Below are 72,089 nucleotides of genomic sequence, written 5' to 3'. Positions count from 1 at the left end.
ACCTACACACGTGTGCGATCAGAACATGTGTCAGAATGACCTACACACGTGTGCGATCAGAACATGTGTCAGAATGAACTACACACGTGTGCGATCAGAACATGTCAGAATGAACTACACACGTATGCGATCAGAACATGTCAGAATGAACTACAAGCGTGTGCGATCAGAACATGTGTCAGAATGACCTACACACGTGTGCGATCAGAAAATGTCAGGATGACCTACACACGTGTGCGATCAGAACATGTCAGAATGAACTACACGCGTGTGCGATCAGAACATGTCAGAATGAAATAAACACGTGTGCGATCAGAACATGTCAGAATGAACTACACACGTGTGCGATCAGAACATGTCAGAATCAACTACACGCGTGTGCGAACAGAACATGTCAGAATGAACTACACGCGTGTGCGATCAGAACATGTCAGAATGAACTACACGCGTGTGCGATCAGAACATGTCAGAATGAACTACACGCGTGTGCGATCAGAACATGTCAGAATGAACTACACACGTGTGCGATCAGAACATGTGTCAGAATGAACTACACGCGTGTGCGATCAGAACATGTCAGAATGAACTACACACGTGTGCGATCAGAACATGTGTCAGAATGACCTACACACGTGTGCGATCAGAACATGTCAGAATGAACTACACACGTGTGCGATCAGAACATGTGTCAGAATGACCTACACACGTGTGCGATCAGAAAATGTCAGGATGAACTACACGCGTGTGCGTTCAGAACATGTGTCAGAATGACCTACACACGTGTGCGATCAGAACATGTCAGAATGAACTACACACGTGTGCGATCAGAACATGTCGGAATGAACTAAACACGTGTGCGAACAAAACATGTCAGAATGAACTACACACGTGTGCGATCAGAACATGTCAGAATGAACTACACACGTGTGCGATCAGAACATGTTAGAATGAACTACACACGTGTGCGATCAGAACATGTCAGAATGAACTACACGCGTGTGCGATCAGAACATGTCAGAATGAAATAAACACGTGTGCGATCAGAACATGTCAGAATGAACTACACACGTGTGCGATCAGAACATGTCAGAATGAACTACACACGTGTGCGATCAGAACATGTCAGAATCAACTACACGCGTGTGCGAACAGAACATGTCAGAATGAACTACACGCGTGTGCGATCAGAACATGTCAGAATGAACTACACACATGTGCGATCAGAACATGTGTCAGAATGAACTACACGCGTGTGCGATCAGAACATGTCAGAATGAACTACACACGTGTGCGATCAGAACATGTCAGAATCAACTACACACGTGTGCGATCAGAACATGTGTCAGAATGAACTACACACATGTGCGATCAGAACATGTCAGAATGAACTACACGCGTGTGCGATCAGAACATGTCAGAATGAACTACACACGTGTGCGATCAGAACATGTCAGAATGAACTACACGCGTGTGCGATCAGAATATGTCAGAATGAACTACAGACGTGTGCGATCAGAACATGTCAGAATGAACTACACGCGTGTGCGATCAGAACATGTGTCAGAATGAACTACACGCGTGTGCGATCAGAACATGTCAGAGTGAACTACACACGTGTGCGATCAGAACATGTGTCAGAATGAACTACACACGTGTGCGATCAGAACATGTGTCAGAATGAACTACACACGTGTGCGATCAGAACATGTCAGAATGAACTACACACGTGTGCGAACAAAACATGTCAGAATGAACTACACACGTGTGCGATCAGAACATGTCAGAATGAACTACACACGTGTGCGATCAGAACATGTCAGAATGAACTACACACGTGTGCGATCAGAACATGTCAGAATGAACTACACACGTGTGCGATCAGAACATGTCAGAATGAACTACAGACGTGTGCGATCAGAACATGTCAGAATGAACTACACGCGTGTGCGATCAGAACATGTCAGAATGAACTACACACGTGTGCGAACAAAACATGTCAGATTGAACTACACGCGTGTGCGATCAGAACATGTCAGAATGAACTACACACGTGTGCGATCAGAACATGTCAGAATGAACTACACGCGTGTGCGATCAGAACATGTCAGAATGAACTACACACGTGTGCGATCAGAACATGTCAGAATGAACTACACACGTGTGCGATCAGAACATGTCAGAATGAACAACACGCGTGTGCGATCAGAACATGTCAGAATGAACTACACGCGTGTGCGATCAGAACATGTCAGAATGAACTACACGCGTGTGCGATCAGAACATGTGTCAGAATGAACCACACACGTGTGCGATCAGAACATGTCAGAATGAACTACACGCGTGTGCGATCAGAACATGTCAGAATGAACTACACACGTGTGCGATCAGAACATGTGTCAGAATGACCTACACACGTGTGCGATCAGAAAATGTCAGGATGAACTACAAGCGTGTGCGATCAGAACATGTGTCAGAATGACCTACACACGTGTGCGATCAGAACATGTCAGAATGAACTACACGCGTGTGCGATCAGAACATGTCAGAATGAAATAAACACGTGTGCGATCAGAACATGTCAGAATGAACTACACACGTGTGCGATCAGAACATGTCAGAATGAACTACACACGTGTGCGATCAGAACATGTCAGAATCAACTACACGCGTGTGCGAACAGAACATGTCAGAATGAACTACACGCGTGTGCGATCAGAACATGTGTCAGAATGAACTACACGCGTGGGCGATCAGAACATGTCAGAATGAACTATACACGTGTGCGATCAGAACATGTGTCAGAATGAACTACACACGTGTGCGATCAGAACATGTCAGAATGAACTACACGCGTGTGCGATCAGAACATGTCAGAATGAACTACACACGTGTGCGATCAGAACATGTCAGAATGAACTACACGCGTGTGCGATCAGAACATGTGTCAGAATGAACTACACGCGTGTGCGATCAGAACATGTGTCAGAATGAACTACACACGTGTGCGATCAGAACATGTCAGAATGAACTACACACGTGTGCGATCAGAACATGTCAGAATGAACTACACACGTGTGCGATCAGAACATGTCAGAATGAACTACACACGTGTGCGATCAGAACATGTCAGAATGAAATACACGCGTGTGCAATCAGAACATGTCAGAATGAACTACACGCGTGTGCGATCAGAACATGTGTCAGAATGAACTACACACGTGTGCGATCAGAACATGTCAGAATGAACTACACGCGTGTGCGATCAGAACATGTCAGAATGAAGTACACACGTGTGCGATCAGAACATGTCAGAATTAACTACATGCGTGTGCGATCAGAACATGTCAGAATGAACTACACACGTGTGCGATCAGAACATGTCAGAATTAACTACATGCGTGTGCGATCAGAACATGTCAGAATGAACTACACACGTGTGCGATCAGAACATGTGTCAGAATGACCTACACACGTGTGCGAACAAAACATGTCAGAATGAACTACATACGTGTGCGATCAGAACATGTCAGAATGAACTATACACGTGTGCGATCAGAACATGTGTCAGAATGAACTACACGCGTGTGCGATCAGAACATGTCAGAATGAACTACACGCGTGTGCGATCAGAATATGTCAGAATGAACTACAGACGTGTGCGATCAGAACATGTCAGAATGAACTACACGCGTGTGCGATCAGAACATGTGTCAGAATGAACTACACGCGTGTGCGATCAGAACATGTGTCAGAATGAACTACACACGTGTGCGATCAGAACATGTCAGAATGAACTACACACGTGTGCGATCAGAACATGTCAGAATGAAATACACGCGTGTGCAATCAGAACATGTCAGAATGAACTACACGCGTGTGCGATCAGAACATGTCAGAATGAACTACACGCGTGTGCGATCAGAACATGTCAGAATGAAGTACACACGTGTGCGATCAGAACATGTCAGAATTAACTACATGCGTGTGCGATCAGAACATGTCAGAATGAACTACACACGTGTGCGATCAGAACATGTGTCAGAATGACCTACACACGTGTGCGATCAGAACATGTGTCAGAATGACCTACACACGTGTGCGAACAAAACATGTCAGAATGATCTACATACGTGTGCGATCAGAACATGTCAGAATGAAATAAACACGTGTGCGATCAGAACATGTCAGAATGAACTACACGCGTGTGCGATCAGAACATGTCAGAATGAACTACACGCGTGTGCGATCAGAACATGTCAGAATGAACTACACGCGTGTGCGATCAGAACATGTCAGAATGAACTACACGCGTGTGCGATCAGAAAATGTCAGGATGAACTACACGCGTGTGCGATCAGAACATGTGTCAGAATGACCTACACACGTGTGCGAACAAAACATGTCAGAATGAACTACACGCGTGTGCGATCAGAACATGTCAGAATGAAATAAACACGTGTGCGATCAGAACATGTCAGAATGAACTACACGCGTGTGCGATCAGAACATGTCAGAATGAACTACACGCGTGTGCGATCAGAAAATGTCAGGATGAACTACACGCGTGTGCGATCAGAACATGTGTCAGAATGACCTACACACGTGTGCGAACAAAACATGTCAGAATGAACTACATACGTGTGCGATCAGAACATGTCAGAATGAAATAAACATGTATGCGATCAGAACATGTCAGAATGAACTACACGCGTGTGCGATCAGAACATGTCAGAATGAACTACACGCGTGTGCGATCAGAACATGTGTCAGAATGAACTACACACGTGTGCGATCAGAACATGTCAGAATGAACTACACACGTGTGCGATCAGAACATGTGTCAGAATGAACTACACACGTGTGCGATCAGAACATGTCAGAATGAACTACACGCGTGTGCGATCAGAACATGTCAGAATGAAGTACACACGTGTGCGATCAGAACATGTCAGAATTAACTACATGCGTGTGCGATCAGAACATGTCAGAATGAACTACACACGTGTGCGATCAGAACATGTCAGAATGAACTACACGCGTGTGCAATCAGAACATGTCAGGATGAACTACACGCGTGTGCGATCAGAACATGTGTCAGAATGACCTACACACGTGTGCGATCAGAAAATGTCAGGATGAACTACACGCGTGTGCGATCAGAACATGTGTCAGAATGAACTACATACGTGTGCGATCAGAACATGTCAGAATGAACTACACGCGTGTGCAATCAGAACATGTCAGAATGAAATAAACACGTGTGCGATCAGAACATGTCAGAATGAACTACACGCGTGTGCGATCAGAACATGTCAGAATGAACTACACGCGTGTGCGATCAGAACATGTGTCAGAATGAACTACACACGTGTGCGATCAGAACATGTGTCAGAATGAACTACACGCGTGTGCGATCAGAACATGTCAGAATGAACTAGACGCGTGTGCGATCAGAACATGTCAGAATGAACTACACACGTGTGCGATCAGAACATGTGTCAGAATGAACTACACACGTGTGCGATCAGAACATGTCAGAATGAACTAGACGCGTGTGCGATCAGAACATGTCAGAATGAACTACACACGTGTGCGATCAGAACATGTCAGAATGAACTACACACGTGTGCGATCAGAACATGTCAGAATGAACTACACACGTGTGCGATCAGAACATGACAGAATGAACTACACGCGTTTGCGATCAGAACATGTCAGAATGAACTACACGCGTGTGCGATCAGAACATGTCAAAATGAACTACACGCGTGTGCGATCAGAACATGTGTCAGAATGAACTACACACGTGTGCGATCAGAACATGTGTCAGAATGAACTACACGCGTGTGGTTCCGAACATGTCAGAATGAACTACACGCGTGTGCGATCAGAACATGTGTCAGAATGAACTACACACGTGTGCGATCAGAACATGTGTCAGAATGAACTACATACGTGTGCGATCAGAACATGTCAGAATGAACTACACACGTGTGCGATCAGAACATGTCAGAATGAACTACACACGTGTGTGATCAGAACATGTCAGAATGAACTACACGCGTGTGCGATCAGAACATGTCAGAATGAACTACACGCGTGTGCGATCAGAACATGTCAGAATGAACTACACACGTGTGCGATCAGAACATGTCAGAATGAACTACACACGTGTGTGATCAGAACATGTCAGAATGAACTACACGCGTGTGCGATCAGAACATGTCAGAATGAACTACACGCGTGTGCGATCAGAACATGTCAGAATGAACTACACGCGTGTGCGATCAGAACATGTGTCAGAATGAACTACACACGTGTGCGATCAGAACATGTGTCAGAATGAACTACACACGTGTGCAATCAGAACATGTCAGAATGAACTACACGCGTGTGCGATCAGAACATGTCAGAATGAACTACACGCGTGTGCGATCAGAACATGTGTCAGAATGAACTACACACGTGTGCGATCAGAACATGTGTCAGAATGAACTACACACGTGTGCGATCAGAACATGTCAGAATGAACTAGACGCGTGTGCGATCAGAACATGTCAGAATGAACTACACACGTGTGCGATCAGAACATGTCAGAATGAACTACACACGTGTGCGATCAGAACATGTCAGAATGAACTACACGCGTGTGCGATCAGAACATGTAAGAATGAACTAGACGCGTGTGCGATCAGAACATGTCAGAATGAACTACACGCGTGTGCGATCAGAACATGTGTCAGAATGAACTACACACGTGTGCGATCAGAACATGTGTCAGAATGAACTACACACGTGTGCGATCAGAACATGTGTCAGAATGAACTACACACGTGTGCGATCAGAACATGTGTCAGAATGAACTACACACGTGTGCGATCAGAACATGTCAGAATGAAATACACGCGTGTGCAATCAGAACATGTCAGAATGAACTACACGCGTGTGCGATCAGAACATGTCAGAATGAACTACACGCGTGTGCGATCAGAACATGTGTCAGAATGAACTACACACGTGTGCGATCAGAACATGTCAGAATGAAATACACGCGTGTGCAATCAGAACATGTCAGAATGAACTACACGCGTGTGCGATCAGAACATGTCAGAATGAACTACACGCGTGTGCGATCAGAACATGTCAGAATGAAGTACACACGTGTGCGATCAGAACATGTCAGAATTAACTACATGCATGTGCGATCAGAACATGTCAGAATGAACTACACACGTGTGCGATCAGAACATGTGTCAGAATGACCTACACACGTGTGCGATCAGAACATGTGTCAGAATGACCTACACACGTGTGCGAACAAAACATGTCAGAATGAACTACATACGTGTGCGATCAGAACATGTCAGAATGAACTACACGCGTGTGCGATCAGAACATGTCAGAATGAAATAAACACGTGTGCGATCAGAACATGTCAGAATGAACTACACGCGTGTGCGATCAGAACATGTCAGAATGAACTACACGCGTGTGCGATCAGAACATGTCAGAATGAACTACACGCGTGTGCGATCAGAAAATGTCAGGATGAACTACACGCGTGTGCGATCAGAACATGTCAGAATGAACTACACGCGTGTGCGATCAGAAAATGTCAGAATGAACTACACGCGTGTGCGATCAGAAAATGTCAGGATGAACTACACACGTGTGCGATCAGAACATGTGTCAGAATGACCTACACACGTGTGCGATCAGAACATGTGTCAGAATGACCTACACACGTGTGCGAACAAAACATGTCAGAATGAACTACATACGTGTGCGATCAGAACATGTCAGAATGAACTACACGCGTGTGCGATCAGAACATGTCAGAATGAAATAAACACGTGTGCGATCAGAACATGTCAGAATGAACTACACGCGTGTGCGATCAGAACATGTCAGAATGAACTACACGCGTGTGCGATCAGAACATGTCAGAATGAACTACATACGTGTGCGATCAGAACATGTCAGAATGAACTACACGCGTGTGCGATCAGAACATGTCAGAATGAAATAAACACGTGTGCGATCAGAACATGTCAGAATGAACTACACGCGTGTGCGATCAGAACATGTCAGAATGAACTACACGCGTGTGCGATCAGAACATGTGTCAGAATGAACTACACACGTGTGCGATCAGAACATGTCAGAATGAACTACACACGTGTGCGATCAGAACATGTGTCAGAATGAACTACACACGTGTGCGATCAGAACATGTCAGAATGAACTACACGCGTGTGCGATCAGAACATGTGTCAGAATGAAGTACACACGTGTGCGATCAGAACATGTCAGAATGAACTACACGCGTGTGCGATCAGAACATGTGTCAGAATGAAGTACACACGTGTGCGATCAGAACATGTGTCAGAATGAACTACACACGTGTGCGATCAGAACATGTCAGAATGAACTACACGCGTGTGCGATCAGAACATGTGTCAGAATGAAGTACATACGTGTGCGATCAGAACATGTCAGAATGAACTACACACATGTGCGATCAGAACATGTCAGAATGAACTACACGCGTGTGCAATCAGAACATGTCAGGATGAACTACACGCGTGTGCGATCAGAACATGTGTCAGAATGAACTACATACGATTGCGATCAGAACATGTCAGAATGAACTACACGCGTGTGCGATCAGAACATGTCAGAATGAAATAAACACGTGTGCGATCAGAACATGTCAGAATGAACTACACGCGTGTGCGATCAGAACATGTCAGAATGAACTACACGCGTGTGCGATCAGAACATGTGTCAGAATGAACTACACACGTGTGCGATCAGAACATGTGTCAGAATGAACTACACACGTGTGCGATCAGAACATGTGTCAGAATGAACTACACACGTGTGCGATCAGAACATGTCAGAATGAACTAGACGCGTGTGCGATCAGAACATGTCAGAATGAATTACACACGTGTGCGATCAGAACATGTCAGAATGAACTAGACGCGTGTGCGATCAGAACATGTCAGAATGAACTACACACGTGTGCGATCAGAACATGTCAGAATGAACTACACACGTGTGCGATCAGAACATGTCAGAATGAACTACACGCGTGTGCGATCAGAACATGTCAGAATGAACTACACGCGTGTGCGATCAGAACATGTCAGAATGAACTACACGCGTGTGCGATCAGAACATGTGTCAGAATGAACTACACACGTGTGCGATCAGAACATGTCAGAATGAACTACACGCGTGTGCGATCAGAACATGTCAGAATGAACTAGACGCGTGTGCGATCAGAACATGTCAGAATGAACTACACGCGTGTGCGATCAGAACATGTCAGAATGAACTACACGCGTGTGCGATCAGAACATGTGTCAGAATGAACTACACACGTGTGCGATCAGAACATGTGTCAGAATGAACTACACGCGTGTGCGATCAGAACATGTCAGAATGAACTAGACGCGTGTGCGATCAGAACATGTCAGAATGAACTACACACGTGTGCGATCAGAACATGTCAGAATGAACTACACGCGTGTGCGATCAGAACATGTCAGAATGAACTACACACGTGTGCGATCAGAACATGTCAGAATGAACTACACGCGTGTGCGATCAGAACATGTCAGAATGAACTACACGCGTGTGCGATCAGAACATGTGTCAGAATGAACTACACACGTGTGCGATCAGAACATGTGTCAGAATGAACTACACACGTGTGCGATCAGAACATGTGTCAGAATGAACTACACACGTGTGCGATCAGAACATGTGTCAGAATGAACTACACACGTGTGCGATCAGAACATGTGTCAGAATGAACTACACACGTGTGCGATCAGAACATGTGTCAGAATGAACTACACACGTGTGCGATCAGAACATGTGTCAGAATGAACTACACACGTGTGCGATCAGAACATGTCAGAATGAACTACACGCGTGTGCGATCAGAACATGTGTCAGAATGAACTACACACGTGTGCGATCAGAACATGTGTCAGAATGAACTAGACGCGTGTGCGATCAGAACATGTCAGAATGAACTACACGCGTGTGCGATCAGAACATGTCAGAATGAACTACACACGTGTGCGATCAGAACATGTCAGAATGAACTACACGCGTGTGCGATCAGAACATGTCAGAATGAACTACACACGTGTGCGATCAGAACATGTCAGAATGAACTACACGCGTGTGCGATCAGAACATGTCAGAATGAACTACACGCGTGTGCGATCAGAACATGTGTCAGAATGAACTACACACGTGTGCGATCAGAACATGTGTCAGAATGAACTACACACGTGTGCGATCAGAACATGTGTCAGAATGAACTACACACGTGTGCGATCAGAACATGTGTCAGAATGAACTACACACGTGTGCGATCAGAACATGTGTCAGAATGAACTACACACGTGTGCGATCAGAACATGTGTCAGAATGAACTACACACGTGTGCGATCAGAACATGTCAGAATGAACTACACACGTGTGCGATCAGAACATGTCAGAATGAACTACACACGTGTGCGATCAGAACATGTCAGAATGAACTACACACGTGTGCGATCAGAACATGTCAGAATCAACTACACACGTGTGCGATCAGAACATGTGTCAGAATGAACTACACACATGTGCGATCAGAACATGTCAGAATGAACTACACGCGTGTGCGATCAGAACATGTCAGAATGAACTACACACGTGTGCGATCAGAACATGTCAGAATGAACTACACGCGTGTGCGATCAGAATATGTCAGAATGAACTACAGACGTGTGCGATCAGAACATGTCAGAATGAACTACACGCGTGTGCGATCAGAACATGTGTCAGAATGAACTACACGCGTGTGCGATCAGAACATGTCAGAGTGAACTACACACGTGTGCGATCAGAACATGTGTCAGAATGAACTACACACGTGTGCGATCAGAACATGTGTCAGAATGAACTACACACGTGTGCGATCAGAACATGTCAGAATGAACTACACACGTGTGCGAACAAAACATGTCAGAATGAACTACACACGTGTGCGATCAGAACATGTCAGAATGAACTACACACGTGTGCGATCAGAACATGTCAGAATGAACTACACACGTGTGCGATCAGAACATGTCAGAATGAACTACACACGTGTGCGATCAGAACATGTCAGAATGAACTACAGACGTGTGCGATCAGAACATGTCAGAATGAACTACACGCGTGTGCGATCAGAACATGTCAGAATGAACTACACACGTGTGCGAACAAAACATGTCAGATTGAACTACACGCGTGTGCGATCAGAACATGTCAGAATGAACTACACACGTGTGCGATCAGAACATGTCAGAATGAACTACACGCGTGTGCGATCAGAACATGTCAGAATGAACTACACACGTGTGCGATCAGAACATGTCAGAATGAACTACACACGTGTGCGATCAGAACATGTCAGAATGAACAACACGCGTGTGCGATCAGAACATGTCAGAATGAACTACACGCGTGTGCGATCAGAACATGTCAGAATGAACTACACGCGTGTGCGATCAGAACATGTGTCAGAATGAACCACACACGTGTGCGATCAGAACATGTCAGAATGAACTACACGCGTGTGCGATCAGAACATGTCAGAATGAACTACACACGTGTGCGATCAGAACATGTGTCAGAATGACCTACACACGTGTGCGATCAGAAAATGTCAGGATGAACTACAAGCGTGTGCGATCAGAACATGTGTCAGAATGACCTACACACGTGTGCGATCAGAACATGTCAGAATGAACTACACGCGTGTGCGATCAGAACATGTCAGAATGAAATAAACACGTGTGCGATCAGAACATGTCAGAATGAACTACACACGTGTGCGATCAGAACATGTCAGAATGAACTACACACGTGTGCGATCAGAACATGTCAGAATCAACTACACGCGTGTGCGAACAGAACATGTCAGAATGAACTACACGCGTGTGCGATCAGAACATGTGTCAGAATGAACTACACGCGTGGGCGATCAGAACATGTCAGAATGAACTATACACGTGTGCGATCAGAACATGTGTCAGAATGAACTACACACGTGTGCGATCAGAACATGTCAGAATGAACTACACGCGTGTGCGATCAGAACATGTCAGAATGAACTACACACGTGTGCGATCAGAACATGTCAGAATGAACTACACGCGTGTGCGATCAGAACATGTGTCAGAATGAACTACACGCGTGTGCGATCAGAACATGTGTCAGAATGAACTACACACGTGTGCGATCAGAACATGTCAGAATGAACTACACACGTGTGCGATCAGAACATGTCAGAATGAACTACACACGTGTGCGATCAGAACATGTCAGAATGAACTACACACGTGTGCGATCAGAACATGTCAGAATGAAATACACGCGTGTGCAATCAGAACATGTCAGAATGAACTACACGCGTGTGCGATCAGAACATGTGTCAGAATGAACTACACACGTGTGCGATCAGAACATGTCAGAATGAACTACACGCGTGTGCGATCAGAACATGTCAGAATGAAGTACACACGTGTGCGATCAGAACATGTCAGAATTAACTACATGCGTGTGCGATCAGAACATGTCAGAATGAACTACACACGTGTGCGATCAGAACATGTGTCAGAATGACCTACACACGTGTGCGAACAAAACATGTCAGAATGAACTACATACGTGTGCGATCAGAACATGTCAGAATGAACTATACACGTGTGCGATCAGAACATGTGTCAGAATGAACTACACGCGTGTGCGATCAGAACATGTCAGAATGAACTACACGCGTGTGCGATCAGAATATGTCAGAATGAACTACAGACGTGTGCGATCAGAACATGTCAGAATGAACTACACGCGTGTGCGATCAGAACATGTGTCAGAATGAACTACACGCGTGTGCGATCAGAACATGTGTCAGAATGAACTACACACGTGTGCGATCAGAACATGTCAGAATGAACTACACACGTGTGCGATCAGAACATGTCAGAATGAAATACACGCGTGTGCAATCAGAACATGTCAGAATGAACTACACGCGTGTGCGATCAGAACATGTCAGAATGAACTACACGCGTGTGCGATCAGAACATGTCAGAATGAAGTACACACGTGTGCGATCAGAACATGTCAGAATTAACTACATGCGTGTGCGATCAGAACATGTCAGAATGAACTACACACGTGTGCGATCAGAACATGTGTCAGAATGACCTACACACGTGTGCGATCAGAACATGTGTCAGAATGACCTACACACGTGTGCGAACAAAACATGTCAGAATGATCTACATACGTGTGCGATCAGAACATGTCAGAATGAAATAAACACGTGTGCGATCAGAACATGTCAGAATGAACTACACGCGTGTGCGATCAGAACATGTCAGAATGAACTACACGCGTGTGCGATCAGAACATGTCAGAATGAACTACACGCGTGTGCGATCAGAACATGTCAGAATGAACTACACGCGTGTGCGATCAGAAAATGTCAGGATGAACTACACGCGTGTGCGATCAGAACATGTGTCAGAATGACCTACACACGTGTGCGAACAAAACATGTCAGAATGAACTACACGCGTGTGCGATCAGAACATGTCAGAATGAAATAAACACGTGTGCGATCAGAACATGTCAGAATGAACTACACGCGTGTGCGATCAGAACATGTCAGAATGAACTACACGCGTGTGCGATCAGAAAATGTCAGGATGAACTACACGCGTGTGCGATCAGAACATGTGTCAGAATGAACTACAGACGTGTGCGATCAGAACATGTCAGAATGAAATAAACATGTGTGCGATCAGAACATGTCAGAATGAACTACACGCGTGTGCGATCAGAACATGTCAGAATGAACTACACGCGTGTGCGATCAGAACATGTGTCAGAATGAACTACACACGTGTGCGATCAGAACATGTCAGAATGAACTACACACGTGTGCGATCAGAACATGTGTCAGAATGAACTACACACGTGTGCGATCAGAACATGTCAGAATGAACTACACGCGTGTGCGATCAGAACATGTCAGAATGAAGTACACACGTGTGCGATCAGAACATGTCAGAATTAACTACATGCGTGTGCGATCAGAACATGTCAGAATGAACTACACACGTGTGCGATCAGAACATGTCAGAATGAACTACACGCGTGTGCAATCAGAACATGTCAGGATGAACTACACGCGTGTGCGATCAGAACATGTGTCAGAATGACCTACACACGTGTGCGATCAGAAAATGTCAGGATGAACTACACGCGTGTGCGATCAGAACATGTGTCAGAATGAACTACATACGTGTGCGATCAGAACATGTCAGAATGAACTACACGCGTGTGCGATCAGAACATGTCAGAATGAAATAAACACGTGTGCGATCAGAACATGTCAGAATGAACTACACGCGTGTGCGATCAGAACATGTCAGAATGAACTACACGCGTGTGCGATCAGAACATGTGTCAGAATGAACTACACACGTGTGCGATCAGAACATGTGTCAGAATGAACTACACGCGTGTGCGATCAGAACATGTCAGAATGAACTAGACGCGTGTGCGATCAGAACATGTCAGAATGAACTACACACGTGTGCGATCAGAACATGTGTCAGAATGAACTACACACGTGTGCGATCAGAACATGTCAGAATGAACTAGACGCGTGTGCGATCAGAACATGTCAGAATGAACTACACACGTGTGCGATCAGAACATGTCAGAATGAACTACACACGTGTGCGATCAGAACATGTCAGAATGAACTACACACGTGTGCGATCAGAACATGACAGAATGAACTACACGCGTTTGCGATCAGAACATGTCAGAATGAACTACACGCGTGTGCGATCAGAACATGTCAAAATGAACTACACGCGTGTGCGATCAGAACATGTGTCAGAATGAACTACACACGTGTGCGATCAGAACATGTGTCAGAATGAACTACACGCGTGTGGTTCCGAACATGTCAGAATGAACTACACGCGTGTGCGATCAGAACATGTGTCAGAATGAACTACACACGTGTGCGATCAGAACATGTGTCAGAATGAACTACATACGTGTGCGATCAGAACATGTCAGAATGAACTACACACGTGTGCGATCAGAACATGTCAGAATGAACTACACACGTGTGTGATCAGAACATGTCAGAATGAACTACACGCGTGTGCGATCAGAACATGTCAGAATGAACTACACGCGTGTGCGATCAGAACATGTCAGAATGAACTACACACGTGTGCGATCAGAACATGTCAGAATGAACTACACACGTGTGTGATCAGAACATGTCAGAATGAACTACACGCGTGTGCGATCAGAACATGTCAGAATGAACTACACGCGTGTGCGATCAGAACATGTCAGAATGAACTACACGCGTGTGCGATCAGAACATGTGTCAGAATGAACTACACACGTGTGCGATCAGAACATGTGTCAGAATGAACTACACACGTGTGCAATCAGAACATGTCAGAATGAACTACACGCGTGTGCGATCAGAACATGTCAGAATGAACTAGACGCGTGTGCGATCAGAACATGTCAGAATGAACTACACACGTGTGCGATCAGAACATGTCAGAATGAACTACACACGTGTGCGATCAGAACATGTCAGAATGAACTACACGCGTGTGCGATCAGAACATGTAAGAATGAACTAGACGCGTGTGCGATCAGAACATGTCAGAATGAACTACACGCGTGTGCGATCAGAACATGTGTCAGAATGAACTACACACGTGTGCGATCAGAACATGTGTCAGAATGAACTACACACGTGTGCGATCAGAACATGTGTCAGAATGAACTACACACGTGTGCGATCAGAACATGTGTCAGAATGAACTACACACGTGTGCGATCAGAACATGTCAGAATGAAATACACGCGTGTGCAATCAGAACATGTCAGAATGAACTACACGCGTGTGCGATCAGAACATGTCAGAATGAACTACACGCGTGTGCGATCAGAACATGTGTCAGAATGAACTACACACGTGTGCGATCAGAACATGTCAGAATGAAATACACGCGTGTGCAATCAGAACATGTCAGAATGAACTACACGCGTGTGCGATCAGAACATGTCAGAATGAACTACACGCGTGTGCGATCAGAACATGTCAGAATGAAGTACACACGTGTGCGATCAGAACATGTCAGAATTAACTACATGCATGTGCGATCAGAACATGTCAGAATGAACTACACACGTGTGCGATCAGAACATGTGTCAGAATGACCTACACACGTGTGCGATCAGAACATGTGTCAGAATGACCTACACACGTGTGCGAACAAAACATGTCAGAATGAACTACATACGTGTGCGATCAGAACATGTCAGAATGAACTACACGCGTGTGCGATCAGAACATGTCAGAATGAAATAAACACGTGTGCGATCAGAACATGTCAGAATGAACTACACGCGTGTGCGATCAGAACATGTCAGAATGAACTACACGCGTGTGCGATCAGAACATGTCAGAATGAACTACACGCGTGTGCGATCAGAAAATGTCAGGATGAACTACACGCGTGTGCGATCAGAACATGTCAGAATGAACTACACGCGTGTGCGATCAGAAAATGTCAGAATGAACTACACGCGTGTGCGATCAGAAAATGTCAGGATGAACTACACACGTGTGCGATCAGAACATGTGTCAGAATGACCTACACACGTGTGCGATCAGAACATGTGTCAGAATGACCTACACACGTGTGCGAACAAAACATGTCAGAATGAACTACATACGTGTGCGATCAGAACATGTCAGAATGAACTACACGCGTGTGCGATCAGAACATGTCAGAATGAAATAAACACGTGTGCGATCAGAACATGTCAGAATGAACTACACGCGTGTGCGATCAGAACATGTCAGAATGAACTACACGCGTGTGCGATCAGAACATGTCAGAATGAACTACATACGTGTGCGATCAGAACATGTCAGAATGAACTACACGCGTGTGCGATCAGAACATGTCAGAATGAAATAAACACGTGTGCGATCAGAACATGTCAGAATGAACTACACGCGTGTGCGATCAGAACATGTCAGAATGAACTACACGCGTGTGCGATCAGAACATGTGTCAGAATGAACTACACACGTGTGCGATCAGAACATGTCAGAATGAACTACACACGTGTGCGATCAGAACATGTGTCAGAATGAACTACACACGTGTGCGATCAGAACATGTCAGAATGAACTACACGCGTGTGCGATCAGAACATGTGTCAGAATGAAGTACACACGTGTGCGATCAGAACATGTCAGAATGAACTACACGCGTGTGCGATCAGAACATGTGTCAGAATGAAGTACACACGTGTGCGATCAGAACATGTGTCAGAATGAACTACACACGTGTGCGATCAGAACATGTCAGAATGAACTACACGCGTGTGCGATCAGAACATGTGTCAGAATGAAGTACATACGTGTGCGATCAGAACATGTCAGAATGAACTACACACATGTGCGATCAGAACATGTCAGAATGAACTACACGCGTGTGCAATCAGAACATGTCAGGATGAACTACACGCGTGTGCGATCAGAACATGTGTCAGAATGAACTACATACGATTGCGATCAGAACATGTCAGAATGAACTACACGCGTGTGCGATCAGAACATGTCAGAATGAAATAAACACGTGTGCGATCAGAACATGTCAGAATGAACTACACGCGTGTGCGATCAGAACATGTCAGAATGAACTACACGCGTGTGCGATCAGAACATGTGTCAGAATGAACTACACACGTGTGCGATCAGAACATGTGTCAGAATGAACTACACACGTGTGCGATCAGAACATGTGTCAGAATGAACTACACACGTGTGCGATCAGAACATGTCAGAATGAACTAGACGCGTGTGCGATCAGAACATGTCAGAATGAATTACACACGTGTGCGATCAGAACATGTCAGAATGAACTAGACGCGTGTGCGATCAGAACATGTCAGAATGAACTACACACGTGTGCGATCAGAACATGTCAGAATGAACTACACACGTGTGCGATCAGAACATGTCAGAATGAACTACACGCGTGTGCGATCAGAACATGTCAGAATGAACTACACGCGTGTGCGATCAGAACATGTCAGAATGAACTACACGCGTGTGCGATCAGAACATGTGTCAGAATGAACTACACACGTGTGCGATCAGAACATGTCAGAATGAACTACACGCGTGTGCGATCAGAACATGTCAGAATGAACTAGACGCGTGTGCGATCAGAACATGTCAGAATGAACTACACGCGTGTGCGATCAGAACATGTCAGAATGAACTACACGCGTGTGCGATCAGAACATGTGTCAGAATGAACTACACACGTGTGCGATCAGAACATGTGTCAGAATGAACTACACGCGTGTGCGATCAGAACATGTCAGAATGAACTAGACGCGTGTGCGATCAGAACATGTCAGAATGAACTACACACGTGTGCGATCAGAACATGTCAGAATGAACTACACGCGTGTGCGATCAGAACATGTCAGAATGAACTACACACGTGTGCGATCAGAACATGTCAGAATGAACTACACGCGTGTGCGATCAGAACATGTCAGAATGAACTACACGCGTGTGCGATCAGAACATGTGTCAGAATGAACTACACACGTGTGCGATCAGAACATGTGTCAGAATGAACTACACACGTGTGCGATCAGAACATGTGTCAGAATGAACTACACACGTGTGCGATCAGAACATGTGTCAGAATGAACTACACACGTGTGCGATCAGAACATGTGTCAGAATGAACTACACACGTGTGCGATCAGAACATGTGTCAGAATGAACTACACACGTGTGCGATCAGAACATGTGTCAGAATGAACTACACACGTGTGCGATCAGAACATGTGTCAGAATGAACTACACACGTGTGCGATCAGAACATGTGTCAGAATGAACTACACACGTGTGCGATCAGAACATGTCAGAATGAACTACACACGTGTGCGATCAGAACATGTCAGAATGAACTACACACGTGTGCGATCAGAACATGTCAGAATGAACTACACGCGTGTGCGATCAGAACATGTCAGAATGAACTACACGCGTGTGCGATCAGAACATGTGTCAGAATGAACTACACACGTGTGCGATCAGAACATGTGTCAGAATGAACTACACGCGTGTGCGATCAGAACATGTCAGAATGAACTAGACGCGTGTGCGATCAGAACATGTCAGAATGAACTACACGCGTGTGCGATCAGAACATGTCAGAATGAACTACACGCGTGTGCGATCAGAACATGTCAGAATGAACTACACGCGTGTGCGATCAGAACATGTCAGAATGAACTACACACGTGTGCGATCAGAACATGTCAGAATGAACTACACGCGTGTGCGATCAGAACATGTCAGAATGAACTACACGCGTGTGCGATCAGAACATGTGTCAGAATGAACTACACACGTGTGCGATCAGAACATGTGTCAGAATGAACTACACACGTGTGCGATCAGAACATGTGTCAGAATGAACTACACACGTGTGCGATCAGAACATGTGTCAGAATGAACTACACACGTGTGCGATCAGAACATGTGTCAGAATGAACTACACACGTGTGCGATCAGAACATGTCAGAATGAACTACACACGTGTGCGATCAGAACATGTCAGAATGAACTACACGCGTTGCATTGATTAAACTTTCATGAGTCAAATTGTGTTTTTTCAAAATTATAAATGAGACGTTTTTGGCTCTTGTGGCTCGACGTGAAACTCACCTGCCATGACCGCGTCCGAGAAGGTCCAGGCTCAGGTCCAGGTTCAGGTCCAGGTCCAGGTCCAGGTCCAGGTTCAGGTTCAGGTCCAGGTCCAGGTCCAGGCTCAGGTCCAGTCCGGTCTGGTTTGAGTCCTGGACTTGCGGGAGACTTTTAAACGATCCAAAACGGCTCAAGTTTCATTTCATTTGAATAAAAACCTGAACCTGACGAAGATCATGGAAATGAAACTCCATCTGCATCCAAATGTGGACCATTAACCAAACCAGGACCAGGACCAGGACCAGGACCAGGACCAGGACCAGGACCAGGACCAGGACCAAGACCAGGACCAGGACCAGGACCAAGACCAGGACCAGGACCAGGACCAGGACCAGGACCAAGACCAGGACCAGGACCAGACTCTTCATTGAAGAAATGAGACAAAAACATTCAACAAAATATTTTATTCCATATTGAACTTAAAAACTACAAACATTTGTTTTTTTTGTCTCACTTTTCCTCGTCTAAACCTTTGACTCTCATAGTTTCAGCGCTGAAGAGGCACAGCTTTAAGAGTCAACACGGAGTCAACACCGAGTCAACACGGAGTCAACGCTGAGTCAACACAGAGTCAACACAGAGTCAACGCGGAGTCAACACAGTCAACACGGAGTCAACACAGAGTCAACGCGGAGTCAACACAGTCAACACGGAGTCAACACAGAGTCAACGCGGAGTCAACACAGTCAACACGGAGTCAACACAGAGTCAACGCGGAGTCAACACAGTCAACACGGAGTCAACAGAGTCAACAGAGTCAACACAGAGTCAACGCAGAGTCAACGCGGAATCAACGCGGAGTCAACAGAGTCAACACTCAGTCAACGCGGAGTCAACGTGGGGTCAACACGGAGTCAACACAGAGTCAACACAGAGTCAACGCGGAGTCAACACAGTCAACACGGAGTCAACACAGAGTCAACGCGGAGTCAACACAGAGTCAACACGGAGTCAACGCCGAGTCAACGCCGAGTCAACACGGAGTCAACACAGAGTCAACGCGGAGTCAACACGGAGTCAACACGGAGTCAACGCGGAGTCAACACAGAGTCAACACGGAGTCAACACAGAGTCAACGCGGAGTCAACACAGAGTCAACACGGAGTCAACGCCGAGTCAACACGGAGTCAACACAGAGTCAACGCGGAGTCAACACGGAGTCAACACAGAGTCAACGCGGAGTCAACACAGTCAACACGGAGTCAACACAGAGTCAACGCGGAGTCAACACGGAGTCAACGCGGAGTCAACACAGTCAACACGGAGTCAACACAGAGTCAACGCGGAGTCAACACAGAGTCAACGCGGAGTAACACAGTCAACACGGAGTCAACAGAGTCAACAGAGTCAACACAGAGTCAACGCAGAGTCAACGCGGAATCAACGCGGAGTCAACAGAGTCAACACTCAGTCAACGCGGAGTCAACGTGGGGTCAACACGGAGTCAACACAGAGTCAACGCGGAGTCAACACAGTCAACACGGAGTCAACACAGAGTCAACGCGGAGTCAACACAGAGTCAACACGGAGTCAACGCCGAGTCAACACAGAGTCAACGCGGAGTCAACACGGAGTCAACACGGAGTCAACGCGGAGTCAACACAGTCAACACGGAGTCAACACAGAGTCAACGCGGAGTCAACACAGTCAACACGGAGTCAACAGAGTCAACAGAGTCAACACAGAGTCAACGCAGAGTCAACGCGGAATCAACGCGGAGTCAACAGAGTCAACACTCAGTCAACGCGGCGTCAACGTGGGGTCAACACGGAGTCAACACAGAGTCAACGCGGAGTCAACACAGTCAACACGGAGTCAACACAGAGTCAACGCGGAGTCAACACAGTCAACACGGAGTCAACAGAGTCAACAGAGTCAACGCAGAGTCAACGCAGAGTCAACGCAGAGTCAACGCGGAATCAACGCGGAGTCAACAGAGTCAACACTCAGTCAACGCGGAGTCAACGTGGGGTCAACACGGAGTCAACACAGAGTCAACACAGAGTCAACACGGAGTCAACGCCGAGTCAACACGGAGTCAACGCGGAGTCAACGCTGAGTCAACACAGAGTCAACACGGAGTCAACGCCGAGTAAACACGGAGTCAACGCTGAGTCAACACAGAGTCAACGCCGAGTCAACACGGAGTCAACACAGAGTCAACGCGGAGTCAACACGGAGTCAACACAGAGTCAACGCGGAGTCAACACAGTCAACACGGAGTCAACACAGAGTCAACGCGGAGTCAACACAGTCAACACGGAGTCAACAGAGTCAACAGAGTCAACACAGAGTCAACGCAGAGTCAACGCGGAATCAACGCGGAGTCAACAGAGTCAACACTCAGTCAACGCGGAGTCAACGTGGGGTCAACACGGAGTCAACACAGAGTCAACGCGGAGTCAACACAGTCAACACGGAGTCAACACAGAGTCAACGCGGAGTCAACACAGAGTCAACACGGAGTCAACGCCGAGTCAACGCCGAGTCAACACGGAGTCAACACAGAGTCAACGCGGAGTCAACACGGAGTCAACACGGAGTCAACGCGGAGTCAACACGGAGTCAACACAGAGTCAACGCGGAGTCAACACAGAGTCAACGCGGAGTCAACACAGAGTCAACACGGAGTCAACGCCGAGTCAACACGGAGTCAACACAGAGTCAACGCGGAGTCAACACGGAGTCAACACAGAGTCAACGCGGAGTCAACACAGTCAACACGGAGTCAAAACAGAGTCAACGCGGAGTCAACACGGAGTCAACGCGGAGTCAACACAGTCAACACGGAGTCAACACAGAGTCAACGCGGAGTCAACACAGAGTCAACGCGGAGTAACACAGTCAACACGGAGTCAACAGAGTCAACAGAGTCAACACAGAGTCAACGCAGAGTCAACGCGGAATCAACGCGGAGTCAACAGAGTCAACACTCAGTCAACGCGGAGTCAACGTGGGGTCAACACGGAGTCAACACAGAGTCAACGCGGAGTCAACACAGTCAACACGGAGTCAACACAGAGTCAACGCGGAGTCAACACAGAGTCAACACGGAGTCAACGCCGAGTCAACACGGAGTCAACACAGAGTCAACGCGGAGTCAACACGGAGTCAACACGGAGTCAACGCGGAGTCAACACAGTCAACACGGAGTCAACACAGAGTCAACGCGGAGTCAACACAGTCAACACGGAGTCAACAGAGTCAACAGAGTCAACACAGAGTCAACGCAGAGTCAACGCGGAATCAACGCGGAGTCAACAGAGTCAACACTCAGTCAACGCGGCGTCAACGTGGGGTCAACACGGAGTCAACACAGAGTCAACGCGGAGTCAACACAGTCAACACGGAGTCAACACAGAGTCAACGCGGAGTCAACACAGTCAACACGGAGTCAACAGAGTCAACGCAGAGTCAACGCAGAGTCAACGCGGAATCAACGCGGAGTCAACAGAGTCAACACTGAGTCAACGCGGAGTCAACGTGGGGTCAACACAGTCAACACGGAGTCAACAGAGTCAACAGAGTCAACACAGAGTCAACGCAGAGTCAACGCGGAATCAACGCGGAGTCAACAGTCAACACTGAGTAAACGCGGAGTCAACACGGAGTCAACAGAGTCAACACGCAGTCAACACAGAGTCAACGCGGAGTCAACACAGAGTCAACGCGGAGTCAACACAGTCAACACGGAGTCAACACGGAGTCAACACAGTCAACACGGAGTCAACACGGAGTCAACGCGGAGTCAACACAGTCAACACGGAGTCAACACGGAGTCAACACAGAGTCAACACAGTCAACACGGAGTCAACAGAGTCAACACAGAGTCAACGCAGAGTCAACGCGGAATCAACGCAGAGTCAACGCGGAGTCAACGTGGGGTCAACACGGAGTCAATGCGAAGTCAACAGAGTCAACACAGTCAACACGGAGTCAACGCGGAGTCAACACGGAGTCAACAGAGTCAACACGGAGTCAACACAGAGTCAACGCAGAGTCAACACAGAGTCAACGCGGAGTCAACACAGTCAACACGGAGTCAACACAGAGTCAACGCGGAGTCAACACAGTCAACACGGAGTCAACAGAGTCAACAGAGTCAACACAGAGTCAACGCAGAGTCAACGCGGAATCAACGCGGAGTCAACAGAGTCAACACTCAGTCAACGCGGAGTCAACGTGGGGTCAACACGGAGTCAACACTGAGTCAACGCGGAGTCAACGTGGGGTCAACACGGAGTCAATGCGAAGTCAACAGAGTCAACACAGAGTCAACACGGAGTCAACAGTCAACACTGAGTCAACGCGGAGTCAACACGGAGTCAACAGAGTCAACACGGAGTCAACGCGGAGTCAACACGGAGTCAACACGGAGTCAACACAGAGTCAACACAGAGTCAACACAGAGTCAACACGGAGTCAACAGAGTCAACAGAGTCAACACGGAGTCAACGCAGAGTCAACAAAGAGTCAACGCGGAGTCAACAGAGAGTCAACGTGGGGTCAACACAGAATCAACGCAGAGTCAACGCGGAATCAACGCGGAGTCAACAGAGTCAACACGGAGTCAACACGGAGTCAACAGTCAACACTGAGTCAACGCGGAGTCAACACGGAGTCAACAGAGTCAACACGCAGTCAACACAGAGTCAACGCGGAGTCAACACAGAGTCAACGCGGAGTCAACACAGTCAACACGGAGTCAACACAGAGTCAACGCGGAGTCAACACGGAGTCAACAGAGTCAACACAGAGTCAACGCAGAGTCAACGCGGAATCAACGCGGAGTCAACGTGGGGTCAACACGGAGTCAATGCGAAGTCAACAGAGATAACACAGAGTCAACACGGAGTCAACAGTCAACACTGAGTAAACGCGGAGTCAACACGGAGTCAACAGAGTCAACACGCAGTCAACACAGAGTCAACGCGGAGTCAACACAGAGTCAACGCGGAGTCAACACAGTCAACACGGAGTCAACACGGAGTCAACACAGAGTCAACACAGTCAACACGGAGTCAACAGAGTCAACACAGAGTCAACGCAGAGTCAACGCGGAATCAACGCAGAGTCAACGCGGAGTCAACGTGGGGTCAACACGGAGTCAATGCGAAGTCAACAGAGTCAACACAGAGTCAACACGGAGTCAACGCGGAGTCAACACGGAGTCAACAGAGTCAACACGGAGTCAACACAGAGTCAACGCAGAGTCAACACAGAGTCAACGCGGAGTCAACACAGTCAACACGGAGTCAACACAGAGTCAACGCGGAGTCAACACAGTCAACACGGAGTCAACAGAGTCAACAGAGTCAACACAGAGTCAACGCAGAGTCAACGCGGAATCAACGCGGAGTCAACAGAGTCAACACTCAGTCAACGCGGAGTCAACGTGGGGTCAACACGGAGTCAACACTGAGTCAACGCGGAGTCAACGTGGGGTCAACGTGGGGTCAACACGGAGTCAATGCGAAGTCAACAGAGTCAACACAGAGTCAACACGGAGTCAACAGTCAACACTGAGTCAACGCGGAGTCAACACGGAGTCAACAGAGTCAACACGGAGTCAACGCGGAGTCAACACGGAGTCAACACGGAGTCAACACAGAGTCAACACAGAGTCAACACAGAGTCAACACGGAGTCAACAGAGTCAACAGAGTCAACACGGAGTCAACGCAGAGTCAACAAAGAGTCAACGCGGAGTCAACAGAGAGTCAACGTGGGGTCAACACAGAATCAACGCAGAGTCAACGCGGAATCAACGCGGAGTCAACAGAGTCAACACGGAGTCAACAGAGTCAACAAAGAGTCAACGCGGAGTCAACACAGTCAACACGGAGTCAACACAGAGTCAACACTGAGTCAACGCGGAGTCAACGTGGGGTCAACACGGAGTCAACGCGGAGTCAACAGAGTCAAAACTGAGTCAACACGGAGTCAACGCTGAGTCAACACAGAGTCAACACAGTCAACGCGGAGTCAACGCGGAGTCAACACAGAGTCAACACAGAGTCAACACGGAGTCAACAGAGTCAACAGAGTCAACACGGAGTCAACGCTGAGTCAACACAGAGTCAACACAGTCAACGCGGAGTCAACGCGGAGTCAACACGGAGTCAACACAGAGTCAACACAGAGTCAACACGGAGTCAACAGAGTCAACAGAGTCAACACAGAATCAACGCAGAGTCAACGCGGAATCAACGCGGAGTCAACAGAGTCAACACGGAGCCAACGCAGAGTCAACAGAGTCAAAACTGAGTCAACACGGAGTCAACACAGAGTCAACACAGAGTCAACACGGAGTCAACAGAGTCAACAGAGTCAACACGGAGTCAACGCAGAGTCAACAAAGAGTCAACGCGGAGTCAACAGAGAGTCAACGTGGGGTCAACACAGAATCAAGGCAGAGTCAACGCGGAATCAACGCGGAGTCAACACGGAGTCAACACAGAGTCAACACAGAGTCAACGCGGAGTCAACACAGTCAACACGGAGTCAACACAGAGTCAACGTAGAGTCAACGCGGAATCAACGCGGAGTCAACAGAGTCAACACTGAGTCAACGCGGAGTCAACGTGGGGTCAACACGGAGTCAACGCGGAGTCAACAGAGTCAAAACTGAGTCAACACGGAGTCAACGCTGAGTCAACAAAGAGTCAACGTGGAGTCAACACGGAGTCAACACGGAGTCAACGCAGAGTCAACACGGAGTCAACACAGTCAACACAGAGTCAACACAGTCAACACGGAGTCAACACAGTCAACACAGAGTCAACACAGAGTCAACACAGAGTCAACACAGTCAACACGGAGTCAACACAGTCAACACAGAGTCAACGCGGAATCAACGCGGCGTCAACAGAGTCAACACGGAGTCAACAGAGTCAACACTGAGTCAACGCGGAGTCAACGTGGAGTCAACACGGAGTCAACACTGAGTCAACACGGAGTCAACGCAGAGTCAACACGGAGTCAACGCAGAGTCAACAGAGTCAACACGGAGTCAACAGAGTCAACACTGAGTCAACGCGGAGTCAACGTGGAGTCAACACGGAGTCAACACTGAGTCAACACGGAGTCAACGCAGAGTCAACACGGAGTCAACACGGAGTCAACGCAGAGTCAACACGGAGTCAACACAGTCAACACAGAGTCAACACAGTCAACACGGAGTCAACACAGTCAACACAGAGTCAACACAGAGTCAACACAGAGTCAACACAGTCAACACGGAGTCAACACAGTCAACACAGAGTCAACGCGGAATCAACGCGGCGTCAACAGAGTCAACACGGAGTCAACAGAGTCAACACTGAGTCAACGCGGAGTCAACGTGGAGTCAACACGGAGTCAACACTGAGTCAACACGGAGTCAACGCAGAGTCAACACGGAGTCAACACAGAGTCAACACGGAGTCAACGCAGAGTCAACACGGAGTCAACGCAGAGTCAACACGGAGTCAACGCAGAGTCAACACGGAGTCAACGCAGAGTCAACACAGTCAACACAGAGTCAACACAGTCAACACAGAGTCAACACAGTCAACACAGAGTCAACACAGAGTCAACACAGTCAACACGGAGTCAACACAGTCAACACAGAGTCAACACAGTCAACACGGAGTCAACACAGTCAACACGGAGTCAACACAGTCAACACAGAGTCAACAGAGTCAACACAGAGTCAACAGAGTCAACACGGGGTCGTAGAGTGAATAACACGTTCTTTATTAAATTATTTGATCAGTTTTTTAATTATTTCAAAGTGTTAAGTGTGTTTTTGTGCATTTATTCGTGTTATTATTGAGTGAAGTTTTCCTCAAGGGCCCTCAGGAGCCTCAGGAGCCTCAAGGGCCTCAAGGGCCCTCAAGAGCCCTCAGGAGCCTCAGAAGCCTCAAGGGCCCTCAGGAGCCCTCAGGAGCCTCAGGAGCCTCAAGGGCCCTCAGGAGCCCTCAGGAGCCTCAGGAATCTCAAGGGCCCTCAGGAGCCTCAGGGGCCTCAAGGGCCCTCAGGAGCCCTCAGGAGCCTCAAGGGCCCTCAGGAGCCCTCAGGAGCCTCAGGAGCCTTCAGGAGCCCTCAGGGGCCCTCAGGAGCCTCAAGAGCCCTCAGGAGCCTCAAGAGCCGTCAGGAGCCTCAGGGGCCCTCAGGAGCCTCAAGAGCCCTCAGGAGCCCTAAGGAGCCTTCAGGAGCCCTCAGAGACCCTTAGGAGCCTCAAGAGCCCTCAGGAGCCTCAAGAGCCTCAGGGGCCCTTAGGAGCCTCAGTGAAACACAGTTTGCCTCCAGCGCCGGTCAGGAGTGAAGGGCCAGAGACAATCTAAGATGGCGGCTCTGAAGGGCCGAGGCTGGACGCTGAGTCCGAGCAGCTGGAGGCGGGAACAGTCCAGACGAGCGTTCTGAGGCCGAGAGGCGGAGCCAGGGGCGGGGTCAGTGGCCTGCGCAGAAGAAACAGGAAGTTACAGGAAGTTACACAGGAAGTTACACAGGAAGTTACACAGGAAGTCACACAGGAAGTCACACAGGAAGTTACACAGGAAGTTACACCGGGTCAATACGAGAGAGAAAAGAGAGTCGTTACCGCGACGATGTGGTCAGACGGAAGCTTGAAGGCCTCGGCCACGGCTCTGGTCATTTCATATTTAGTCATCTGTTCTGTCCCCGAGAAGTGGAGGACGCCACGAAGAGACGGGTCCTGAAGAGAGACACATCTGAGACACATCCTGGTCCAGTCCTGGGTCCCGGTCCAGTCCCGGTCCAGTCCGGGTCCAGTCCCGGTCCAGTCCGAGTCCAGTCCCGGTCCAGTCCGAGTCCGGTCCCGGTCCAGTCCTGGTCCAGTCCGGGTCCAGTCCCGGTCCAGTCCGAGTCCAGTCCGGGTCCAGTCCCGGTCCAGTCCGGGTCCAGTCCGGGTCCAGTCCAGGTCCAGTCCGGGTCCAGTCCGGGTCCAGTCCCGGTCCAGTCCGGGTCCAGTCCGGGTCCAGTCCGGGTCCAGTCCCGGTCCAGTCCTGGTCCGGTCCAGGTCCAGTCCTGGTCCGGGTCCAGTCCCGGTCCAGTCCCGGTCCAGTCCCGGTCCAGTCCGGGTCCAGTACCTGTCGACGCCTGGAGCAGATCTGGCTGCAGACTCGGGCCACGTCTCGGACTTCAGTGGGAAAACGCTGCTGGACGTGGTCCACGGAGCAGGTCTGGGTCGAGTCCAAGATCGAAGTCCAGAGAGCGGTCACTGCACTCTCGGACACTCGCTCCACCTCACCAAAGAGGACGGGCACACGAAGGATCACCGAGTCTGAGGGGAACGGGTTAGACCCGGTTTAGACCCGGTTTAGTCCTGGTTTAGACCCGGTTTAGTCCTGGTTTAGACCCGGTTTAGTCCCGGTTTAGACCCGGTTTAGACCCGGTTTAGACCCGGTTTAGACCCGGTATAGACCCGGTATAGACCCGGTTTAGACCCGGTTTAGACCCGGTATAGACCCGGTATAGACCCGGTTTAGACCCGGTTTAGACCCGGTTTAGACCCGGTTTAGACCTGGTTTAGACCTGGTTTAGACCTGGTTTAGTCCTGGTTTAGACCTGGTTTAGACCTGGTTTAGTCCTGGTTTAGACCTGGTTTAGACCTGGTTTAGTTCTGGTTTAGACCTGGTTTAGACCTGGTTTAGACCTGGTTTAGACATGGTTTAGACATGGTTTAGTCCTGGTTTAGACCTGGTTTAGACCTGGTTTAGACCTGGTTTAGTTCTGGTTTAGACCTGGTTTAGACCTGGTTTAGTCCTGGTTTAGTCCTGGTTTAGACCTGGTTTAGACCTGGTTTAGACCTGGTTTAGACCTGGTTTAGTTCTGGTTTAGACCTGGTTTAGTCCTGGTTTAGTCCTGGTTTAGACATGGTTTAGACCTGGTTTAGTCCTGGTTTAGTCCTGGTTTAGACCTGGTTTAGTCCTGGTTTAGTCCTGGTTTAGTCCTGGTTTAGACCTGGTTTAGACCTGGTTTAGTCCTGGTTTAGACCTGGTTTAGACCTGGTTTAGACCTGGTTTAGTTCTGGTTTAGACCTGGTTTAGACATGGTTTAGACATGGTTTAGTCCTGGTTTAGACCTGGTTTAGACCTGGTTTAGACCTGGTTTAGACCTGGTTTAGACCTGGTTTAGACCTGGTTTAGACATGGTTTAGACATGGTTTAGACCTGGTTTAGACATGGTTTAGTCCTGGTTTAGGCCTGGTTTAGTCCTGGTTTAGTCCTGGTTTAGTCCTGGTTTAGTCCTGGTTTAGACCTGGTTTAGACCTGGTTTAGTCCTGGTTTAGACCTGGTTTAGACCTGGTTTAGACCTGGTTTAGACATGGTTTAGACATGGTTTAGACCTGGTTTAGACATGGTTTAGTCCTGGTTTAGTCCTGGTTTAGACCTGGTTTAGACCTGGTTTAGTCCTGGTTTAGACCTGGTTTAGACCTGGTTTAGACCTGGTTTAGTTCTGGTTTAGACCTGGTTTAGACCTGGTTTAGACCTGGTTTAGACATGGTTTAGTTCTGGTTTAGACCTGGTTTAGACCTGCTTTAGTCCTGGTTTAGTCCTGGTTTAGACCTGGTTTAGACCTGGTTTAGACCTGGTTTAGTCCTGGTTTAGGCCTGGTTTAGACATGGTTTAGTTCTGGTTTAGTCCTGGTTTAGACCTGGTTTAGTCCTGGTTTAGACCTGGTTTAGACCTGGTTTAGACCTGGTTTAGACATGGTTTAGACATGGTTTAGTCCTGGTTTAGACCTGGTTTAGACCTGGTTTAGACCTGGTTTAGTTCTGGTTTAGACATGGTTTAGACCTGGTTTAGTCCTGGTTTAGTCCTGGTTTAGTCCTGGTTTAGACCTGGTTTAGACCTGGTTTAGACCTGGTTTAGACCTGGTTTAGTTCTGGTTTAGACCTGGTTTAGACCTGGTTTAGACCTGGTTTAGTTCTGGTTTAGACATGGTTTAGACATGGTTTAGACCTGGTTTAGTCCTGGTTTAGTCCTGGTTTAGACCTGGTTTAGACCTGGTTTAGACCCGGTTTAGACCCGGTTTAGTCCCGGTTTAGACCCGGTTTAGACCCGGTTTAGACCCGGTATAGACCCGGTATAGACCCGGTATAGACCCGGTTTAGACCTGGTTTAGTTCTGGTTTAGACCTGGTTTAGACCTGGTTTAGACCTGCTTTAGTCCTGGTTTAGACCTGGTTTAGACCTGGTTTAGACCTGGTTTAGTTCTGGTTTAGACCTGGTTTAGACCTGGTTTAGACCTGGTTTAGTCCTGGGTCAGTCCGGGGCAGTACCGGGGCAGTGTCGAGTGGCCTCCCGCTCGCCCTCCATCTTGCTCCGCCCATACAGGTTCAGAGGGTTGGGGGCGTCGTCCTCGCCGTAGGGCGGGTTGCGTCCGTCAAACACATAATCTGTGCTGATGTAAAGCAAGAACGAGCCGCACGAGGCTGAAAACCACAAACCATGCAAAGGTCAGAGGTCACTCAAGAGGTCATAAGGCAGAGGTCAGAGGTCCTACCGGCCTCCTTGGCGAGCACAGCGGTGGCGTGTACGTTGAGGTTGAGGGCGGAGTCAGACGATCGCTCAACGACGTCAGGCCGGCGTTCGGCGGCGCAGTGAACGATGACCTCAGGCTGAAACATGCAACATGAGAGGGTCAAATTCGGTTCCAGCGCCAATGGGAGAGTTAGCATTAGCTTCAGAGGTAGCTCAAGAGTTAGCATTAGCCTCAGAGGTAGCTCAGAGTTAGCATAAGCCACAGAGGAAGCGCAGAGTTAGCATTAGCCTCAGAGGAAGCGCAGAGTTAGCGTAAGCATCAGAGGTAGCGCAGAATTAGCATTAGCCTCAGAGGAAGCGCAGAGTTAGCGTAAGCCTCAGAGGTAGCACAGAGTTAGCGTAAGCCTCAGAGGTAGCACAGAGTTAGCATTAGCCTCAGAGGTAGCGCAAAGTTAGCATTGGCCTCAGAGTTAGCATTGGCCTCAGAGGTAACTCAGAGTTAGCATTGGCCTCAGAGGAAGCGTAGAGTTAGCATTAGCCTCAGAGGAAGCGCAGAGTTAGCATTAGCCTCAGAGGAAGCGCAGCGTTAGCATTAGCCTCAGAGGAAGCGCAGAGTTAACGTTAGCCTCAGAGGAAGCGCAGAGTTAGCGTAAGCCTCAGAGGTAGCGCAGAGTTAGCATTAGCCTCAGAGTTAGCGCAAAATTAGCATTGGCCTCAGAGTTAGCATTGCCCTCAGAGTTAGCTCAGAGTTAGCATTGGCCTCAGAGTTAGCATTGGCCTCAGAGTTAGTGTTGGCCTCAGTTAGCATTGACCTCAGAGTTAGCTCAGAGTTAGCATTGACCTCAGAGTTAGCATTGACCTCAGAGTTAGCTCAGAGTTAGCATTGACCTCAGAGATAGCTTGGAGTTAGCATTGACCTCAGAGTTAGCTCAGAGTTAGCATTGGCCTCAGAGTTAGCTCAGAGTTAGCATTGACCTCAGAGTAAGCTCAGAGTTAGCATTGACCTCAGAGTTAGCTCAGAGTTAGCCATTGCCTCAGAGTTAGCATTGACCTCAGAGTTAGCATTGACCTCAGAGTTAGCTCAGAGTTAGCATTGGCCTCAGAGTTAGCATTGACCTCAGAGTTAGCATTGACTTCAGAGTTAGCTCAGAGTTAGCATTGGCCTCAGAGTTAGCATTGACCTCAGAGTTAGCATTGACTTCAGAGTTAGCTCAGAGTTAGCATTGGCCTCAGAGTTAGCATTGACCTCAGAGTTAGCTCAGAGTTAGCATTGACCTCAGAGATAGCATTGGCCTCAGAGTTAGCATTGGCCTCAGAGTTAGCATTGGCCTCAGAGTTAGCATTGGCCTCAGAGTTAGCATTGGCCTCAGAGTTAGCTCAGAGTTAGCATTGACCTCAGAGTTAGCATTGGCCTCAGAGTTAGCATTGGCCTCAGAGTTAGCTCAGAGTTAGCATTGACCTCAGAGTTAGAATTGGCCTCAGAGTTAGCATTGACCTCAGAGTTAGCATTGACCTCAGAGTTAGCATTGACCTCAGAGTTAGCATTGGCCTCAGAGTTAGCATTGGCCTCAGAGTTAGCATTGGCCTCAGAGTTAGCTCAGAGTTAGCATTGGCCTCAGAGTTAGCATTGACCTCAGAGTTAGCTCAGAGTTAGCATTGGCCTCAGAGTTAGCATTGGCCTCAGAGTTAGCATTGACCTCAGAGTTAGCTCAGAATTAGCATTGACCTCAGAATTAGCATTGGCCTCAGAGTTAGCATTGGCCTCAGAGTTAGCATTGACCTCAGAGTTAGCTCAGAATTAGCATTGGCCTCAGAGTTAGCATTGGCCTCAGAGTTAGCATTGACCTCAGAGTTAGCTCAGAATTAGCATTGACCTCAGAATTAGCATTGGCCTCAGAGTTAGCATTGGCCTCAGAGTTAGCTCAGAGTTAGCATTGACCTCAGAGTTAGCATTGACCTCAGAGTTAGAATTGGCCTCAGAGTTAGCATTGGCCTCAGAGTTAGCATTGACCTCAGAGTTAGCTCAGAGTTAGCATTGACCTCAGAGTTAGCATTGGCCTCAGAGTTAGCATTGGCCTCAGAGTTAGCTCAGAGTTAGCATTGGCCTCAGAGTTAGCATTGACCTCAGAGTTAGCTCAGAATTAGCATTGACCTCAGAGTTAGCATTGGCCTCAGAGTTAGCTCAGAGTTAGCATTGACCTCAGAGTTAGCATTGACCTCAGAGTTAGCATTGGCCTCAGAGTTAGCATTGGCCTCAGAGTTAGCATTGGCCTCAGAGTTAGAATTGACCTCAGAGTTAGCTCAGAGTTAGCATTGGCCTCAGAGTTAGCATTGGCCTCAGAGTTAGAATTGACCTCAGAGTTAGCTCAGAGTTAGCATTGGCCTCAGAGTTAGCATTGACCTCAGAGTTAGCTCAGAGTTAGCATTGGCCTCAGAGTTAGCTCAGAGTTAGCATTGACCTCAGAGTTAGCATTGACCTCAGAGTTAGAATTGGCCTCAGAGTTAGCATTGACCTCAGAGTTAGCTCAGAGTTAGCATTGACCTCAGAGTTAGCTCAGAGTTAGCATTGGCCTCAGAGTTAGCTCAGAGTTAGCATTGGCCTCAGAGTTAGCATTGACCTCAGAATTAGCTCAGAATTAGCATTGACCTCAGAGTTAGCATTGGCCTCAGAGTTAGCTCAGAGTTAGCATTGACCTCAGAGTTAGCATTGACCTCAGAGTTAGAATTGGCCTCAGAGTTAGCATTGACCTCAGAGTTAGCTCAGAGTTAGCATTGACCTCAGAGTTAGCTCAGAGTTAGCATTGACCTCAGAGTTAGCTCAGAGTTAGCATTGGCCTCAGAGTTAGCTCAGAGTTAGCATTGACCTCAGAGTTAGAATTGGCCTCAGAGTTAGCATTGACCTCAGAGTTAGCTCAGAGTTAGCATTGGCCTCAGAGTTAGCTCAGAGTTAGCATTGACCTCAGAGTTAGCTCAGAGTTAGCATTGGCCTCAGAGTTAGCATTGACCTCAGAGTTAGCATTGGCCTCAGAGTTAGCTCAGAGTTAGCATTGACCTCAGAGTTAGCTCAGAGTTAGCATTGGCCTCAGAGTTAGCTCAGAGTTAGCATTGGCCTCAGAGTTAGCTCAGAGTTAGCATTGGCCTCAGAGTTAGAATTGACCTCAGAGTTAGCTCAGAGTTAGCATTGGCCTCAGAGTTAGCATTGACCTCAGAGTTAGCTCAGAGTTAGCATTGGTCTCAGAGTTAGCTCAGAGTTAGCATTGACCTCAGAGTTAGCATTGACCTCAGAGTTAGAATTGGCCTCAGAGTTAGCATTGACCTCAGAGTTAGCTCAGAGTTAGCATTGGCCTCAGAGTTAGCTCAGAGTTAGCATTGGCCTCAGAGTTAGCATTGACCTCAGAGTTAGCTCAGAATTAGCATTGACCTCAGAGTTAGCATTGGCCTCAGAGTTAGCTCAGAGTTAGCATTGACCTCAGAGTTAGCATTGACCTCAGAGTTAGAATTGGCCTCAGAGTTAGCATTGACCTCAGAGTTAGCTCAGAGTTAGCATTGACCTCAGAGTTAGCTCAGAGTTAGCATTGACCTCAGAGTTAGCTCAGAGTTAGCATTGGCCTCAGAGTTAGCTCAGAGTTAGCATTGACCTCAGAGTTAGAATTGGCCTCAGAGTTAGCATTGACCTCAGAGTTAGCTCAGAGTTAGCATTGGCCTCAGAGTTAGCTCAGAGTTAGCATTGACCTCAGAGTTAGCTCAGAGTTAGCATTGGCCTCAGAGTTAGCATTGACCTCAGAGTTAGCTCAGAGTTAGCATTGGCCTCAGAGTTAGCTCAGAGTTAGCATTGACCTCAGAGTTAGCTCAGAGTTAGCATTGGCCTCAGAGTTAGCTCAGAGTTAGCATTGACCTCAGAGTTAGCTCAGAGTTAGCATTGACCTCAGAGTTAGCATTGGCCTCAGAGTTAGCTCAGAGTTAGCATTGACCTCAGAGTTAGCATTGGCCTCAGAGTTAGCTCAGAGTTAGCATTGACCTCAGAGTTAGCATTGACCTCAGAGTTAGCTCAGAGTTAGCATTGACCTCAGAGTTAGCATTGACCTCAGAGTTAGCTCAGAGTTAGCATTGACCTCAGAGTTAGCTCAGAGTTAGCATTGGCCTCAGAGTTAGCTCAGAGTTAGCATTGACCTCAGAGTTAGCTCAGAGAACTCTGAAGGTTGTGCACAATGCAGTACTTGAGGTAGAAGTACCTCGTGTAAAAGTGTGTGTTCTATTTTGTTTTTGCTAATAGTATGACCTAGTCTTGTGCTAGCTATTTTTACTTTATTTTATTTTTATTTTATTATCATTATTAGGCCCGAGCGCCACAAGCTGCGAGAGTCCTATACGTCCTATTCGTCCTATTCGTCCTATACGTCCCGTAAGGCCGTGTGAAGCACGGCTGTGAAAGCGCTCGTCCACTTCCAACACTGACTAACACTCCTTCACTCACGCTCGCCCCGTGCAGACTAATTAATAGTAGGAAAATGGAACATTACTGTTGTAAACGCTGCAAAAGTGGCACTAAAAGAGCACTTTACATATAAAGCACTCATTTGTGCAAAGGAGCTCATGAACACGTTCCATCTCTTTATGTTCAGTTCATATAAACATGTGATGCAAAAATGTAACATTATTACTGTTTAGAGGGCCAAAAACACAAAGTGGGCGTCAGTGACCAGGGAGCCACACCATGAGGGAGGAAAATGTATAGTTTATGATATTTGAAAAATGGGAAACGTTGTTTTCGCATCGGAATATTATTCTTCTTCTCGGGACACGCCCCTCGGGACACGCCCCTCGGGACACGCCCCTCAGGACACGCCCCTCTACATTCTGGCTATCTCTCTTTTCTAGAATGAAATAATTGGCTCTTCAGCCGCAAATGCTCCAAAAATGCATCGAGAGGTTGGAAATGACAAAAATAAAATCTGATGTAGAATCATGACATTTGGCGCAGAGGCAGATGGAGACAAGAGAAGTAACAAATATTATTACGGCAACGTCGTCCGTCCAACCAAATGTCGGCCATATTGGTTCAAAAATGGCTAAGCATGACTCGGGAGTTTTTACAAACGTGGTACTTTCACAAACTCCTCCCCCTCAGGGCGTCGGCCCTAAAAAGCTGAAATTGGGTGAAAATGGTGCTGAGGCGTGGGACGTCCAAAGTTCTTTCATGACTTTGACCCTGTCACGGTCTCTGAGCGGCTCAAACTGGAGCTGCAAGTTCAGAAATGTCCATTTTACATTTCTGCCGTTTGCCTCAAATTAGAACCAGTTGTTAAACTCTTTGCCCTAAAACTACTTGAAGTGAAATACATGAATGTGGCGCCACAGCGCCCCCTGCAGGTTTTATATGGAGGTTTAATGTTTAGTTTTGAGACATTTTACGAAATTTGACACACAATTCAATTATGGCATCTCCATCAAAATCGTCGCTCAGACTCATGTCATAATTGTGATGTCGTTGCCGTAGCGATGACATAAACCTTCCATGTTATTCCAATGGGGAAATCACCAGAACATGTTTACACTTTAGACTTTCACAAACTCCTCCCCCTCAGGGCGTTAGACATATGAACCTGATGAAATGTGGTGAGACTCATCTTCAGGACCGTCAAAGTTAAACACATTTTTATTCTAAGAGTCACGGTGTCTGTGGGACAAAGAATTCAAAATAAAATGTCTTTTTCATGTAAAACAAAGTGAATCACAGATTCAGCAGTCGATGTAATACAAGGACAATTGGGGCGCGTTAGCCACGCCCCCTCCTCGTGCGGCGTGGCGAGGGCCGATCATTGCCGCTTGCGGCTATATTTATTATCTTATTTTCATCTTTATCTTTTTATTTATCTATTTTATGTTATTCCTCCTCCTCAGTCCCTGTTGAGACAGAGGAGTTCTTCTTATATTAAAGGCGGTATGGACGATTTTTCGGCGATTTAAGAACTCAGGTGGAAGTGCTCATGCCACTCCCCCGTGCTCATGCCACTCCCCCGTGCACATGCCACTCCCCCGTGCACATGCCACTCCCCCGTGCACATGCCACTCCCCCGTGCACATGCCACTCCCCCGTGTGGACTGATACAACACACACGTGCGTTTGTTTATTAGCGCGACGGAGCGCATCGCATCGCTTGTCTCCCGTAGATTTCTGTCCACTTCTGCGTCAGCTCCAACTGTCTTTCTCCGTCTTCATTTTGTCCCGTACACTGAGGGAACTATATTATGATAGATCCATGCGCTTAGGCACGCGGAAACGTGGGGACGAGCCTGACGCAGCTGCAGGTGAGCGATAGGTGCGTTTTTTGACTGACACGTGGCAGGACAAATGATTTATCCACGACACGAGGAAATATGGTAAAAAAAATGCTGAAAAAAATTGTCCATTCCACCTTTAAGAGTGTTTCTGAAACTTCCTCCTGTTTCTACTGCAACAACCACATGTCCCTGTGGGGACAACATGTCACATGTCCCTGTGGGGACAACATGTCACATGTCCCTGTGGGGACAACATGTCACATGTCCCTGTGGGGACAACATGTCACATGTCCCTGTGGGGACAACAACCACATGTCCCTGTGGGGACAACATGTCACATGTCCCTGTGGGGACAACATGTCACATGTCCCTGTGGGGACAACAACCACATGTCCCTGTGGGGACAACATGTCACATGTCCCTGTGGGGACAACATGTCACATGTCCCTGTGGGGACAACATGTCACATGTCCCTGTGGGGACAACATGTCACATGTCCCTGTGGGGACAACAACCACATGTCCCTGTGGGGACAACATGTCACATGTCCCTGTGGGGACAACATGTCACATGTCCCTATGTGGACATTAAAGGATTATCTTATCTTTTCTTATAAGGTGATTAGTACTTGCAGTACTTGCAGTAGAAGTACCTTGTGTGTGTGTATAAGGTGATTAGTACTTGCAGTACTTGCAGTACTTGCAGTACTTGCAGTAGAAGTACCTTGTGTGTGTGTATAAGGTGATTAGTACTTGCAGTACTTGCAGTACTTGCAGTACTTGCAGTAGAAGTACCTTGTGTGTGTGTATAAGGTGATTAGTACTTGCAGTACTTGCAGTACTTGCAGTACTTGCAGTAGAAGTACCTTGTGTGTGTGTATAAGGTGATGCACTTGCTCTTCACTCGTCAGGTCGCAGCGGTGCATTCTGGGAGAGGCTCGGCTGAAGCCCGTTGCTATGACGCTCCAGCCATCATCACGGAGCTGTCGACACAGGCTCCGCCCCAGCAGTCCCGTCGCCCCGGTGACGAGGACCCGCCCCCCAGCACCTGGTCCCGCCCCCTCAGACTCCTGGAAAACCAAATAAGGTCAAGATTTAAATATCAACAGTTTAAATGTTCCACCTGCTGATGTCATCAGGGGGTGATGAGAGAGTAGCTGCATGAGAGAGAGTAGCTGCATGAGAGAGAGTCGCTGCATGAGAGAGAGTAGCTGCATGAGAGAGAGTAGCTGCGTGAGACAGTAGCTGCATGAGAGAGTAGCTGCGTGAGAGAGAGTAGCTGCGTGAGAGAGTAGCTGCATGAGAGTGAGTAGCTGCATGAGAGAGAGTAGCTGCATGAGAGACAGTAGCTGCATGAGAGAGAGTAGCTGCATGAGAGAGAGTAGCTGCATGAGAGAGAGTAGCTGCATGAGAGAGAGTAGCTGCATGAGAGAGAGTAGCTGCGTGAGACAGTAGCTGCATGAGAAAGTAGCTGCGTGAGAGAGAGTAGCTGCGTGAGAGAGTAGCTGCATGAGAGTGAGTAGCTGCATGAGAGAGAGTAGCTGCGTGAGAGAGAGTAGCTGCGTGAGAGAATAGCTGCATGAGAGAGAGAGAAGCCGCGTGAGAGAGTAGCTGCATGAGAGAGAGTAGCTGCATGAGAGAGTAGCTGCATGAGAGAGAGTAGCTGCATGAGAGAGAGTAGCTGCATGAGAGAGAGTAGCTGCATGAGAGAGAGTAGCTGCATGAGAGAGAGTAGCTGCATGAGAGAGAGTAGCTGCGTGAGACAGTAGCTGCATGAGAGAGTAGCTGCGTGAGAGAGAGTAGCTGCATGAGAGAGAGTAGCTGCATGAGAGAGAGTAGCTGCATGAGAGAGAGTAGCTGCGTGAGACAGTAGCTGCATGAGAGAGTAGCTGCGTGAGAGAGAGTAGCTGCGTGAGAGAGTAGCTGCATGAGAGTGAGTAGCTGCATGAGAGAGAGTAGCTGCATGAGAGACAGTAGCTGCATGAGAGAGAGTAGCTGCATGAGAGAGAGTAGCTGCATGAGAGAGAGTAGCTGCATGAGAGAGAGTAGCTGCATGAGAGAGAGTAGCTGCGTGAGACAGTAGCTGCATGAGAAAGTAGCTGCGTGAGAGAGAGTAGCTGCGTGAGAGAGTAGCTGCATGAGAGTGAGTAGCTGCATGAGAGAGAGTAGCTGCGTGAGAGAGAGTAGCTGCGTGAGAGAATAGCTGCATGAGAGAGAGAGAAGCCGCGTGAGAGAGTAGCTGCATGAGAGAGAGTAGCTGCATGAGAGAGTAGCTGCATGAGAGAGAGTAGCTGCATGAGAGAGAGTAGCTGCATGAGAGAGAGTAGCTGCATGAGAGAGAGTAGCTGCATGAGAGAGAGTAGCTGCATGAGAGAGAGTAGCTGCGTGAGACAGTAGCTGCATGAGAGAGTAGCTGCGTGAGAGAGAGTAGCTGCATGAGAGAGAGTAGCTGCATGAGAGAGAGTAGCTGCGTGAGACAGTAGCTGCATGAGAGAGTAGCTGCGTGAGAGAGAGTAGCTGCGTGAGAGAGTAGCTGCATGAGAGTGAGTAGCTGCATGAGAGAGAGTAGCTGCATGAGAGACAGTAGCTGCATGAGAGAGAGTAGCTGCATGAGAGAGAGTAGCTGCATGAGAGAGAGTAGCTGCATGAGAGAGAGTAGCTGCATGAGAGAGAGTAGCTGCGTGAGACAGTAGCTGCATGAGAAAGTAGCTGCGTGAGAGAGAGTAGCTGCGTGAGAGAGTAGCTGCATGAGAGTGAGTAGCTGCATGAGAGAGAGTAGCTGCGTGAGAGAGAGTAGCTGCGTGAGAGAATAGATGCATGAGAGAGAGAGAAGCCGCGTGAGAGAGTAGCTGCATGAGAGAGAGTAGCTGCATGAGAGAGAGTAGCTGCATGAGAGAGAGTAGCTGCATGAGAGAGAGTAGCTGCATGAGAGAGAGTAGCTGCATGAGAGAGAGTAGCTGCATGAGACAGTAGCTGCATGAGAAAGTAGCTGCGTGAGAGAGAGTAGCTGCATGAGAGAGAGTAGCTGCATGAGAGAGAGTAGCTGCGTGAGAGAGAGTAGCTGCGTGAGAGAATAGATGCATGAGAGAGAGAGAAGCCGCGTGAGAGAGTAGCTGCATGAGAGAGAGTAGCTGCATGAGAGAGAGTAGCTGCATGAGAGAGAGTAGCTGCATGAGAGAGAGTAGCTGCATGAGAGAGAGTAGCTGCATGAGAGAGAGTAGCTGCATGAGAGAGAGTAGCTGCGTGAGACAGTAGCTGCATGAGAGAGTAGCTGCGTGAGAGAGAGTAGCTGCGTGAGAGAGTAGCTGCATGAGAGTGAGTAGCTGCATGAGAGAGAGTAGCTGCATGAGAGACAGTAGCTGCATGAGAGAGAGTAGCTGCATGAGAGAGAGTAGCTGCATGAGAGAGAGTAGCTGCATGAGAGAGAGTAGCTGCATGAGAGAGAGTAGCTGCGTGAGACAGTAGCTGCATGAGAAAGTAGCTGCGTGAGAGAGAGTAGCTGCGTGAGAGAGTAGCTGCATGAGAGTGAGTAGCTGCATGAGAGAGAGTAGCTGCGTGAGAGAGAGTAGCTGCGTGAGAGAATAGCTGCATGAGAGAGAGAGAAGCCGCGTGAGAGAGTAGCTGCATGAGAGAGAGTAGCTGCATGAGAGAGTAGCTGCATGAGAGAGAGTAGCTGCATGAGAGAGAGTAGCTGCATGAGAGAGAGTAGCTGCATGAGAGAGAGTAGCTGCATGAGAGAGAGTAGCTGCATGAGAGAGAGTAGCTGCGTGAGACAGTAGCTGCATGAGAGAGTAGCTGCGTGAGAGAGAGTAGCTGCATGAGAGAGAGTAGCTGCATGAGAGAGAGTAGCTGCGTGAGACAGTAGCTGCATGAGAGAGTAGCTGCGTGAGAGAGAGTAGCTGCGTGAGAGAGTAGCTGCATGAGAGTGAGTAGCTGCATGAGAGAGAGTAGCTGCATGAGAGAGAGTAGCTGCATGAGAGAGAGTAGCTGCATGAGAGAGAGTAGCTGCATGAGAGAGAGTAGCTGCATGAGAGAGAGTAGCTGCGTGAGACAGTAGCTGCATGAGAAAGTAGCTGCGTGAGAGAGAGTAGCTGCGTGAGAGAGTAGCTGCATGAGAGTGAGTAGCTGCATGAGAGAGAGTAGCTGCGTGAGAGAGAGTAGCTGCGTGAGAGAATAGATGCATGAGAGAGAGAGAAGCCGCGTGAGAGAGTAGCTGCATGAGAGAGAGTAGCTGCATGAGAGAGAGTAGCTGCATGAGAGAGAGTAGCTGCATGAGAGAGAGTAGCTGCATGAGAGAGAGTAGCTGCATGAGAGAGAGTAGCTGCATGAGACAGTAGCTGCATGAGAAAGTAGCTGCGTGAGAGAGAGTAGCTGCATGAGAGAGAGTAGCTGCATGAGAGAGAGTAGCTGCGTGAGAGAGAGTAGCTGCGTGAGAGAATAGATGCATGAGAGAGAGAGAAGCCGCGTGAGAGAGTAGCTGCATGAGAGAGAGTAGCTGCATGAGAGAGAGTAGCTGCATGAGAGAGAGTAGCTGCATGAGAGAGAGTAGCTGCATGAGAGAGAGTAGCTGCATGAGAGAGAGTAGCTGCATGAGAGAGAGTAGCTGCGTGAGACAGTAGCTGCATGAGAGAGTAGCTGCGTGAGAGAGAGTAGCTGCGTGAGAGAGTAGCTGCATGAGAGTGAGTAGCTGCATGAGAGAGAGTAGCTGCATGAGAGACAGTAGCTGCATGAGAGAGAGTAGCTGCATGAGAGAGAGTAGCTGCATGAGAGAGAGTAGCTGCATGAGAGAGAGTAGCTGCATGAGAGAGAGTAGCTGCGTGAGACAGTAGCTGCATGAGAAAGTAGCTGCGTGAGAGAGAGTAGCTGCGTGAGAGAGTAGCTGCATGAGAGTGAGTAGCTGCATGAGAGAGAGTAGCTGCGTGAGAGAGTAGCTGCGTGAGAGAATAGCTGCATGAGAGAGAGAGAAGCCGCGTGAGAGAGTAGCTGCATGAGAGAGAGTAGCTGCATGAGAGAGTAGCTGCATGAGAGAGAGTAGCTGCATGAGAGAGAGTAGCTGCATGAGAGAGAGTAGCTGCATGAGAGAGAGTAGCTGCATGAGAGAGAGTAGCTGCATGAGAGAGAGTAGCTGCGTGAGACAGTAGCTGCATGAGAGAGTAGCTGCGTGAGAGAGAGTAGCTGCATGAGAGAGAGTAGCTGCATGAGAGAGAGTAGCTGCGTGAGACAGTAGCTGCATGAGAGAGTAGCTGCGTGAGAGAGAGTAGCTGCGTGAGAGAGTAGCTGCATGAGAGTGAGTAGCTGCATGAGAGAGAGTAGCTGCATGAGAGACAGTAGCTGCATGAGAGAGAGTAGCTGCATGAGAGAGAGTAGCTGCATGAGAGAGAGTAGCTGCATGAGAGAGAGTAGCTGCATGAGAGAGAGTAGCTGCGTGAGACAGTAGCTGCATGAGAAAGTAGCTGCGTGAGAGAGAGTAGCTGCGTGAGAGAGTAGCTGCATGAGAGTGAGTAGCTGCATGAGAGAGAGTAGCTGCGTGAGAGAGAGTAGCTGCGTGAGAGAATAGATGCATGAGAGAGAGAGAAGCCGCGTGAGAGAGTAGCTGCATGAGAGAGAGTAGCTGCATGAGAGAGAGTAGCTGCATGAGAGAGAGTAGCTGCATGAGAGAGAGTAGCTGCATGAGAGAGAGTAGCTGCATGAGACAGTAGCTGCATGAGAAAGTAGCTGCGTGAGAGAGAGTAGCTGCATGAGAGAGAGTAGCTGCATGAGAGAGAGTAGCTGCGTGAGAGAGAGTAGCTGCGTGAGAGAATAGATGCATGAGAGAGAGAGAAGCCGCGTGAGAGAGTAGCTGCATGAGAGAGAGTAGCTGCATGAGAGAGAGTAGCTGCATGAGAGAGAGTAGCTGCATGAGAGAGAGTAGCTGCATGAGAGAGAGTAGCTGCATGAGAGAGAGTAGCTGCATGAGAGAGAGTAGCTGCGTGAGACAGTAGCTGCATGAGAGAGTAGCTGCGTGAGAGAGAGTAGCTGCGTGAGAGAGTAGCTGCATGAGAGAGAGTAGCTGCATGAGAGACAGTAGCTGCATGAGAGAGAGTAGCTGCATGAGAGAGAGTAGCTGCATGAGAGAGAGTAGCTGCATGAGAGAGAGTAGCTGCATGAGAGAGAGTAGCTGCATGAGAGAGAGTAGCTGCGTGAGACAGTAGCTGCATGAGAGAGTAGCTGCGTGAGAGTAGCTGCGTGAGAGAGTAGCTGCATGAGAGTGAGTAGCTGCATGAGAGAGAGTAGCTGCATGAGAGACAGTAGCTGCATGAGAGAGAGTAGCTGCGTGAGACAGTAGCTGCATGAGAAAGTAGCTGCGTGAGAGAGAGTAGCTGCGTGAGAGAGTAGCTGCATGAGAGTGAGTAGCTGCATGAGAGAGAGTAGCTGCGTGAGAGAGAGTAGCTGCGTGAGAGAATAGCTGCATGAGAGAGAGAGAAGCCGCGTGAGAGAGTAGCTGCATGAGAGAGAGTAGCTGCATGAGAGAGTAGCTGCGTGAGAGAGTAGCTGCATGAGAGAGAGTAGCCGCTTGAGAGAGTAGCTGCATGAGAGAGAGTAGCTGCGTGAGAGTGAGAGAGAGTAGCCGCGTGGAAGAGTAGCTGCATGAGAGAGAGTAGCCGCGTGAGACAGTAGCTGCATGAGAGAGAGTAGCCGCGTGAGAGAGTAGCTGTATGAGAGAGAGTAGCTGCGTGAGACAGTAGCTGCATGAGAGAGAGTAGCTGCATGAGAGAGTAGCTGCGTGAGAGAGTAGCTGCATGAGAGAGAGTAGCCGCGTGAGAGAGTAGCTGCATGAGAGAGAGTAGCCGCGTGAGAGAGAGAGAGAGTAGCCGCGTGAGAGAGTAGCTGCATGAGAGAGCGTAGCCGCGTGAGAGAGTAGCTGCATGAGAGAGAGTAGGCGCGTGAGAGTAGCTGCATGAGAGAGTAGCCGCGTGAGAGAGTAGCTGCATGAGAGAGAGTAGCCGCGTGAGAGAATAGCTGCATGAGAGAGAGAGAAGCCGCGTGAGAGAGTAGCTGCATGAGAGAGTAGCCGCGTGAGACAGTAGCTGCATGAGAGAGAGTAGCCGCGTGAGAGAGTAGCTGCATGAGAGAGAGTAGCTGCATGAGAGAGAGTAGCTGCATGAGAGAGAGTAGCTGAATGAGAGAGAGTGTAGCTGCATGAGAGAGAGTAGCTGCATGAGAGAGAGTAGCTGCGTGAGACAGTAGCTGCATGAGAGAGTAGCTGCATGAGAGAGAGTAGCTGCGTGAGAGAGTAGCTGCATGAGAGTGAGTAGCTGCATGAGAGAGAGTAGCTGCATGAGAGACAGTAGCTGCATGAGAGAGAGAAGCTGCATGAGAGAGAGTAGCTGCGTGAGACAGTAGCTGCATGAGAAAGTAGCTGCGTGAGAGAGAGTAGCTGCGTGAGAGAGTAGCTGCATGAGAGTGAGTAGCTGCATGAGAGAGAGTAGCTGCGTGAGAGAGAGTAGCTGCGTGAGAGAATAGCTGCATGAGAGAGAGAGAAGCCGCGTGAGAGAGTAGCTGCATGAGAGAGAGTAGCTGCATGAGAGAGTAGCTGCGTGAGAGAGTAGCTGCATGAGAGAGAGTAGCCGCTTGAGAGAGTAGCTGCATGAGAGAGAGTAGCTGCGTGAGAGTGAGAGAGAGTAGCCGCGTGAAAGAGTAGCTGCATGAGAGAGAGTAGCCGCGTGAGACAGTAGCTGCATGAGAGAGAGTAGCCGCGTGAGAGAGTAGCTGTATGAGAGAGAGTAGCTGCGTGAGACAGTAGCTGCATGAGAGAGAGTAGCTGCATGAGAGAGTAGCTGCGTGAGAGTAGCTGCATGAGAGAGAGTAGCCGCGTGAGAGAGTAGCTGCATGAGAGAGAGTAGCCGCGTGAGAGAGAGAGAGAGTAGCCGCGTGAGAGAGTAGCTGCATGAGAGAGCGTAGCCGCGTGAGAGAGTAGCTGCATGAGAGAGAGTAGGCGCGTGAGAGTAGCTGCATGAGAGAGTAGCCGCGTGAGAGAGTAGCTGCATGAGAGAGAGTAGCCGCGTGAGAGAATAGCTGCATGAGAGAGAGAGAAGCCGCGTGAGAGAGTAGCTGCATGAGAGAGTAGCCGCGTGAGACAGTAGCTGCATGAGAGAGAGTAGCCGCGTGAGAGAGTAGCTGCATGAGAGAGAGTAGCCGCGTGAGAGAATAGCTGCATGAGAGAGAGAGAAGCCGCGTGAGAGAGTAGCTGCATGAGAGAGAGTAGCCGCGTGAGACAGTAGCTGCATGAGAGAGAGTAGCCGCGTGAGAGAGTAGCTGTATGAGAGAGAGTAGCTGCTTGAGACAGTAGCTGCATGAGAGAGAGTAGCCGCATGAGAGATTAGCTGCATGAGAGAGTAGCTGCATGAGAGAGTAGCTGCGTGAGAGAGTAGCTGCATGAGAGAGAGTAGCCGCGTGAGAGAGTAGCTGCATGAGAGAGAGTAGCCGCGTGAGAGAGAGAGAGAGTAGCCGCGTGAGAGAGTAGCTGCATGAGAGAGCGTAGCCGCGTGAGAGAGTAGCTGCATGAGAGAGAGTAGGCGCGTGAGAGTTGCTGCATGAGAGAGAGTAGCCGCGTGAGAGAGTAGCTGCATGAGAGAAAGTAGCCGCGTGAGAGTCGCAGCATGAGAGAGAGTAGCTGCATGAGAGAGAGTAGCCGCGTGAGAGAGTAGCTGCATGAGAGAGAGTAGCCGCGTGAGAGAATAGCTGCATGAGAGAGAGAGAAGCCGCGTGAGAGAGTAGCTGCATGAGAGAGTAGCCGCGTGAGAGAGTAGCTGCATGAGAGAGTAGCCGCGTGAGAAAATAGCTGCATGAGAGAGAGTAGCCGCGTGAGAGAGTAGCTGCATGAGAGAGAGTAGCTGCGTGAGACAGTAGCTGCATGAGAGAGAGTAGCCGCGTGAGAGAGTAGCTGCATGAGAGAGAGTAGCTGCATGAGAGAGAGTAGCTGCATGAGAGAGAGTAGCCGCGTGAGAGAGTAGCTGCATGAGAGAGAGTAGCTGCGTGAGACAGTAGCTGCATGAGAGAGAGTAGCCGCGTGAGAGAGTAGCTGCATGAGAGAGAGTAGCTGCATGAGAGAGAGTAGCTGCGTGAGAGAGTAGCTGCATGAGAGAGAGTAGCCGCGTGAGAGTAGCTGCATGAGAGAGAATAGCCGCGTGAGAGTGAGAGAGAGTAGCTGCGTGAGAGAGTAGCTGCATGAGAGAGAGTAGCCGCGTGAGAGAGTAGCTGCATGAGAGAGAGTAGCCGCGTGAGAGTAGCTGCATGAGAGAGAGTAGCCGCGTGAGAGAGTAGCTGCATGAGAGAAAGTAGCCGCGTGAGAGAGTAGCCGCATGAGAGAGAGTAGCTGCATGAGAGAGAGTAGCCGCGTGAGAGAGTAGCTGCATGAGAGAGAGTAGCTGCGTGAGACAGTAGCTGCATGAGCGAGTAGCTGCGTGAGAGAGAGTAGCTGCATGAGAGAGAGTAGCTGCATGAGAGAGAGTAGCTGCATGAGAGAGAGTAGCTGCGTGAGAGAGTAGCTGCGTGAGAGAGTAGCTGCATGAGAGTGAGTAGCTGCATGAGAGAGAGTAGCTGCATGAGAGAGAGTAGCTGCATGAGAGAGAGTAGCTGCATGAGAGAGAGTAGCTGCGTGAGACAGTAGCTGCATGAGAGAGTAGCTGCGTGAGAGAGAGTAGCTGCGTGAGAGAGTAGCTGCATGAGAGTGAGTAGCTGCATGAGAGAGAGTAGCTGCATGAGAGACAGTAGCTGCATGAGAGAGAGTAGCTGCATGAGAGAGAGTAGCTGCGTGAGACAGTAGCTGCATGAGAAAGTAGCTGCGTGAGAGAGAGTAGCTGCGTGAGAGAGTAGCTGCATGAGAGTGAGTAGCTGCATGAGAGAGAGTAGCTGCGTGAGAGAGAGTAGCTGCGTGAGAGAATAGCTGCATGAGAGAGAGAGTAGCTGCATGAGAGAGAGTAGCTGCATGAGAGAGTAGCTGCGTGAGAGAGTAGCTGCATGAGAGAGAGTAGCCGCGTGAGACAGTAGCTGGATGAGAGAGAGTAGCCGCGTGAGAGAGTAGCTGTATGAGAGAGAGTAGCTGCGTGAGACAGTAGCTGCATGAGAGAGAGTAGCTGCATGAGAGAGTAGCTGCGTGAGAGAGTAGCTGCATGAGAGAGAGTAGCCGCGTGAGAGAGTAGCTGCATGAGAGAGAGTAGCCGCGTGAGAGAGAGAGAGAGTAGCCGCGTGAGAGAGTAGCTGCATGAGAGAGCGTAGCCGCGTGAGAGAGTAGCTGCATGAGAGAGAGTAGGCGCGTGAGAGTAGCTGCATGAGAGAGTAGCCGCGTGAGAGAGTAGCTGCATGAGAGAGAGTAGCTGCGTGAGACAGTAGCTGCATGAGAGAGAGTAGCCGCATGAGAGATTAGCTGCATGAGAGAGAGTAGCTGCATGAGAGAGTAGCTGCGTGAGAGAGTAGCTGCATGAGAGAGAGTAGCCGCGTGAGAGAGTAGCTGCATGAGAGAGAGTAGGCGCGTGAGAGTAGCTGCATGAGAGAGAGTAGCCGCGTGAGAGAGTAGCTGCATAAGAGAAAGTAGCTGCATGAGAGAGAGTAGCCGCGTGAGAGAGTAGCTGCATGAGAGAGAGTAGCCGCGTGAGAGAATAGCTGCATGAGAGAGAGAGAAGCCGCGTGAGAGAGTAGCTGCATGAGAGAGTAGCCGCGTGAGACAGTAGCTGCATGAGAGAGAGTAGCCGCGTGAGAGAGTAGCTGCATGAGAGAGAGTAGCTGCATGAGAGAGAGTAGCTGCGTGAGAGAGTAGCTGCATGAGAGAGAGTAGCCGCGTGAGAGTAGCTGCATGAGAGAGAATAGCCGCGTGAGAGTGAGAGAGAGTAGCTGCGTGAGAGAGTAGCTGCATGAGAGAGAGTAGCCGCGTGAGAGAGTAGCTGCATGAGAGAGAGTAGCCGCGTGAGAGTAGCTGCATGAGAGAGAGTAGCCGCGTGAGAGAGTAGCTGCATGAGAGAAAGTAGCCGCGTGAGAGAGTAGCCGCATGAGAGAGAGTAGCTGCATGAGAGAGAGTAGCCGCGTGAGAGAGTAGCTGCATGAGAGAGAGTAGCTGCGTGAGACAGTAGCTGCATGAGCGAGTAGCTGCGTGAGAGAGAGTAGCTGCATGAGAGAGAGTAGCTGCATGAGAGAGAGTAGCTGCATGAGAGAGAGTAGCTGCGTGAGAGAGTAGCTGCGTGAGAGAGTAGCTGCATGAGAGTGAGTAGCTGCATGAGAGAGTAGCTGCATGAGAGAGAGTAGCTGCATGAGAGAGAGTAGCTGCATGAGAGAGAGTAGCTGCATGAGAGAGAGTAGCTGCGTGAGACAGTAGCTGCATGAGAGAGTAGCTGCGTGAGAGAGAGTAGCTGCGTGAGAGAGTAGCTGCATGAGAGTGAGTAGCTGCATTAGAGAGAGTAGCTGCATGAGAGACAGTAGCTGCATGAGAGAGAGTAGCTGCATGAGAGAGAGTAGCTGCGTGAGACAGTAGCTGCATGAGAAAGTAGCTGCGTGAGAGAGAGTAGCTGCGTGAGAGAGTAGCTGCATGAGAGTGAGTAGCTGCATGAGAGAGAGTAGCTGCGTGAGAGAGAGTAGCTGCGTGAGAGAATAGCTGCATGAGAGAGAGAGAAGCCGTGTGAGAGAGTAGCTGCATGAGAGAGAGTAGCTGCATGAGAGAGTAGCTGCGTGAGAGAGTAGCTGCATGAGAGAGAGTAGCCGCGTGAGACAGTAGCTGCATGAGAGAGAGTAGCCGCGTGAGAGAGTAGCTGTATGAGAGTGTAGCTGCGTGAGACAGTAGCTGCATGAGAGAGAGTAGCTGTATTAGAGAGTAGCTGCGTGAGAGAGTAGCTGCATGAGAGAGAGTAGCCGCGTGAGAGAGTAGCTGCATGAGAGAGAGTAGCCGCGTGAGAGAGTAGCTGCATGAGAGAGCGTAGCCGCGTGAGAGAGTAGCTGCATGAGAGAGAGTAGGCGCGTGAGAGTAGCTGCATGAGAGAGTAGCCGCGTGAGAGAGTAGCTGCATGAGAGAGTAGCCGCGTGAGAGAATAGCTGCATGAGAGAGAGAGAAGCCGCGTGAGAGAGTAGCTGCATGAGAGAGTAGCCGCGTGAGACAGTAGCTGCATGAGAGAGAGTAGCCGCGTGAGAGAGTAGCTGCATGAGAGAGAGTAGCCGCGTGAGAGAATAGCTGCATGAGAGAGAGAGAAGCCGCGTGAGAGAGTAGCTGCATGAGAGAGAGTAGCCGCGTGAGACAGTAGCTGCATGAGAGAGAGTAGCCGCGTGAGAGAGTAGCTGTATGAGAGAGAGTAGCTGCGTGAGACAGTAGCTGCATGAGAGAGAGTAGCCGCATGAGAGATTAGCTGCATGAGAGAGAGTAGCTGCATGAGAGAGTAGCTGCGTGAGAGAGTAGCTGCATGAGAGAGAGTAGCCGCGTGAGAGAGTAGCTGCATGAGAGAGAGTAGGCGCGTGAGAGTAGCTGCATGAGAGAGAGTAGCCGCGTGAGAGAGTAGCTGCATGAGAGAAAGTAGCTGCATGAGAGAGAGTAGCCGCGTGAGAGAGTAGCTGCATGAGAGAGAGTAGCCGCGTGAGAGAATAGCTGCATGAGAGAGAGAGAAGCCGCGTGAGAGAGTAGCTGCATGAGAGAGTAGCCGCGTGAGACAGTAGCTGCATGAGAGAGAGTAGCCGCGTGAGAGAGTAGCTGCATGAGAGAGAGTAGCTGCATGAGAGAGAGTAGCTGCGTGAGACAGTAGCTGCATGAGCGAGTAGCTGCGTGAGAGAGAGTAGCTGCATGAGAGAGAGTAGCTGCATGAGAGAGAGTAGCTGCATGAGAGAGAGTAGCTGCGTGAGAGAGTAGCTGCGTGAGAGAGTAGCTGCATGAGAGTGAGTAGCTGCATGAGAGAGTAGCTGCATGAGAGAGAGTAGCTGCATGAGAGAGAGTAGCTGCATGAGAGAGAGTAGCTGCATGAGAGAGAGTAGCTGCGTGAGACAGTAGCTGCATGAGAGAGTAGCTGCGTGAGAGAGAGTAGCTGCGTGAGAGAGTAGCTGCATGAGAGTGAGTAGCTGCATGAGAGAGAGTAGCTGCATGAGAGACAGTAGCTGCATGAGAGAGAGTAGCTGCATGAGAGAGAGTAGCTGCGTGAGACAGTAGCTGCATGAGAAAGTAGCTGCGTGAGAGAGAGTAGCTGCGTGAGAGAGTAGCTGCATGAGAGTGAGTAGCTGCATGAGAGAGAGTAGCTGCGTGAGAGAGAGTAGCTGCGTGAGAGAATAGCTGCATGAGAGAGAGAGAAGCCGTGTGAGAGAGTAGCTGCATGAGAGAGAGTAGCTGCATGAGAGAGTAGCTGCGTGAGAGAGTAGCTGCATGAGAGAGAGTAGCCGCGTGAGACAGTAGCTGCATGAGAGAGAGTAGCCGCGTGAGAGAGTAGCTGTATGAGAGAGAGTAGCTGCGTGAGACAGTAGCTGCATGAGAGAGAGTAGCTGCATGAGAGAGTAGCTGCGTGAGAGAGTAGCTGCATGAGAGAGAGTAGCCGCGTGAGAGAGTAGCTGCATGAGAGAGAGTAGCCGCGTGAGAGAGTAGCTGCATGAGAGAGCGTAGCCGCGTGAGAGAATAGCTGCATGAGAGAGAGAGAAGCCGCGTGAGAGAGTAGCTGCATGAGAGAGTAGCCGCGTGAGACAGTAGCTGCATGAGAGAGAGTAGCCGCGTGAGAGAGTAGCTGCATGAGAGAGAGTAGCCGCGTGAGAGAGAGTAGCCGCGTGAGACAGTAGCTGCATGAGAGAGAGTAGCCGCGTGAGAGAGTAGCTGTATGAGAGAGAGTAGCTGCGTGAGACAGTAGCTGCATGAGAGAGAGTAGCCGCATGAGAGATTAGCTGCATGAGAGAGAGTAGCTGCATGAGAGAGTAGCTGCGTGAGAGAGTAGCTGCATGAGAGAGAGTAGCCGCGTGAGAGAGTAGCTGCATGAGAGAGAGTAGGCGCGTGAGAGTAGCTGCATGAGAGAGAGTAGCCGCGTGAGAGAGTAGCTGCATGAGAGAAAGTAGCTGCATGAGAGAGAGTAGCCGCGTGAGAGAGTAGCTGCATGAGAGAGAGTAGCCGCGTGAGAGAATAGCTGCATGAGAGAGAGAGAAGCCGCGTGAGAGAGTAGCTGCATGAGAGAGTAGCCGCGTGAGAGAGTAGCTGCATGAGAGTAGCCGCGTGAGAGAGAGAGAGAGTAGCCGCGTGAGAGAGTAGCTGCATGAGAGAGCGTAGCCGCGTGAGAGAGTAGCTGCATGAGAGAGAGTAGGCGCGTGAGAGTAGCTGCATGAGAGAGTAGCCGCTTGAGAGAGTAGCTGCATGAGAGAGAGTAGCCGCGTGAGAGAATAGCTGCATGAGAGAGAGAAGCCGCGTGAGAGAGTAGCTGCATGAGAGAGTAGCCGCGTGAGACAGTAGCTGCATGAGAGAGAGTAGCCGCGTGAGAGAGTAGCTGCATGAGAGAGAGTAGCCGCGTGAGAGAATAGCTGCATGAGAGAGAGAGAAGCCGCGTGAGACAGTAGCTGCATGAGAGAGAGTAGCCGCGTGAGAGAGTAGCTGCATGAGAGAGAGTAGCTGCATGAGAGAGAGTAGCTGCGTGAGAGAGTAGCTGCATGAGAGAGAGTAGCCGCGTGAGAGTAGCTGCATGAGAGAGAATAGCCGCGTGAGAGTGAGAGAGAGTAGCTGCGTGAGAGAGTAGCTGCATGAGAGAGAGTAGCCGCGTGAGAGAGTAGCTGCATGAGAGAGAGTAGCCGCGTGAGAGTAGCTGCATGAGAGAGAGTAGCCGCGTGAGAGAGTAGCTGCATGAGAGAAAGTAGCCGCGTGAGAGAGTAGCCGCATGAGAGAGAGTAGCCGCGTGAGAGAGTAGCTGCATGAGAGAGAGTAGCTGCGTGAGACAGTAGCTGCATGAGAGAGTAGCCGCGTGAGAGAGTAGCTGCATGAGAGAGAGTAGCTGCATGAGAGAGAGTAGCTGCGTGAGAGAGAAGCTGCATGAGAGAGAGTAGCCGCGTGAGAGTAGCTGCATGAGAGAGAATAGCCGCGTGAGAGTGAGAGAGAGTAGCTGCGTGAGAGAGTAGCTGCATGAGAGAGAGTAGCCGCGTGAGAGAGTAGCTGCATGAGAGAGAGTAGCCGCGTGAGAGTAGCTGCATGAGAGAGAGTAGCCGCGTGAGAGAGTAGCTGCATGAGAGAAAGTAGCCGCGTGAGAGAGTAGCCGCATGAGAGAGAGTAGCCGCGTGAGAGAGTAGCTGCATGAGAGAGAGTAGCTGCGTGAGACAGTAGCTGCATGAGAGAGAGTAGCCGCGTGAGAGAGTAGCTGCATGAGAGAGAGTAGCTGCATGAGAGAGAGTAGCTGCGTGAGAGAGTAGCTGCATGAGAGAGAGTAGCCGCGTGAGAGTAGCTGCATGAGAGAGAATAGCCGCGTGAGAGTGAGAGAGAGTAGCTGCGTGAGAGAGTAGCTGCATGAGAGAGAGTAGCCGCGTGAGAGAGTAGCTGCAGGAGAGAGAGTAGCCGCGTGAGAGTAGCTGCATGAGAGAGAGTAGCCGCGTGAGAGAGTAGCTGCATGAGAGAAAGTAGCCGCGTGAGAGAGTAGCCGCATGAGAGAGAGTAGCTGCATGAGAGAGAGTAGCCGCGTGAGAGAGTAGCTGCATGAGAGAGAGTAGCCGCGTGAGAGAATAGCTGCATGAGAGAGAGAGAAGCCGCGTGAGAGAGTAGCTGCATGAGAGAGTAGCCGCGTGAGAGAGTAGCTGCATGAGAGAGTAGCCGCGTGAGAAAATAGCTGCATGAGAGAGAAGCCGCGTGAGACAGTAGCTGCATGAGAGAGAGTAGCCGCGTGAGAGAGTAGCTGCATGAGAGAGAGTAGCTGCGTGAGACAGTAGCTGCATGAGAGAGAGTAGCCGCGTGAGAGAGTAGCTGCATGAGAGAGAGTAGCTGCATGAGAGAGAGTAGCTGCGTGAGAGAGTAGCTGCATGAGAGAGAGTAGCCGCGTGAGAGTAGCTGCATGAGAGAGAATAGCCGCGTGAGAGTGAGAGAGAGTAGCTGCGTGAGAGAGTAGCTGCATGAGAGAGAGTAGCCGCGTGAGAGAGTAGCTGCATGAGAGAGTAGCCGCGTGAGAGTAGCTGCATGAGAGAGTAGCCGCGTGAGAGAGTAGCTGCATGAGAGAAAGTAGCCGCGTGAGAGAGTAGCCGCATGAGAGAGAGTAGCTGCATGAGAGAGAGTAGCCGCGTGAGAGAGTAGCTGCATGAGAGAGTACCCGCGTGAGAGAGTAGCTGCATGAGAGAGAATAGCCGCGTGAGAGAGTAGCTGCATGAGAGTAGACGTGTGAGAGAGTAGCTGCATGAGAGAGAGTAGCTGCGTGAGAGAGTAGCCGCGTGAGAGAAAGTAGCCGCGTGAGAGAGTAGCCGCATGAGAGAGAGTAGCTGCATGAGAGAGAGTAGCCGCGTGAGAAAGTAGCTGCATGAGAGAGTAGCCGTGTGAGAGAGTAGCTGCATGAGAGAGAGTAGCTGCGTGAGAGAGTAGCCGCATGAGAGAGAGTAGCTGCATGAGAGAGAGTAGCTGCATGAGAGAGAGTAGCCGCCTGAGAAAATAGCTGCATGAGAGAGAAGCCGCGTGAGACAGTAGCTGCATGAGAGAGAGTAGCCGCGTGAGAGAGTAGCTGCATGAGAGAGAGTAGCTGCGTGAGACAGTAGCTGCATGAGAGAGTAGCCGCGTGAGAGAGTAGCTGCATGAGAGAGAGTAGCTGCATGAGAGAGAGTAGCTGCGTGAGAGAGTAGCTGCATGAGAGAGAGTAGCCGCGTGAGAGTAGCTGCATGAGAGAGAATAGCCGCGTGAGAGTGAGAGAGAGTAGCTGCGTGAGAGAGTAGCTGCATGAGAGAGAGTAGCTGCGTGAGAGAGAAGCTGCATGAGAGAGAGTAGCCGCGTGAGAGTAGCTGCATGAGAGAGAATAGCCGCGTGAGAGTGAGAGAGAGTAGCTGCGTGAGAGAGTAGCTGCATGAGAGAGAGTAGCCGCGTGAGAGAGTAGCTGCATGAGAGAGAGTAGCCGCGTGAGAGTAGCTGCATGAGAGAGAGTAGCCGCGTGAGAGAGTAGCTGCATGAGAGAAAGTAGCCGCGTGAGAGAGTAGCCGCATGAGAGAGAGTAGCCGCGTGAGAGAGTAGCTGCATGAGAGAGAGTAGCTGCGTGAGACAGTAGCTGCATGAGAGAGAGTAGCCGCGTGAGAGAGTAGCTGCATGAGAGAGAGTAGCTGCATGAGAGAGAGTAGCTGCGTGAGAGAGTAGCTGCATGAGAGAGAGTAGCCGCGTGAGAGTAGCTGCATGAGAGAGAATAGCCGCGTGAGAGTGAGAGAGAGTAGCTGCGTGAGAGAGTAGCTGCATGAGAGAGAGTAGCCGCGTGAGAGAGTAGCTGCATGAGAGAGAGTAGCCGCGTGAGAGTAGCTGCATGAGAGAGAGTAGCCGCGTGAGAGAGTAGCTGCATGAGAGAAAGTAGCCGCGTGAGAGAGTAGCCGCATGAGAGAGAGTAGCTGCATGAGAGAGAGTAGCCGCGTGAGAGAGTAGCTGCATGAGAGAGAGTAGCCGCGTGAGAGAATAGCTGCATGAGAGAGAGAGAAGCCGCGTGAGAGAGTAGCTGCATGAGAGAGTAGCCGCGTGAGAGAGTAGCTGCATGAGAGAGTAGCCGCGTGAGAAAATAGCTGCATGAGAGAGAAGCCGCGTGAGACAGTAGCTGCATGAGAGAGAGTAGCCGCGTGAGAGAGTAGCTGCATGAGAGAGAGTAGCTGCGTGAGACAGTAGCTGCATGAGAGAGAGTAGCCGCGTGAGAGAGTAGCTGCATGAGAGAGAGTAGCTGCATGAGAGAGAGTAGCTGCGTGAGAGAGTAGCTGCATGAGAGAGAGTAGCCGCGTGAGAGTAGCTGCATGAGAGAGAATAGCCGCGTGAGAGTGAGAGAGAGTAGCTGCGTGAGAGAGTAGCTGCATGAGAGAGAGTAGCCGCGTGAGAGAGTAGCTGCATGAGAGAGTAGCCGCGTGAGAGTAGCTGCATGAGAGAGTAGCCGCGTGAGAGAGTAGCTGCATGAGAGAAAGTAGCCGCGTGAGAGAGTAGCCGCATGAGAGAGAGTAGCTGCATGAGAGAGAGTAGCCGCGTGAGAGAGTAGCTGCATGAGAGAGTACCCGCGTGAGAGAGTAGCTGCATGAGAGAGAATAGCCGCGTGAGAGAGTAGCTGCATGAGAGTAGACGTGTGAGAGAGTAGCTGCATGAGAGAGAGTAGCTGCGTGAGAGAGTAGCCGCGTGAGAGAAAGTAGCCGCGTGAGAGAGTAGCCGCATGAGAGAGAGTAGCTGCATGAGAGAGAGTAGCCGCGTGAGAAAGTAGCTGCATGAGAGAGTAGCCGTGTGAGAGAGTAGCTGCATGAGAGAGAGTAGCTGCGTGAGAGAGTAGCCGCATGAGAGAGAGTAGCTGCATGAGAGAGAGTAGCTGCATGAGAGAGAGTAGCCGCCTGAGAAAATAGCTGCATGAGAGAGAAGCCGCGTGAGACAGTAGCTGCATGAGAGAGAGTAGCCGCGTGAGAGAGTAGCTGCATGAGAGAGAGTAGCTGCGTGAGACAGTAGCTGCATGAGAGAGTAGCCGCGTGAGAGAGTAGCTGCATGAGAGAGAGTAGCTGCATGAGAGAGAGTAGCTGCGTGAGAGAGTAGCTGCATGAGAGAGAGTAGCCGCGTGAGAGTAGCTGCATGAGAGAGAATAGCCGCGTGAGAGTGAGAGAGAGTAGCTGCGTGAGAGAGTAGCTGCATGAGAGAGAGTAGCCGCGTGAGAGAGTAGCTGCATGAGAGAGAGTAGCCGCGTGAGAGTAGCTGCATGAGAGAGAGTAGCCGCGTGAGAGAGTAGCCGCATGAGAGAGAGTAGCTGCATGAGAGAGAGTAGCCGCGTGAGAGAGTAGCTGCATGAGAGAGTAGCCGCGTGAGAGAGTAGCTGCATGAGAGAGAGTAGCCGCGTGAGAGAGTAGCTGCATGAGAGAGTAGCCGTGTGAGACAGTAGCTGCATGAGAGAGAGTAGCCGCGTGAGAGAGTAGCTGCATGAGAGAGAGTAGCCGCGTGAGAGAGTAGCTGCATGAGAGAGAGTAGCCGTGTGAGAGTAGCTGCATGAGAGAAAGTAGCCGCGTGAGAGAGTAGCCGCATGAGAGAGAGTAGCTGCATGAGAGAGAGTAGCCGCGTGAGAGAGTAGCTGCATGAGAGAGTAGCTGCATGAGAGAGAGTAGCCGCGTGAGAGAGTAGCTGCATGAGAGAGAGTAGCCGCGTGAGAGAGTAGCTGCATGAGAGAGAGTAGCTGTGTGAGAGAGTAGCTGCATGAGAGAGAGTAGCCGCGTGAGAGAGTAGCTGCATGAGAGAGAGTAGCTGTGTGAGAGAGTAGCTGCATGAGAGAGAGTAGCCGCGTGAGAGTGAGAAAGAGTAGCTGCGTGAGAGAGAGTAGCTGCGTGAGGAAGTAGCTGCATGAGAGTAGCTGCATGAGAGAGAGTAGCTGCGTGGGAGAGTAGCTGCATGAGAGTAGCTGCATGAGAGGAGCTGCATGAGAGTAGCTGCATGAGAGGAGCTGCATGAGAGTAGCTGCATGGCACAGGCTCATGACCTGCGGAAGTAAAATTAGTGAGACAACTAAATTGTCTCACTGAGAAGATCGTGGAGATCTCCAAAACCTCGGAGCGTTGAATAAAGCTCAGAACATCACGCCCTCTGAACTCACAGTTCAGGCTCCTGCACTCGGGGGGCACTATAGAGTTCCAGTGTCCCCTGGGGTCTGCACCAGGTCAGGCTCTCTCGTCGTCGGGCTCCCTCGTCATCGCGCTCTCATCGTCGTCGGGCTCCCTCGTCGTCGGGCTCCCTCGTCGTCGGGCTCCCTCGTCGTCGGGCTCCCTCGTCGTCGCGCTCCTTCGTCGTCGGGCTCCCTCGTCGTCGGGCTCCCTCGTCGTCGGGCTCCCTCGTCGTCGCGCTCCCTCGTCGTCGCGCTCTCGCTCTCGTCGTCGGGCTCCCTCGTCGCCGCGCTCCCTCGTCGTCGGGCTCCCTCGTCGTCGCGCTCCCTCGTCGTCGCGCTCCCTCGTCGTCGGGCTCCCTCGTCGTCGGGCTCCCTCGTCGTCGGGCTCCCTCGTCGTCGGGCTCCCTCCTCGTCGCGCTCTCGTCGTTGTCGCGCTCTCGTCGTCGCGCTCCCTCGTCGTCGCGCTCCCTCTTCGGCGCGCTCCCACGTCGTCGCGCTCCCTCGTCGTCGGGCTCCCTCGTCGTCGGGCTCCCTCGTCGTCGGGCTCCCTCGTCGTCGGGCTCCCTCGTCGTCGCGCTCCCTCGTCGTCGGGCTCCCTCGTCGTCGGGCTCCCTCGTCGTCGCGCTCCCTCCTCGTCGCGCTCTCGTCGTTGTCGCGCTCTCGTTGTCGCGCTCTCGTTGTCGCGCTCCCACGTCGTCGCGCTCCCTCGTCGTCGCGCTCCCACGTCGTCGGGCTCCCTCGTCGTCGGGCTCCCACGTCGTCGGGCTCCCTCGTCGTCGGGCTCCCTCGTCGTCGCGCTCCCACGTCGTCGGGCTCCCTCGTCGTCGCGCTCCCTCGTCGTCGGGCTCCCTCGTCGTCGGGCTCCCTCGTCGTCGGGCTCCCTCGTCGTCGCGCTCCCTCGTCGTCGCGCTCCCTCGTCGTCGGGCTCCCTCGTCGTCGCGCTCCCTCGTCGTCGCGCTCCCTCGTCGTCGCGCTCCCTCGTCGTCGGGCTCCCTCGTCGTCGGGCTCCCTCGTCGCCGCGCTCTCGCTCTCGTCGTCGGGCTCCCTCGTCGTCGGGCTCCCTCGTCGTCGGGCTCCCTCGTCGTCGGGCTCCCTCGTCGTCGGGCTCCCTCGTCGTCGGGCTCCCTCGTCGTCTGGCTCCCTCGTCGACGCGCTCTCGCTCTCGTCGTCGCGCTCCCTCGTCGTCGGGCTCCCTCGTCGTCGGGCTCCCTCGTCGTCGCGCTCCCTCGTCGTCGCGCTCCCTCGTCGTCGGGCTCCCACGTCGTCGGGCTCCCTCGTCGGCGCGCTCTCGCTCTCGTCGGCGGGTTCCCTCGTCGTCGGGCTCCCTCGTCGTCGCGCTCCCTCGTCGTCGCGCTCCCTCGTCGTCGGGCTCCCTCGTCGTCGGGCTCCCTCGTCGTCGGGCTCCCTCGTCGTCGCGCTCCCTCGTCGTCGCGCTCCCTCGTCGTCGGGCTCCCTCGTCGTCGGGCTCCCTCGTCGTCGCGCTCCCTCCTCGTCGCGCTCTCGTCGTTGTCGCGCTCTCGTCGTCGCGCTCCCTCGTCGTCGGGCTCCCACGTCGTCGCGCTCCCTCGTCGTCGCGCTCCCTCGTCGTCGGGCTCCCACGTCGTCGGGCTCCCTCGTCGTCGGGCTCCCTCGTCGTCGGGCTCCCACGTCGTCGGGCTCCCTCGTCGGCGCGCTCCCTCGTCGTCGGGCTCCCTCGTCGTCGGGCTCCCTCGTCGTCGGGCTCCCTTGTCGTCGCGCTCTCGTCGTCGTCGCGCTCCCTCGTCGTCGGGCTCCCTCGTCGTCGGGCTCCCTCGTCGTCGCGCTCTCGTCGTCGTCGCGCTCTCGTCGTCGTCGGGCTCCCTCGTCGTCGGGCTCCCTCGTCGTCGGGCTCCCTCGTCGTCGCGCTCTCGTCGTCGTCGCGCTCCCTCGTCGTCGGGCTCCCTCGTCGTCGGGCTCCCTCGTCGTCGGGCTCCCTCGTCGTCGGGCTCCCTCGTCGTCGCGCTCTCGTCGTCGTCGGGCTCCCTCGTCGTCGGGCTCCCTCGTCGTCGGGCTCCCTCGTCGTCGCGCTCTCGTCGTCGTCGCGCTCTCGTCGTCGCGCTCCCTCGTCGTCGCGCTCCCTCGTCGTCGGGCTCCCACGTCGTCGCGCTCCCTCGTCGTCGCGCTCCCTCGTCGTCGCGCTCCCTCGTCGTCGGGCTCCCTCGTCGTCGGGCTCCCTCGTCGTCGCGCTCCCACGTCGTCGGGCTCCCTCGTCGTCGCGCTCCCTCGTCGTCGCGCTCCCTCGTCGTCGGGCTCCCTCGTCGTCGGGCTCCCTCGTCGTCGCGCTCCCTCGTCGTCGCGCTCCCTCGTCGTCGCGCTCCCTCGTCGTCGGGCTCCCTCGTCGTCGCGCTCCCTCGTCGCCGCGCTCTCGCTCTCGTCGTCGGGCTCCCTCGTCGTCGCGCTCCCTCGTCGTCGGGCTCCCTCGTCGTCGGGCTCCCTCGTCGTCGCGCTCCCTCGTCGTCGCGCTCCCTCGTCGTCGGGCTCCCTCGTCGTCGGGCTCCCTCGTCGCCGCGCTCTCGCTCTCGTCGTCGCGCTCCCTCGTCGTCGCGCTCCCTCGTCGTCGGGCTCCCTCGTCGTCGGGCTCCCTCGTCGTCGCGCTCCCTCGTCGTCGCGCTCCCTCGTCGTCGGGCTCCCTCGTCGCCGTGCTCTCGCTCTCGACGTCGGGCTCCCTCGTCGTCGGGCTCCCACGTCGTCGCGCTCCCTCGTCGTCGCGCTCCCTCGTCGTCACATGAGTGGTTATTGTGGTTAGACTGGGCGTGTCCGGGCGTGTCCGGGCGTGTCCGGGCGTGTCCGGGCGTGTCCGGGCGTGTCTGGACGTGCTGTTTTCCTGCAGAACCTGCTGCTGTGAATCGAGCTCAGACTGAACGTGTTTGTGTCAAACTCTAAGTTTGAAGTCAAAATGATAAACAATGTGTCATTTTTCTACAAAGGTCAAACTCGTGCGCGTCCTCCAGGGGGCGTGTCCTCCAGGGGGCGCGTCCTCCAGGGGGCGCTGTGAGTGACGTCAGAGCTGCACATTCAACACACTTAATGTTGAGCCACAATAGTTTGTACTTTTATCTACACAAATATTACACACGTTAATACTAGTGATAATGTTGTAAAATAAAAATGCAATTTTGAGGCAAAAAATAGTTTGTTTTTCCATTACGAAGTGACAGAATGTCTTTCTGACAAGAGAAAACACACTGACCTGCGGCTCCTCGCTGCGGAACCCCGGCATCACCGAACAGAACCGAGCTGGACCGAACAGAACCGAGCTGGACCGAACAGAACCGAGCGGGACGGTGCTCTAATGTAGACCTCCGCGTCAAAACAGCAGAAGCTGCGTCTCTTCCTTCTCACTCATCCTCTGCGCATGCGCCACTCCAGTGTCCTAGCCCCGCCCCTCCGCGCTCTTTATCCACAAACAGACGCGCAGCGTCTGTTTGTGGAGCGCCCTCTGTCGCCGAGGCAGAGAAGTGACAATACTACCTCTAGTACACCGGTTTGGAGTCACCCATGTGCAATACTGTCATACCCATGTGCAATACTGTCATACCCATGTGCAATACTGTCATACCCATGTGCAATACTGTCATACCCATGTGCAATACTGTCATACCCATGTGCAATACTGTCATACCCATGTGCAATACTGTCATATCCATGTGCAATACTGTCATACCCATGTGTTCTGTCACATGTGAAGTGTTCAGATTCAAGACAGATAGAGACTGTGTGTGTCCCTCGTGTCTCTCGTGTCCCTCGTGTCCCTCGTGTCCCTCGTGTCCCTCGTGTCCCTCGTGTCCCTCGTGTCCCTCGTGTCCCTCGTACAAATAATGCCAAAAAGTCACATCGCTCTTAGTTAATGAATTAATTAGTGACTATAACATAGATCTTCAGCTCTAACTGAAACGTGGCTTCAACAAGACGACTACGTCAGACTAAATGAGTCCACCCCACCCACCCATGTTAACCCCACCCACCTATGTTAACCCCACCCACCCATGTAAACCCCACCCACCCATGTTAACCCCACCCACCCATGTTAACCCCACCCACCCATGTAAACCCCACCCACCCATGTTAACCCCACCCACCCATGTTAACCCCACCCACCCATGTTAACCCCACCCACCCATGTTAACCCCACCCACTCATGTTAACCCCACCCACTCATGTTAACCCCACCCACCCACGTTAACCCCACCCACCCATGTTAACCCCACCCAGCCATGTTAACCCCACCCACCCACGTTAACCCCACCCACCCATGGTAACCCCACCCATCCATGTTAACCCCACCCACTCATGTTAACCCCACCCACCCACGTTAACCCCACCCACCCATGTAAACCCCACCCACCCATGTTAACCCCACCCACCCATGTTAACCCCACCCACTCATGTTAACCCCACCCACCCACGTTAACCCCACCCACCCATGTTAACCCCACCCACCCATGTAAACCCCACCCACCCATGTTAACCCCACCCACCCATGTTAACCCCACCCACCCATGTTAACCCCACCCACCCATGTTAACCCCACCCACCCATGTACCCATGTTAACCCCACCCACCCATGTTAACCCCACCCACCCATGTTAACCCCACCCACCCATGTTAACCCCACCCACCCATGTAAACCCCACCCACCCATGTTAACCCCACCCACCCATGTTAACCCCACCCACCCATGTTAACCCCACCCACCCATGTTAACCCCACCCACTCATGTTAACCCCACCCACTCATGTTAACCCCACCCACCCACGTTAACCCCACCCACCCATGTTAACCCCACCCAGCCATGTTAACCCCACCCACCCACGTTAACCCCACCCACCCATGGTAACCCCACCCATCCATGTTAACCCCACCCACTCATGTTAACCCCACCCACCCACGTTAACCCCACCCACCCATGTAAACCCCACCCACCCATGTTAACCCCACCCACCCATGTTAACCCCACCCACTCATGTTAACCCCACCCACCCACGTTAACCCCACCCACCCATGTTAACCCCACCCACCCATGTAAACCCCACCCACCCATGTTAACCCCACCCACCCATGTTAACCCCACCCACCCATGGTAACCCCACCCATCCATGTTAACCCCACCCACTCATGTTAACCCCACCCACCCACGTTAACCCCACCCACCCATGTTAACCCCACCCACCCATGTTAACCCCACCCACCCATGTACCCATGTTAACCCCACCCACCCATGTTAACCCCACCCACTCATGTTAACCGCACCCACTCATGTTAACCCCACCCACTCATGTTAACTCCACCCACCCATGTTAACCCCACCCACCCATGTTAACCCCACCCACTAATGTTAACTCCACCCACCCATGTTAACCCCACCCACCCATGTTAACCCCACCCACTAATGTTAACCCCACCCGCTAATGTTAACCCCACCCACTTATGTTAACCCCACCCACCCATGTTAACCCCACCCACCCATGTTAACCCCACCCACCCATGTTAACCCCACCCACCCATGTACCCATGTTAACTCCACCCACCCATGTTAACCCCACCCACCCATGTTAACCCCACCCACTAATGTTAACCCCACCCACCCATGTTAACCCCACCCACTCATGTTAACCGCACCCACTCATGTTAACCCCACCCACTCATGTTAACCCCACCCACCCATGTTAACCCCACCCATGTTAACTCCACCCACCCATGTTAACCCCACCCACCCATGTTAACCCCACCCACTAATGTTAACCCCACCCACTAATGTTAACCCCACCCACCCATGTTAACCCCACCCACCCATGTTAACTCCACCCACCCATGTTAACCCCACCCACCCATGTTAACCCCACCCACTAATGTTAACCCCACCCGCTAATGTTAACCCCACCCACTTATGTTAACCCCACCCACCCATGTTAACCCCACCCACCCATGTTAACCCCACCCACCCATGTTAACCCCACCCACCCATGTACCCATGTTAACTCCACCCACCCATGTTAACCCCACCCACCCATGTTAACCCCACCCACTAATGTTAACCCCACCCACCCATGTTAACCCCACCCACTCATGTTAACCGCACCCACTCATGTTAACCCCACCCACTCATGTTAACCCCACCCACCCATGTTAACCCCACCCATGTTAACTCCACCCACCCATGTTAACCCCACCCACCCATGTTAACCCCACCCACTAATGTTAACCCCACCCACTAATGTTAACCCCACCCACCCATGTTAACCCCACCCACCCATGTTAACCCCACCCACCCATGTACCCATGTTAACCCCACCCACCCATGTTAACCCCACCCACTCATGTTAACCGCACCCACTCATGTTAACCCCACCCACTCATGTTAACTCCACCCACCCATGTTAACCCCACCCACCCATGTTAACCCCACCCACTAATGTTAACTCCACCCACCCATGTTAACCCCACCCACCCATGTTAACCCCACCCACTAATGTTAACCCCACCCGCTAATGTTAACCCCACCCACTTATGTTAACCCCACCCACCCATGTTAACCCCACCCACCCATGTTAACCCCACCCACCCATGTACCCATGTTAACTCCACCCACCCATGTTAACCCCACCCACCCATGTTAACCCCACCCACTAATGTTAACCCCACCCACCCATGTTAACCCCACCCACTCATGTTAACCGCACCCACTCATGTTAACCCCACCCACTCATGTTAACCCCACCCACCCATGTTAACCCCACCCATGTTAACTCCACCCACCCATGTTAACCCCACCCACCCATGTTAACCCCACCCACTAATGTTAACCCCACCCACTAATGTTAACCCCACCCACCCATGTTAACCCCACCCACCCATGTTAACCCCACCCACTAATGTTAACCCCACCCACCCATGTTAACCCCACCCACCCATGTTAACCTCTCTAATCTAATCTCAAAATTCAAGGAAATAATAGAGCCAATATTCAGTGACATGTCATGTGATCGCGTCATGTGATCACGTCATGTGATCATGTCATGTGATCATGTCATGTGATCACGTCATGTGACCATGTCATGTGATCACGTCATGTGATCACATCATGTGATCATGTCATGTGATCACGTCATATGATCACGTCATGTGATCACGTCATGTGACCATATCATGTGATCACGTCATGTGATCATGTCATGTGATCATGTCATGTGATCACGTCATGTGATCATGTCATGTGATCATGTCATGTGATCACGTCATGTGATCATGTCATGTGATCCTGCTGAGAACAGCTTTAGTCCCAGTTTAAGTGATCAATGTGTCGACTTGACCATGAATTCTCTGAAGTCTGCTCTTGACGTTGTCGCGCCGTTAAAACAGAAGGTCATTAGGTCAAAGCGCCTCCTCCTGGTACAACCAAGAACTGCGTTCACATAAACAAAGAGTTAGAAAGTTAGAGGGATTATTTCGTCGCTCTCACACAGAAGAATCCCTAAAAGCAGGAGAAGTTGCTCCTGTCCTGTCAGCAGCTCTGTGTGAGGCCAGAACCAGAGACTATTCACATCTAATAGAAGTCAACAAAAGTAACACTACATTTCTTTTCAGCGCTGTAACCATGGTAACAAACTGTCACAGCAGTAGAGCCCTCAATCCCAGCTACACTCAGCTCTGATGATTTCCTCCTATTTTTTAACAATAAAATAAAAACAATCAGAGATAAATTAGATGAAATTACCCCCGCTATTCGCCCTGAACTAGCCCAAGCTGTAAATCTAACGTCCCAGATAAATCCAGCTGTAAACTTAGAAAGGTTCACAGCTGTTGATCAAGAGAGAGAACTTCAGCCCTTATGTCCTCTAAAAGCTCCACTTGTGTCCTAGACCCCATTCCAAGCTCCTCAAAGACATTCTCCCCCTAATTATAGACTCTATTCTGAATACCACAAACCACAGCAGGGTTCAGAGCCCACCACAGCAGGGTTCAGAGCCCACCACAGCAGGGTTCAGAGCCCACCACAGCAGGGTTCAGAGCCCACCACAGCAGGGTTCAGAGCCCACCACAGCAGGGTTCAGAGCCCACCACAGCAGGGTTCAGAGCCCACCACAGCAGGGTTCAGAGCCCACCACAGCAGGGTTCAGAGCCCACCACAGCAGGGTTCAGAGCCCACCACAGCAGGGTTCAGAGCCCACCACAGCAGGGTTCAGAGCCCACCACAGCAGGGTTCAGAGCCCACCACAGCAGGGTCCAGAGCCCACCACAGCAGGGTTCAGAGCCCACCACAGCAGGGTTCAGAGCCCACCACAGCAGGGTTCAGAGCCCACCACAGCAGGGTTCAGAGCCCACCACAGCACTGAAACTGCACTAGTTAAAGTCACAAATGATTTGTTATCAGCCGCTGACGATGGACTGGTCTCAGTCCTGGTTCTGTTGGACCTCAGCGCAGCGTTTGACCATCGACCACAACATTCTACTGCAGAGGTTAGAATGTGATGTAGGTGTTGGAGGAACAGCCCTCAGCTGGTTTAAATCCTATCTATCTGATAGGTTCCAATTTGTTAATGTAAACCAGAGCTCCTCACCTGCTCTAAAGTAATTTACGGTGTGCCACAGGGGTCAGTACTCGGTCCAATTCTGTTTCCTCTTCATATGCTGCCGTTAGGTCACATGGTCAGGTCACATGGTCAGATGCAGATGACACTCAGCTGTATTTATCAATGAACCTGATCAGAGCGATCAAGTACAGACTTAGAGCTTGTGTGAAGGAGATAAAAACCTGGAGGACACTTAATGATCTGCTTCTTAACCCTGAACAAACCGAGGTCATTGTGCTGGAGGTCATTGTGCTGGAGGTCATTGTGCAGGAGGTCATTGTGCTGGAGGTCATTGTGCAGGAGGTCATTGTGCCGGAGGTCATTGTGCTGGAGGTCATTGTGCTGGAGGTCATTGTGCTGGAGGTCATTGTGCTGGAGGTCATTGTGCAGGAGGTCATTGTGCTGGAGGTCATTGTGCAGGAGGTCATTGTGCTGGAGGTCATTGTGCTGGAGGTCATTGTGCAGGAGGTCATTGTGCAGGAGGTCATTGTGCTGGAGGTCATTGTGCTGGAGGTCATTGTGCTGGAGGTCATTGTGCTGAAGGTCATTGTGCAGGAGGTCATTGTGCAGGAGGTCATTGTGCTGGAGGTCATTGTGCTGGAGGTCATTGTGCAGGAGGTCATTGTGCTGGAGGTCATTGTGCTGGAGGTCATTGTGCAGGAGGTCATTGTGCTGGAGGTCATTGTGCTGGAGGTCATTGTGCTGGAGGTCATTGTGCAGGAGGTCATTGTGCTGGAGGTCATTGTGCTGGAGGTCATTGTGCTGGAGGTCATTGTGCAGGAGGTCATTGTGCTGGAGGTCATTGTGCAGGAGGTCATTGTGCTGGAGGTCATTGTGCTGGAGGTCATTGTGCAGGAGGTCATTGTGCAGGAGGTCATTGTGCTGGAGGTCATTGTGCAGGAGGTTATTGTGCTGGAGGTCATTGTGCAGGAGGTCATTGTGCTGGAGGTCATTGTGCAGGAGGTCATTGTGCTGGAGGTCATTGTGCTGGAGGTCATTGTGCAGGAGGTCATTGTGCAGGAGGTCATTGTGCTGGAGGTCATTGTGCTGGAGGTCATTGTGCAGGAGGTCATTGTGCTGGAGGTCATTGTGCAGGAGGTCATTGTGCAGGAGGTCATTGTGCTGGAGGTCATTGTGCTGGAGGTCATTGTGCAGGAGGTCATTGTGCTGGAGGTCATTGTGCTGGAGGTCATTGTGCTGGAGGTCATTGTGCTGTAGGTCACTGTGCTGGAGGTCATTGTGCAGGAGGTCATTGTGCTGGAGGTCATTGTGCAGGAGGTCATTGTGCAGGAGGTCATTGTGCTGGAGGTCATTGTGCAGGAGGTCATTGTGCTGGAGGTCATTGTGCAGGAGGTCATTGTGCTGGAGGTCATTGTGCAGGAGGTCATTGTGCTGGAGGTCATTGTGCAGGAGGTCATTGTGCAGGAGGTCATTGTGCTGGAGGTCATTGTGCTGGAGGTCATTGTGCTGGAGGTCATTGTGCTGGAGGTCATTGTGCTGGAGGTCATTGTGCTGAAGGTCATTGTGCAGGAGGTCATTGTGCAGGAGGTCATTGTGCTGGAGGTCATTGTGCTGGAGGTCATTGTGCAGGAGGTCATTGTGCTGGAGGTCATTGTGCTGGAGGTCATTGTGCAGGAGGTCATTGTGCTGGAGGTCATTGTGCTGGAGGTCATTGTGCTGGAGGTCATTGTGCTGTAGGTCACTGTGCTGGAGGTCATTGTGCAGGAGGTCATTGTGCTGGAGGTCATTGTGCAGGAGGTCATTGTGCAGGAGGTCATTGTGCTGGAGGTCATTGTGCAGGAGGTCATTGTGCTGGAGGTCATTGTGCAGGAGGTCATTGTGCTGGAGGTCATTGTGCTGGAGGTCATTGTGCAGGAGGTTATTGTGCTGGAGGTCATTGTGCAGGAGGTCATTGTGCTGGAGGTCATTGTGCTGGAGGTCATTGTGCTGGAGGTCATTGTGCTGGAGGTCATTGTGCAGGAGGTCATTGTGCAGGAGGTCATTGTGCTGGAGGTCATTGTGCTGGAGGTCATTGTGCTGGAGGTCATTGTGCTGAAGGTCATTGTGCAGGAGGTCATTGTGCAGGAGGTCATTGTGCTGGAGGTCATTGTGCTGGAGGTCATTGTGCAGGAGGTCATTGTGCTGGAGGTCATTGTGCTGGAGGTCATTGTGCAGGAGGTCATTGTGCTGGAGGTCATTGTGCTGGAGGTCATTGTGCTGGAGGTCATTGTGCAGGAGGTCATTGTGCTGGAGGTCATTGTGCTGGAGGTCATTGTGCTGGAGGTCATTGTGCTGGAGGTCATTGTGCTGGAGGTCATTGTGCAGGAGGTCATTGTGCTGGAGGTCATTGTGCTGGAGGTCATTGTGCAGGAGGTCATTGTGCAGGAGGTCATTGTGCTGGAGGTCATTGTGCAGGAGGTTATTGTGCTGGAGGTCATTGTGCAGGAGGTCATTGTGCTGGAGGTCATTGTGCAGGAGGTCATTGTGCTGGAGGTCATTGTGCTGGAGGTCATTGTGCAGGAGGTCATTGTGCAGGAGGTCATTGTGCTGGAGGTCATTGTGCTGGAGGTCATTGTGCAGGAGGTCATTGTGCTGGAGGTCATTGTGCTGGAGGTCATTGTGCAGGAGGTCATTGTGCTGGAGGTCATTGTGCTGGAGGTCATTGTGCAGGAGGTCATTGTGCTGGAGGTCATTGTGCTGGAGGTCATTGTGCTGGAGGTCATTGTGCTGTAGGTCACTGTGCTGGAGGTCATTGTGCAGGAGGTCATTGTGCTGGAGGTCATTGTGCAGGAGGTCATTGTGCAGGAGGTCATTGTGCTGGAGGTCATTGTGCAGGAGGTCATTGTGCTGGAGGTCATTGTGCAGGAGGTCATTGTGCTGGAGGTCATTGTGCAGGAGGTCATTGTGCTGGAGGTCATTGTGCTGGAGGTCATTGTGCAGGAGGTCATTGTGCAGGAGGTCATTGTGCTGGAGGTCATTGTGCTGGAGGTCATTGTGCAGGAGGTCATTGTGCTGGAGGTCATTGTGCTGGAGGTCATTGTGCAGGAGGTCATTGTGCTGGAGGTCATTGTGCTGGAGGTCATTGTGCTGGAGGTCATTGTGCAGGAGGTCATTGTGCTGGAGGTCATTGTGCTGGAGGTCATTGTGCAGGAGGTCATTGTGCTGGAGGTCATTGTGCTGGAGGTCATTGTGCTGGAGGTCATTGTGCAGGAGGTCATTGTGCTGGAGGTCATTGTGCAGGAGGTCATTGTGCTGGAGGTCATTGTGCTGGAGGTCATTGTGCAGGAGGTCATTGTGCAGGAGGTCATTGTGCTGGAGGTCATTGTGCAGGAGGTTATTGTGCTGGAGGTCATTGTGCAGGAGGTCATTGTGCTGGAGGTCATTGTGCAGGAGGTCATTGTGCTGGAGGTCATTGTGCTGGAGGTCATTGTGCAGGAGGTCATTGTGCAGGAGGTCATTGTGCTGGAGGTCATTGTGCTGGAGGTCATTGTGCAGGAGGTCATTGTGCTGGAGGTCATTGTGCTGGAGGTCATTGTGCAGGAGGTCATTGTGCTGGAGGTCATTGTGCTGGAGGTCATTGTGCAGGAGGTCATTGTGCTGGAGGTCATTGTGCTGGAGGTCATTGTGCTGGAGGTCATTGTGCTGTAGGTCACTGTGCTGGAGGTCATTGTGCAGGAGGTCATTGTGCTGGAGGTCATTGTGCAGGAGGTCATTGTGCAGGAGGTCATTGTGCTGGAGGTCATTGTGCAGGAGGTCATTGTGCTGGAGGTCATTGTGCAGGAGGTCATTGTGCTGGAGGTCATTGTGCAGGAGGTCATTGTGCTGGAGGTCATTGTGCTGGAGGTCATTGTGCAGGAGGTCATTGTGCAGGAGGTCATTGTGCTGGAGGTCATTGTGCTGGAGGTCATTGTGCAGGAGGTCATTGTGCTGGAGGTCATTGTGCTGGAGGTCATTGTGCAGGAGGTCATTGTGCTGGAGGTCATTGTGCTGGAGGTCATTGTGCAGGAGGTCATTGTGCTGGAGGTCATTGTGCTGGAGGTCATTGTGCTGGAGGTCATTGTGCAGGAGGTCATTGTGCAGGAGGTCATTGTGCTGGAGGTCATTGTGCTGGAGGTCATTTAAGTCCAGGCTTAAAACGTTCCTCTTCGAAATCGCTTATGGTCAGAGTAGTTAGGAACAGAAAGATAAACCCACAGCTTCAGCTACGCTGCCCTAGGAGTAACTGTGCTGGGGGAAGTATGACAGCTTGAGCACTATCCTCTTCTTCTTCTGACTACTTATGCTATCAAACAATATTTATTTTTTGATTCCACTTGCAAACTGTTCACCGCCTTCTTTTCTTTCTCTCACTCCTGAGGACCTGTGGACCCAGATGCCCCTCCCCTGGTGAAGTGTCCCTGCCCTGTGTGGACGGTCCCTCATCTGCCTGAAGAGTGGGTCCAGCTCGCCCCCGACGGTCCCTCATCTGCCTGAAGAGTGGGTCCAGCTCGCCTCAGTCGGTCCCTCTTCTGCCTGAAGAGTGGCTCCAGCTCCAGTCTCCGTCTGTCCGTCTGTGAGAGTGGGATCCCTCCTTCACTGGAACTCCTCCAGGTTTCTACGCTTTTTTCCCAAAGAGGTTTTTTTTTGTAGTTTTTCCTGGCCGAGAAGGAGAGTCTAAGGACAGAGGACCCTGGGACATCGTCCCTCGCCACCACAGACATTGTTGATTCATTTCTCCCTGTGGCCCTCAGAGGCAACTGTTGTTGTGATTTTGGGCCTTACAAAAATAAATTGATTTGATTTAAACTGTGGACAGTGACTGTAAACATGACTTGGACAAATGGCCTGATCTAAAGAAACACAAATCAAACAAATTGATGCGGACGTGGAACTCCTGATTGGAGGAGATGTGCCAAAGGCATTGGAACCATGGCAGATGATAAATCGTCATGGTAACGGTCCCTATGCTGTAAGAACTTGACGGTGGAACCATGGCAGATGATAAATCGTCATGGTAACGGTCCCTATGCTGTAAGAACTTGACGGTGGAACCATGGCAGATGATAAATCGTCATGGTAACGGTCCCTATGCTGTAAGAACTTGACGGTGGAACCACATGGTAGATGATAAATCGTCATGGTAACGGTCCCTATGCTGTAAGAACTTGACGGTGGAACCATGGCAGATGATAAATCGTCATGGTAACGGTCCCTATGCTGTAAGAACTTGACGGTGGAACCATGGCAGATGATAAATCGTCATGGTAACGGTCCCTATGCTGTAAGAACTTGACGGTGGAACCACATGGTAGATGATAAATCGTCATGGTAACGGTCCCTATGCTGTAAGAACTTGACGGTGGAACCAAGGCAGATGATAAATCGTCATGGTAACGGTCCCTATGCTGTAAGAACTTGACGGTGGAACCATGGCAGATGATAAATCGTCATGGTAACGGTCCCTATGCTGTAAGAACTTGACGGTGGAACCACATGGTAGATGATAAATCGTCATGGTAACGGTCCCTATGCTGTAAGAACTTGACGGTGGAACCATGGCAGATGATAAATCGTCATGGTAACGGTCCCTATGCTGTAAGAACTTGACGGTGGAACCATGGCAGATGATAAATCGTCATGGTAACGGTCCCTATGCTGTAAGAACTTGACGGTGGAACCACATGGTAGATGATAAATCGTCATGGTAACGGTCCCTATGCTGTAAGAACTTGACGGTGGAACCATGGCAGATGATAAATCGTCATGGTAACGGTCCCTATGCTGTAAGAACTTGACGGTGGAACCATGGCAGATGATAAATCGTCATGGTAACGGTCCCTATGCTGTAAGAACTTGACGGTGGAACCATGGCAGATGATAAATCGTCATGGTAACGGTCCCTATGCTGTAAGAACTTGACGGTGGAACCATGGCAGATGATAAATCGTCATGGTAACGGTCCCTATGCTGTAAGAACTTGACTGTGGAACCATGGCAGATGATAAATCGTCATGGTAACGGTCCCTATGCTGTAAGAACTTGACGGTGGAACCATGGCAGATGATAAATCGTCATGGTAACGGTCCCTATGCTGTAAGAACTTGAC

At 50.7% G+C, this 72,089-nt stretch overlaps 1 protein-coding gene across 2 annotated transcripts; it reads right to left on the bottom strand.

The window, feature by feature from the left end:
- Nucleotides 1–27,651: 27,651 nt before the first annotated feature.
- Nucleotides 27,652–60,741, bottom strand: mat2b (methionine adenosyltransferase 2 non-catalytic beta subunit methionine). Of its 2 annotated transcripts, none has more exons than XM_072461152.1 (7): nucleotides 60,625–60,741; nucleotides 38,553–38,756; nucleotides 31,428–31,542; nucleotides 31,204–31,356; nucleotides 29,010–29,203; nucleotides 28,502–28,615; nucleotides 27,652–28,358 (listed from the first exon to the last, which is right to left on the bottom strand). In XM_072461152.1, the coding sequence occupies exons 1-7, from the start codon at nucleotides 60,652–60,654 to the stop codon at nucleotides 28,185–28,187; spliced, it is 984 nt and encodes a 327-aa protein (XP_072317253.1). In that variant the 5' UTR covers nucleotides 60,655–60,741; the 3' UTR covers nucleotides 27,652–28,184. The 2 variants fall into 2 exon arrangements, with proteins under 2 accessions (XP_072317253.1, XP_072317254.1); XM_072461153.1 differs by having other exon boundaries at nucleotides 38,553–38,753; nucleotides 60,625–60,740.
- Between the last annotated feature and the right edge of the window lie 11,348 nt (nucleotides 60,742–72,089).

This window comes from Eucyclogobius newberryi, unplaced genomic scaffold (assembly GCF_026437365.1).
Source record: "Eucyclogobius newberryi isolate DKJ021-1_F unplaced genomic scaffold, fEucNew1.0.hap1 SCAF_3, whole genome shotgun sequence".
Lineage (NCBI taxonomy): Eukaryota > Metazoa > Chordata > Actinopteri > Gobiiformes > Gobiidae > Eucyclogobius > Eucyclogobius newberryi.
The sequence above is the reverse complement of the archived record's forward strand: the minus strand, read 5'-3'. Positions and strand labels throughout refer to the sequence as shown.

What these genes read in the sequence shown, in the direction of transcription:
- mat2b (XM_072461152.1), bottom strand. Translation starts at nt 60,654, where the DNA reads ATGCCGGGGTTCCGCAGCGAGGAGCCGCAG. An exon ending in TCTGCTCCAGGCGTCGACAG is followed by an intron (nt 28,616 to 29,009) that starts GTACTGGACCCG and finishes GTCTCTCTTCAG; the next exon opens with GACCCGTCTCTTCGTGGCGT. An exon ending in CGTCTGACCACATCGTCGCG is followed by an intron (nt 28,359 to 28,501) that starts GTAACGACTCTC and finishes TCTTCTGCGCAG; the next exon opens with GCCACTGACCCCGCCCCTGG.